Source organism: Myotis daubentonii, chromosome 16, assembly GCF_963259705.1.
Source record: "Myotis daubentonii chromosome 16, mMyoDau2.1, whole genome shotgun sequence".
Classification (NCBI taxonomy): Eukaryota; Metazoa; Chordata; class Mammalia; order Chiroptera; family Vespertilionidae; genus Myotis; species Myotis daubentonii.
The window spans coordinates 37,118,448-37,179,395 of NC_081855.1; the positions used below are offsets into that span (position 1 = coordinate 37,118,448).

General features: G+C 53.6%; 1 protein-coding gene across 2 annotated transcripts; it reads left to right on the plus strand.

The window, feature by feature from the left end:
* The first annotated feature begins 20,804 nt into the window (after nucleotides 1-20,804).
* CRHR1 (corticotropin releasing hormone receptor 1) lies at nucleotides 20,805-58,964 on the plus strand. 2 transcript variants are annotated; one of them, XM_059669838.1, is made up of 14 exons: nucleotides 20,805-21,090; nucleotides 34,031-34,138; nucleotides 38,227-38,314; nucleotides 44,524-44,643; nucleotides 49,262-49,347; nucleotides 53,225-53,331; nucleotides 53,869-53,989; nucleotides 54,227-54,380; nucleotides 54,648-54,708; nucleotides 56,378-56,450; nucleotides 56,655-56,740; nucleotides 56,925-57,060; nucleotides 57,236-57,277; nucleotides 57,816-58,964. In XM_059669838.1, the coding sequence occupies exons 2-14, from the start codon at nucleotides 34,091-34,093 to the stop codon at nucleotides 57,954-57,956; spliced, it is 1,263 nt and encodes a 420-aa protein (XP_059525821.1). In that variant the 5' UTR covers nucleotides 20,805-21,090; nucleotides 34,031-34,090; the 3' UTR covers nucleotides 57,957-58,964. The 2 variants fall into 2 exon arrangements, with proteins under 2 accessions (XP_059525821.1, XP_059525822.1); XM_059669839.1 differs by lacking the exon at nucleotides 34,031-34,138 and having other exon boundaries at nucleotides 20,806-21,090.
* Nucleotides 58,965-60,948: the final 1,984 nt, after the last annotated feature.

The window sequence follows — 60,948 nt, forward strand, 5'->3', positions numbered from 1 at the left end:
CTGTCCTAGGCCCGCAGGACCCACTCCAGGCCCTCCTAGGAGTCTTTTGCCTCAGCCTGGCTGATGGGCGTAGCGTAACAGAGCTGTGCTGATCTAGTTACCGAGCACTCTAAATTCCTACCACAAAAGTCAGGCATAGCAGAAGCTTTCTCCACCCCCTTTTGTGTACCATCAGTCTTCACAGTGAAGGTGCCTGATTGCAGGCTGTCTAGGTTGTAGATGGGCTGAAGCAGAGAGACAGGGACGGGGGGAGGGAGAAGCTCTGTGGCTGAGCTTTGGCTGCTTTGACCCTGCCTATGAATCCTGCTTCTCCAACATTTAAATCCAGCAAACCCCAAGCCTGCAAAGCAAATCACAATGGTGGTGGCATGTTGGAACATCCCAGGATTCAGATATAAGGATGGGAAGAAACGTGGATATTGAGAGCGTCTCTATGCACCTCCCAGAAAATCCCTCTCCCCAACTTACCTCCTCTCCTCTATAAGTAGACCATTAAGGGATTCTGATTTCTGCTGTGCCCCCTGAGCCTAGCTCAGTGCCTGGTATATAGTAATTGTTCAATAAACACTGTTGAATAAGTAGATTTCTAGTCCTAGGATCACTCCTAGAAGAATTCTTGGTAATAATCATTCAGAAACGGCTGAGCGGGTGTCATCTATTTATTCAGCGATCATTTGTTAGGCAGCTCTTGGTTCCTGGCACTGTGCTAGGTGTTAAGACTTGCAATGAGACTATTCAACTGGATAATGAGACTATTCAACAATATGCATCGACCTCCCACTCTGTATCATGCACTGGGGTCTGGATTCTGGACATGAAGAGTGAATAGGGCAGATAGTCCTACCTCCACAGAGCTTATATGTTCCCCTCCACAGGAGATAGACAATAATCAAGTACATAGTCAATAAGCAAGATGATTCGAGATTTATAGGTGCTCTAAAGAAAATATGCAGGTGTTGTCATGCAGAGCAGCTGGGTGGCCTACTTCGGATACAGGGTAGTAGGGAGGGCCCTCTAAGACCTGGAGACTGAAGAGAGACCATAGCAAGTGCAATGCCCTGGGGCTAGAAGCAGCTCAGTGGGTTTGAGGAACAGAAAGGAGGCCAGTGCAGCAGGAGTGCAGGCCTGAGGCAACAACAATGCAAGATGAGGTTTGACAAGTCACTCCCACCCCGTGGGAAAGGCAGACAAGCCAACAATCAGAGCAGGCTGGTAAATGCTGCAACAGAGGTGGAAATGTGGGGAAGCCCTAAGCCCAGTCTGGAAGAGGCTACATTGGCAGCCAAGTCTTGAGACTTGTACTTAAAAATCTCTCTTCAGTCCGGTATGGCCTCCTGTCCTTCTGTCACCATGGGCTTTGCTCCAAGACCCCCTCCTGTCCCTGCCAGGAGCAGGGGCTCTGGAGTGGTGCCAGCTGCACCCTGCTCCGGCCCAGAGGAACATCCCCCAAGTGATTCTCCTGCCCTGAAGCTTCTCGAAGCTTCTGCTGCTGCCACAAAAGCTGCTGGGTGGCAGCGCCTAGAGTTACCTGGGGTGAGCGCACTTGGCAGATGTCACTGTACAGGATAATATCACCAACATGGCGAGTCCCTTCCTTTCATCTCTCTGGTCTCCCTGGAGCTTTTACTGTCATTGAGCCCAGCATCTAGCAAATAGCTCCATTGCTGCCTTTTATCTGTTTGCTTTCAACTAGAGACACTCTCTCCAGGGGCCTTGCCTGGCAACAGCACTCTTTAGAACTTCAGCATGGGCTTGTGAGGTGTGTGAGTAGCAATAACAATAACAACAATAATAAATTAATTATGTAATAGTAGCTGTAAAATCAACTCCCCATTTATTAGGGTTCTGGGAATTCCAGGCACAGTGCCCCCATTTTATGTATTTCTTACCACCACCTTATAAGGTAGGTGTGGATATGAGGCTCAGAGAGGTAAATTAATTTTGTAAGGTTGCACAGTAAATAAGTGCTAGAACTGACATTAGATCTAGGGCTGTCCACCTCCATGGACTTTTTCCTCTTTATGCTGGTAGTTCCCAGCTCTAAGCTGGTTATATCAGAATTATCAGGGGAGCTTATTAACCATTAAGAGTTCTGGTTCCTCATCCTCAGAAATCCAGATTCTGTAAATTTGAGGGGAGGGGGCCAGGAATCGTGTGTTTTTTAAAGTTTATTTCTATTTGTTTTTTAGTTTAATGTATTTTAATAGCAAACTTACAGGAACAGCACAGAAGACAGACAACATTAAAAACATGTACTTGCGTGTAGGACAACTAAGTTAGAAAAGTATAGTGAATGGATGGAATCTACTGTATGATAAAAATGCTACAAACACCATTTACTTGCCATCAAAAATATTTCTACTTTAACAGGTTCCTTTAGGAGATTCAGAGACACGGCCAGGTGCATTTAGGTGCACTTTCTATAGGTGTACACTCAGTCTTCAGGAGCAGAAGGCAGAGAGGAGGTGGTTTGGTGGAAAGGAGGTCTCCCAGAATAGCACATCCGACTCTCTGATCCCCACCCCCACCCTCACCTATCCTTTCCCAACCCCAATCAAGAGCCAAAAGCCGAACCCTGACCCCCCTTCTCCAACTCTTGTCTTCCTCCTGCAGTGCAGAACAGCAATAAAACAGGGTTGAGAACAAACTGAGTGGAAGGCCTTTCAGGGGACACAGGAGGGGCTTGGGGACAAAGTGTCTGCAGTTGGAAGCCAGCCAGGTGAAAGGCATGAGAGAAGGTGGGTTGGGTGATTGGTGGGGTGTTCACAAATTAAAACACTGAAGATGGTAGACTAGCATGCCTCTTCGATCACTGAATAACTACTTATTAAGCAGAGTATGAACTACCACTGCCCTGGAAAGGTGTTGTAGGGCAGAGAGGAGCATAAACTGTGTCCTTGCCCCAAGCCCCCATCCCAGCACCTGGCATTCTCGTGGGCATGTGTTAATCCTGTATCACAATTTTGTCAAATGAGTGAAGACCTTCAACTCTAGGAAGGGCAAGTCAAGGGACAACAGAAATGACTGTTGGGACTATGCTAGTACAAATGCAGTGTTAACAGATACAATAGAATGGATAGACCTCAAGGACAATGTGCAAAGTGAAATAAGCCAGTCACACAAAAACAAAAATTGTCTGATTCAACTCTTAAGAGCAGCCTCGAGTAATCAAATTCAAAAAGACAGAAAGTAGAATAGTGGTTGCCAGTGCCTGGATTGGCGAGGGGTTGGGGTGGGAGGGGGCATGGGGAGGAGAGGAATGGGGAGTTATTGCTTAATGGGGACAGAACTTCAGTTTTGCAGGATGAAAAAGGGGTCCGGAGTGGATGGTGGTGATGGTTGCACAACATCATGAATGTATTTGTTACTACTGAACTGTACACTTAAAGGTAGTTAAGATGGCAAATTTTGTTATGGATCTATTACCACAATTTAAATTTTTTTTATAAAATAAAAATGTCCCGAGTGTGGCAGTTCCTGAGAAATCAACTCCCCGTCTGACGTAGGCGCTGTGGGGACAGCTATCTGACTTGGGGACATGTGGTCAAAGAGAAACCAATCTCCAGGGCACAGTCCCGCCTCCCTGGTGCCACCTGATTTCAAGAACAGAAAATGGGGAAGATGTGGGCAGGGGAACAGGACAGTGCGAGTGAGGGAGGCATGCGACTGGGGAGGAGGCCGGCCCGCAGAGGGCTGGGAATCAACAGCCCCCCTTGCCTTTGAGGGGGAACTTCTAGGTTCTGCAAAGTGCTTTTGTTTTCTGTAGTCACAGCGTTCAGGTAGAGTAGGCAGAGCATTCACAGAGTGGCATCATCCCGTTTGCAGCAAAGCTGAGCCTCAGAGAGGTGATGTGGACACCCAGGCAGTCAGTGGTCAGGAAGTGCAGGAAAGGCCTCCAAGGTCAAGTGCAGGTGTCCGAGCAGAGGCACGCCCGATGGAAGTGGTGTCTGCTCCAACCCAGAGGGGATTGTGGGAGGGAAGGGAGCAGGCAAGAACTAAGTCTGGGAACTTACTAAAACCGTATCTTCCTCATGCCCAGTCCCCTGCTGCCCCCAGTGCAGGCCCCACCCCTCCTCCAGGAGGGACCCCTGCGTGGCCGGGGAGAACCTTTTGCTGCTGAGCTCCCTGTCTCCACACACATTTGTTCTCACCTTTCTTTTTTAAAACATCAGAATGAAATTGTACTAAGAAAAAATCAATACCCACTACCTAACGTGCAGCAGATAAATCAGAGAGCTTATGGTCTCAGTGCCTTTTTTAAGGATTCCTCAGCGTCCCTTCCACTCCCGTGGCCAGAAATCTTTCTGTCATGGGGTCTTTGAGGAACCACTTCTGGGAAGCCAGTCCCACACTCTCCTCTTGCCAGCAGCTTTGCTCAGCACCCCTTCTCTCCCAGTTCACCTCTGCCAGCTCCAGCCAGGCCAGTGCCCACAGACTCCCTCTTGCCCCTCAGCCCCAGTTCACCAGCCTCTCCCGCAGTCAGGCCCATGAGTTCCTTCAACACCTGTTTCCATGTCTCTCCTCCAAGCAGGCACTTTGGATCAAAAGCCTCTGGTCTCCTCTCACTCCTGTGTGACCCTGGGCACCCTGCATAACCCCTCTGAGCCTCGGGTCCCTTGTGGATAAAAAGGTGGATAATGACACTACGTTCACTGCATTTTGGGGCCAAGGAAATTACGTAGTGCATGTAACAGCCCCTAGCACATGCGCAGTGCTAGTAAGCTCTGAGTAATGTCTGCTTCCCTTGTCTGGGCCCACCTGGGCCCTGCTCCTTCATGCCTCCTCTCTGGGCACTTAAATGCCAGCAAGTTTATCCTAGGAGCAGAGCAGCCTGCCCCTCTCTCCTCTACTAGTGCATCCAGTGTGGTGGGCATCAAGTTCCAGTCTGGAGGGACAGAGCGGAATTCTGTATGTAATGAGCACTCGGTGCATGCCCAAGGGAGGTGGGAACAGACAGGGAGGGAGGGAGGGAGGGAGGGGACGGGAGAGGAGAGGAGGACAGGGGAGAGAAAGAAGGAAGGGAGGGAAATGAGGCATCAGTCTGGGTTCCCTGGTCTGGACTTCCCTTCCTGTCCAACTCTGCTCGCTCTTGAGGTGCGATGGGGCTTCCAGGTAAGAACCTTGGTTGCAGAGGCCCTGTCCGTGCTGCCCACAATGGCCCACCCTGGCAGGTGCAGCATGGGGGCAGGGACAGCAGAGGCAGCCTGTCCTGACGCAGGCAGCTACATATGGCCAGGGCGAAAGAAGCATTCACCTTCCTCGGGATTCCATCTAGCCCCCAGCTCCCCAGCCTGGGCCTTGCTGAGGGGCAGGCCTGTTCAGCATGCATGGGGCCTCCAGCCGGGGTATAGGTGGGAGGGAAGCAGGACAAGAGCCCTCTGGGAATGACTGGGCTCCTACAGGCCTCCTGGGTGGATGGATAGTCAGCTGCTGCAGCTGCCTGGCAGGCAGGGAGCTGGGAGGCAGCCCAGGCCTTTGTGGAGATGCCAGAGCCCGCACTCACCTAGACCTGCCCCGGGAGAGCCTTTCTCAGCTGGACTCCTCAACTCTTCAAGATGAGAAGAGGGAGGAAAGGAGACCCTTAGTGTCTGGCCCCTTCCTCGACATTCACAATGCAATGAGCACAGTGAGGCTCTGTGGAGTCCTGCAGCAAGGAAACATGTTTAATTTGAACTCATTGCTTCCCAAACCTCTTGCATCAGGGAAACTTTTTCTTGAGGGCATTGAATTCACATCTTGAGGATACTAGAGTGTGTTGTAGGACGCAATTTGGACATGCCGAGGTGGATGAGGGAATAGAATTTCGGCACTGGAGATACTGGCAGGGTCGCCGAGTTCCCTCTGAAAACTCCTACCCACCCTTTGAAGCCCACTTCAGATGCCCGCAGGCTCTCTGTGGTGTTTCCCGACCCGCCTCAGGGAGAGTTAACCAGTTGTTCATCTGCCCCGTGGACCTCACACACCACTCTATTCTGCCCTGTCTGGTGGAGTTGGTTGTGCCTGTGTCCCGCTAGACAGGTAGCTCCTTGAGGGCAGGAACCTTGTGTCGCTCAAGTTTGTTTCCCTACCACGTGGCATGTAGTAAGTGCTCAGTGCACATTCACCAACGGAATTTAGTACGGCACCTTCATTTTACAGAGAAGTAAGCTGGGGTCTATGGAGGGGCCCTGCTCAGTGTTCAGCAGCTGGGCTTGTCCAGGTGGGAGGGTGTCACCAGGCTTCCAGGTCCCCCTGAACCTGTCCTGTCTCTTCCTCGACACCATGCTAGTTGTCACGAGTGCTGGGTTTTCTCTCTGCATTTGTGTTCACAGTCAAGCAGGGAAAGGACTCAGGTGGGGAGAGGCCATAGCTAATCCATCCCTTTGGCTCAGCAGATGTCAGGGTGGTCACTTCTGTTCCCACCTTACCACCTTGCTGATGTCACTGATGGCTGCAGGTTTGGTGAAAGGGCTGATGCCCCGGACCAGGGTTCTGCCCTGAGCCTGGTGGGTAGAGGATTGTGTTTCCTCTTGTTCTTTTGTGTTGGGGGCTGACTACTAGTGTCCTGGAGGGGAGAGTAGCCATCGATTTTATAAGCATGTTTGTACGAAACAAAAAGAATATGCAGCCAAGATTGCTTGTTTATGTGACTAAACAGACTCTGGGAGGGCACCAAGAAACGGACAACCTTGGAGCCTCTGGAGAGAGGAATGAGGCGGTGAGAGCAGGGCAGGGAGGGACGTTTTCAGGATGACTTTTGCATCATGTGCAAGTTCTGTGGCATCTATTAAAAATATATAAATATAGCTTAAAAAATAATTGTAAAGAATAACATAGACCTAGGTGCCTGATCACAGAGTTTTGCTTTAACGATCAAGCCAATTTTAGCTCGTCTCAGGAAAGTTGAACCCATGGCCGGCGGCATTCAACCTTCCTTTGCTCATTTAGCATTCCCATAAGGTGGTTCTGCATCATTACTCCAGGTTTCTAAATAAGGAAAGTAGGCCTGAGTCCAGCCTTCCCCTAAGATGCCACGAGTCCAAGCCATCCTTCCCCAACCCCTTTCCCGGGATACCAGAAGCTTCCTCAATCTTCACGACACAAGAAAGTCTTGAAAACTGTGGCCCCAGCGGCTCCAGCCCCTCCTGCTAGGGTCCTCAGTCCAGCCTCCAGCCCTCTTATCCTCTCTGCCCCGATCCAGGGCTCAAGGACTCTCAATGCAATGTCACCGGGGAGAGTGCATAGCCCCAGGGCACAGGGCCCGCCCCTCTCCACCCCACTCCCTTCCCCTGCCCCAAGGAATTGGCAGATAGCTCAATTCCGATGACAGGGTGACTGAACCCCGGCCTGGCAGTGCTGACAAGTTGCCTTTTACAACAAACCCCACAATCAGGCCCTGCAAACAGCATCACTGGCACGCCCCTGATATCAGGCAGGGAACTAGCTTATGTCCCTGGCAACCAATTCTTGAGCTAAAAATAGTTGGGTTCACCTCTCCCTGCTCAGCATCCAGTCTCCGCTGGTGCCAGGAAGGAAATGAGTCTGGGGTCCAGGTCCTGCCTGGGTGCTGGGGTCAATGTCAGGGTTAACCTAGCTTTAATTGATGAGACAGTCAAGGGATTATCCAGCAGCGTGGGGTGGGGCTGCCTTCTGTGGGGGAGGGGAGCCAGGCTGAACTGTTTTATTTTAATCCTACCGGCTTTTTGAGTAGGAAGCCACCTTCCAGCGATCTCTCTGGTTGGCCTCCCAGAATACTGTCCCTTCTCCCACCAACCCCCCAGCAGCACACCATCATTCGGGAGTACAATGGGCTAGGAATGGGTGCCAGCCCACTTGTCACCTTGGGCTGGTCACTTCTCCCTGGTTTATAGCTTCCTCGTCTGCAGAAAGAGCCATCAATGAATCCATCTGTTTATGTATTAGATTCTCAGACATGTGGACTCAACTTCCAGTATTTTGTCCCAAATGTCCTCACACACATCAAGGTCCCTGAAATGCCAACACATGAACGCACAACCCCCTCACAGACCATCAGGCGGCACATCCAGAGCCGCAATCCTTTGTCAGACCCTAAGTGCTAATTATTCCCCTGGAAAAAAATCACTTACAAGTTATTTTTAAGGTCCGGTCCAGCTCGAAAAATTCCAAAATTCCTCTTTTAGAGCCACTTTCCAACAGCAAAACACCAACCATTCCTATAACACAGGTCATTTGGGAAGTCTTGCCAGTCAGCCACATCTTAGTATAAATGAGACTACAAAGCCCTTTCCTGAAGGCGGAGGATCGTGGAGTCTAGGGTCCCTCATGAGGGGCCTACTATGTTAGGGTGTTGAAAGCCTCACCTGGCTCCCTACCCCCCCTATGAGGAGCTCCCACGTGGAAGTCAAGGGCCCCCATAAACTGTGGCCCTGCCCACCTTTCCAGCCTCCGCACCTCCCGGCATGTCCTGCTCCAGACTCGCAGGACTCCCTGTTCTCCGAGCAGACCAAGCACAGTCCCATCTCCCGTCCTTCGCTCGGTGGTGCCTCTGCCTGGAATGCAGTTTCCCCTTCCCTGCTCCGTCCCCACACCATGTTTCTCTGTTGGTTGAAATTCCACTCATCTTTGAAAGTACAAATTCCACTGTCTCTTTTGTGAAGCCTCTCCTATCCCGTGGCTAGAATGAGTCCCTCAGGGTCCCTCCCCTCGTCTCACAGCATTGGAATCACGCAGCATCGGAATCAGGCAGCATCAAAGCCAGAAGAGCCTTAGGGACCATCTACACCAGTGTTTTCCAAAATATTTGACTGTGATCCCTGGTAAGAAATCCACTCTATATTGTGACCCCCCCACACACATACACACACAAAGAGACACACAGATGCATAAAACACACATAAACACACATGCACACAATGCATACACATACACACTCAACCACACACAGGACTCTATCTACATGTGCACCCACGTGCAAACACACATGTACACATGTCCCCACAACTGAAAGAAGTTTGTCTATGTAATACTTTCTCACCTCTCCTGTGTGCAGTGCACTGATTCTGATCTGTGGCTTTTCTGAATTCTGCTTCTGACTCACTAAACCCATTTCACCATCTTGTAATGAATTATAAAACTGCAGTTTGGAAAATGCTGACCTCATTCAACCCCTTATTTTTCAAATAGAAGTACCAAGGTCCAGAGAGACGAAGGCACTAGCCCAAGGTCACACAGCTGGCCGGTGGCATGACCCAGACCATTCCCCAGCTGTGCTGGCTACACAGCAGTCACTTCTCCTCTCACACCTGGAGACCTTGACATTGCAGCTGCTCTTGCAAGATTACAGCTCCACACAAAAAGGGCCACGTCCCCAGCACCACCACCCCTCCCGTGAAGCCTGGACACACGGGGGCCCAATAAATGGCTCCATCGGATTGCCAAAATGATGATGAGAAAGGGTTTGGGAAGTCAATGACGGACCTGCCAGAGTGAAAGATTAATAAATGCAGCACCACGGTCTGGAGACCCTGCTGTAGCTCATTAGTGGGCCCGGGCTTTCCCAGGGTTTAGAAATGCTGAAATTGCCAGTGGAGCAAAAATCCTGCTGCTGAGTGGGGGGAGGGGCAGAGGAAGAGTGAGGGAGGGTGGAAGAGAGGTGGGGCTGTCAGGGAGGGGATGTTGGAGGGAAGGCGGGCAGGGGCCCGCGGTGCCTGGGGTGGGGCTCAGGGGGTGAGTGGGGCTGCGGCTCACTGAAAATCTGAACAAGCTCCAGAGAGAATGGAACCGGGGTGTCCTTTGGTCTCCTCCTGTCATTCTGGGAGAAGCAGCTCAGGAGGTGGGCAGGGCGAGGCAGGGATGTGCGCAGGGAGAGGTGAGAGATGGTGGAAGCGGAGCAATGAGCAAAGTGGACATAGCTCTGCGAGTTAATGCCAGACGTCACACTGCTCAGGGGAGGCTGGAAGCCACTTGGGGCCTCCACGGCCCTCTCCCCTCCACTGCCACCTCCACTCCACCCTGGGAGCGGCACCTCAGAGAAGGACAGTGTCTCCTCTGCCTACCAGAGCCCCCATGTGGGAAATTAGAACTGGGGGTGGGCAGCCTGGGGGGACAAGATGAGCAGCTACTTTGCCCACAGCATGTCCTCAAATGAGAGGGACTTGGAGTTGGCAAGCACAGACTCCTCAGGTTGGCCATCCCCGGTAGGTACCCCCTACACGCACTCCCTGTGCACCGGTGATTGGCACAGATGCAGGATGTCACAAGGAGTACAAGTAGGGTGTCCTGGCAGGAGCAGGAGCCTGGGCATTGGTTTATTTATCCATTTGCTAAGTATCTATCGAGCTCCTGCTATGTGCCAGGCTCAGGGTCAGGTGTGCTGGATTGTAGTGGTGAACAGGACATCGTGCTTAGCGTGTAGTGGGGAAAGCAGACTTTGGGCAGGCTGTTTCGAGTGGCAAGGGGATGCCCACAGGGCCGCCTGAGGCACTGGTGAAGGCTTCCTAGAGGAAGTGAGATTTAAGGTAAAATTTCCAAAGACAAAGTTGAGGCGTCTAGGATCCAGGCGAGGAGCCCTCGTGTCTGCAGTTCGGGGGGGGGGGGGGGGGGGGTCTCGGCCCCAGCTCTGCAGCATCGGGAATTATGTTATTCCAGCTGCCTCCAACGGGATGGAGCTCGGCAACGCTGACTCACAATAAACCAACCTTCCAGAGACTGAGTCATACATCAAAATGCCAATTTGCTTTTCTCTGTTGGAAGCATATTTGGCAACTTGCTTCAGGATTAGAAACCCTGGGTGTGGGTCTCAATGCCACGTCACACCAGCGAAGGGATCTGGAGCAAACCTTTGTTCCTCTATGCGTCTTGCTTTCCTCCTCTGAGAACGGGATCATCGTCACTCCTGAGGGCTGTGGTGAGGATGAAGTGAGCTACTGCGTGTAAAAGGACCTCATTTCTCTATAAGAATATCTATACACCGGTTAGCGATGTCTTACATTTGCATTTATTTTGTAATAGATGATGAACTCCCATGGTGCAAAATTCCAAATGCATCAAAGGATATAAATTGACAAGGGAGTGTCCTTTATGTTCCCTTTCTTGGAATAAATAAGTAAATATCATGACTTTAAAAATGTTTTGTTATAAAAGAATTACGACTTTTCCCCAAAAAAGACTTCTTTTATATTATAAAAGTAACTTATGTGAAAAAAAAATCCAAAGACAACAAAAGGAAATACAATGAACATTTGCTCTTGCTCCTGAGCCTTCAGGCTCACAGCCGGAGGTAACTGTGTGATGGTTTCTCTTGTTCCTTTAAGGAGAATTATTATTGCTGGCTCCCAGTGCACCTTTCAGGGCATAGTCTGCTCAGGAGACCAGGTTATAAATGAGGACATGCGGGATTAGTCAGGAAGTGGGCGGACACTGGGCAGTTCCCAGGGGACATTTCTATCAACATAGGGCCATGGAATCAATTGCCTTTCTCCATTCCAGGGAGATTTATCACCCACCCACCCACCCACCTACCCAGCCAGCCAGCCAGCCAGCCAGCCCTTATGGTGGGGCCCTCTGCCAGGTGCCGTGGGGAATACAAGATGAATGAATGAAGCATGCTATCTTCTCTTGCATCATCTATCAGTGGGACAAAGGACAGAGGTCCGTGAATTTATGCACATCTGAAAGGGACAGGAGAGTTCCCTGATATGCCACCCACCACCACTACCATTTCACAGATGGAATAACTGAGACGGAGAGAAGATGCAACCTGCCCAAAGTCACACAGGGAGTGGACAGCTGGGCCAGAACTGGAAGGCAGGTTTGGGGACACAGCCCTACGTAAGGTGGGGCCTGATGCAGGGAAGAAGTGTCCCTGGAGTCCAGAGAGGGGGTCTAGCTGCTTTGGAGAAGGGCAGGCACCAGGCAGCCGGCAGAGCTGCAGGAAGGCTCCATGGCAAGGAGCTGGGGGTGTCCAGGACTCATTTTGGCTTCCACCGGATGTTTACACGGAGAACCCAGAGAAAGGCAGGCAAGGTATGTTGGCAGGAGGTTCTTGTCCAGCCAATGGACCCCATCTTTGGGAGCTCAGCAGCCACAGGTCGAGGCCCCAGGGCACCCCTGGAGTCATGCAGTTCATAGCTGGAGAGGTGCAGACAGAGCTTGGCATTGCTGCTTTGCCTTGGAGCCCTCTGCCTCCTGCTCTCCCCTGCCCCATAACCGTATCCTTCTAGTGAGGTTTGGGGAGACCCCCAGGGTCCTCCTGACACCTCTACCAGCCATGGGTCTAGCAGGCTGCCCTCCGTTGGGGTCTCTGCTTATTTGTTTCGGGTTGCTTCACATCCTGCCTTCACCCCTTGTCCTGTCTGTTCAGCCAGGCTCCCTGGGGAGGCCTCATGTCCCTCCAGTTCACTGGGGTCACATGCAAGAAAAGATTCATTGTGTACTCGCATTTGCAAGCTCAGCTTTGAGCAGCCTGCATCAACCAAGGTCTTCACAGGAAACAGATGGCCCACTTGAATCCAATCATTTGAGAAGGGTTTACTAAAGGGACTGTTTATAAAGGTTTATACAGACTGAGGAGACCACAACGTGCCATGCAGTATTCTGAGGCCAGTGAAAGCTAACTGTTTTTAGAGCCAAGGGGACCAGGAAGAAGGAAGTTAGCAAAACCCTGAAGGACAGTCATGGAGAGAGGTTGCTATGAGAGCATCAGGGACACAGCCAGCCCATGGCCACCCCTCAGAGAGAGAGAGAGAGAGCTGATGGGATAAGTTCCCCAACTCACTCTCCTCCCTTCTGCTGATCTACAGCTGGGTCTTCCTATTGGCTGGACCCACCAGGAAGTGGGAGGGTGAGGAAGCCCATTCATGCAATCACACAGGTCAGCCCTGGGGCACAGAGCAGGTAGGGAAAGGTGGAGGGTAGATGTAGAGGGCAAATGGGAGGTCCCCTACACAGCCATAATGACCTCCTTCATTAATGACATGCCTCTCTCCCTTGTGCCCTCATGAGTCTTACTAGGCTCTATATCCTGCGAGTGGATCCCCCAACTGTCTCATAGGTATTCCCCCTCTCTCTCACCTTCTCTGTCCCATGACTCAGAAGCCCTCTGTGCTCCTCCCCAACCAGGCCTGCACGCGGGACTCAATAACTTCAGTCCTTGTCTCCCGCTTGCCCGACCACATGGGGATGTAGCCATGTAGCCAGTCTCAGGCCAGTCTTGTCATGCAGAAGGGACTCAGGAAGGGGCAAGCATGAGGCCTTCCTCTTCTGAAATGAGCTGCCGCTCTGTGGCCAGTGGGCCGAGCCTGGTCAGCACTTCTACGGCTCAGGCATGCCGGAGGTGCTGGCCCCCATCCAGCTGAGCCACTGGGGGCTGGCCAGATGGCAGCGGGCAAAGCTGGCTCTGAGCCACAGGCCTGGCTTTGGAAATCAGGCAATGAGTGGCCCACGGGAGGCAGCATATCCACAGGCACCTCAAGGCAGGGATGGCACGGCCCAGTCCCCAACCCTGCTGTGGCTCACAGGACCTAGGCCTCCGGTCCACTGAGTCTTGCAGGGACTGCAGGGCCTTGCCAGGCCTGAGGAAGGCAGTTCGGTACAGTGCAGAGTCTGCCCACCTGCTCTTGGAAAAACTGCTTCCTCTTCTGGAAGATGAGATCCCAAAATGAGAGCTTCTCTAGAACTCCAATCTATAAAACTGGTTCACACAAGCCAAAGCTCCCCCCTCAGTCTCCCTATCACTACTTCCTCCTCCACCTCTAGCTTCAATCCCTGGGGTGTCTCTTTGGAACTTTGGGGTCTCACATACAATAAAACCCTGGCCTATGTGCTTCCTAAGTGATCCCAGGCAGCATTCATATGCTCTGAATTTTTAAATGCATAATAGACAAAATGTTACCATAAACCCATATGTACCCATCACCCAGATTCAGTTAACAAGTCATGGCCAATCTTCTTTCATTGATATTTCTACTCACTTCCCCCCTTCCCATATTATGTCAAAGCAAATCCCAGCACCACGTCACTTCATCGGTAAACATTCAGTTTGTGTCTCTAAAAGGTGAGGACTCATTTTAAATACATCACCGCAATGCCATTATCACACTTCTAAATATCTAATCATAATTCATATTTCCAACTGTTTATTTACAGGTTTGGTGTTTGGGTTTCTTTAAATTGCCACTGGTTGATGTGTCTCTCAGTCTCTCTTTGTCTTGATCTGTGAATTGTAAGTGGCAGTGAAGCTCAGGGGTGCCAATTTGCATGGCTTCTCTGGGGGCAGTGAAGACATTGCCAGGAATCTGGAGGGAGAATCCATTCTGCCCTGAGTCTTTTTGAATGCCAGAGGGAAAAGGAGGGAAAGGGTGAAAAGATTTGGCTGAGGCTCAGCAGTTGAGCATTGACCTATGAACCAGGAGGTCCGGGTTTGATTCCTGATCAGGGCACATGCCTGGGTTGTGGGCTCGATCCCCAGTGTGGGGCATGCAGGAGGCAGCCAATCCACGATTCTCTCTCATCATTGATATTTCTATCTCCCCCTCCCTCTCCCTTCCTCTCTGAAATCAAGAAAAACATATTTCTTTTAAAAAGCTGTAATTGCTTATTTGGGGGGGTGTCCCATCCATGGCTGGGTGAGGCCAAACATCAGAAGTGGGGAGGTGCCTCACTGGTGATGAGAAAGATCCAGAAGAGGATGGGTGCCTACAGAGTGCGCAGCCCTGGAGGCAGGAGCCTGGGGTCGAATCCACTGGTAAAATGAACTGCAAACGTTTCACTTGGCATCTGCAGGGACCAGGACTTTGCCAGAGGCTGGGACCGCTGAGATGACTGGGAAGCAGTCTCCGCCCTACAGGAGCAGCTCGCAGCAATTCAGAGACACAGACAGGCACATCGTGTATTTAACCTCTAGACTTCAGTGTGCCCACCTGGAAAAGGGAAGCAATAGCACCTACCAACTAGACCAGCAGAAAAGGGACAAACTATATCTATAAAAAGGGGCGAGGGGGAGGGCTGAGTGCTTGCCTGGGGGGTGGGGGGAGTGAGGAATGTTCATAGAAGACCCCAAGGTCCTCAAGTCCTGGCTCTACCAACTACCAGCAGGGATCAGGGTCCTTAAGCAGGACACCCCCACATTGGTGTTACCCCAGTGGCTTCCCTGAGGCCTCTGTGTTTTGGAAATGATGGCGTTCAGGACATGTAGAGTGGAGAGCCCTTGATTTTCTGTGATTTGCAGGCAGAATAGAAAATCTAGATTTGCATCAAAGCCCCATGGAAAGCCTGGATTTCTGCTGTCCATGGTACCGATCTATTGCCCTAACGAGGTCATGGTGCCTCAACCTCAGCACTATGGATATGTTGAAACAGGTAACTCTTTGCTGAGGAGGCTGCCCTGTGGATTATGGGATGTTTAGTGGTATTACTAACCTCTACCCACTCTTCCCTCATTGTTGCAACCAGAAATGTCTCTAGACATTGCTAAACGTTCTCTGGGGGCAGAAGCACCAGGTTGAGAACGAGGGGTCTAGGCTAGAGGGATGCCATTTCTCTGTAAAGGCGCATGAGTGTGTGCCTTTCCTTCAGACTCTGCACATCTGGCTGGCACCTTTGATCTGTTTTCACTTCCAGGACATTCCCAGGGTGTCAACCTCTCAGAGTTTTCTTAAAAATAAGCACCTTCAGTGGCCCTCTCAACCACACGTAACAAATGCAAAAATATGTTCGTTGTGCCCAGGGTAAGCACACTTGCCCACTATTGATACAGACTCAGACTTGAGTAGAGGAGAAGGAGAAGCCTGTAGGTCACCCAAGGAGCCCTCTGTGCCTGAGTGGCCCACCCCTGCCTGCTGTCACTACTGAACTCTGTCCTGGGCTTGTCTCTGCTCCTCCCTTTGTCCATCCACTGGGGGAGAAAAAAAAAAAAAGGAAAGACTAGAACACCATTTTCCTGGAGTCAAGGCATCCTGGGTGGCATCCCAGCCCCCTGGGGGTCTCGGCTCAGTTCACCTTTCAGTGGTACCCTGGGAAATGTCTGGAGCGGGAGCTACGGACATCAGGTTGCAACGCGTCCTGTGCCAAAGACGGCTGTGTGACCTTGGACAAAGGATCAGCTTCGAGCTCAGCTTTCTCATCTGTAACGTGAGGTTATTAATACCTCCTTCACGCGGTTGTTATAAGGATTAAATGAGAAAATGTTTGTGAAAGAGCTTTGCATGTTACCATCTGTCATACAAACCTTAATTGGCATTGCTATTATCTGTTGTTCTAAATGAGACAATGAATAATTTCAAGCCCCTTATCCAAGGAGATCCTCAGCCCAGCACTGTCTGCCTCCACCTCTCCTGGGCCTTCCCAGTCACTGCACACCCATCATGTGTCCCCATCAGACCAGTCTTCCTCCCCTGGCCCCATACTTGTTCCTCTGGCTGTGTGTCTCTAAGGAACCCTCCTGCCTTGAAGGTCTCCCTCTGTTTTCATCTGTTCATACCCCCTTCCTTCAATACCCAGCTCCCACCTCCTCTACAAGATCTTCCCTCTGACAAAGGGGCTGGGTTAAGACCAGTTTGCCCTCTTCCCTCAGCCAGGCTACCTGTAACCCCACAGCCCCAAGCCAAGTTCAGCATAGTGCTTGGTAGATCTAGACGAATGATGATTGACAATGTATTAGATTTAATAATAAAAACAGCCAATACTTTGGAAGCACTCAGTATGTGCCAGGAACCGTGCTAAGCATTTTACACAAGTTAACTTATTTATGGAATGCCAGTTGGCCATGTGGGATTAAAGATCTGCCTCCGGACCCCAGAACAAAAGGTAGAACCTTTTTTGTCGACCCCAGGCAGAATTAATTATTTCTGCCTCCGTGCCCACAGTCTATTATTGACCTAATTTTACTGGCTTTTAATTATTCATTAAAGCGGCTGTCTCTTCTTCCAGTCTGTGAACATCTTGAGAGCTAGGGCCCTGTTTTATTAGTCTTTATTAGCCTTAGCATCCAACAGTGACTGGCACATAGTTGCTGCTCATTAAATGTTTGTCGAATAAATGCACAGATGAATGGAGTAATTGACACCATCTCCCCTGATATTCATGCAGTTTTATAAGCTGCCATTTCCCTGACTTCATACCTCAGAAGCATTCTAGACCAGTGTTAGTCCAAGCATGACCTGTCTGCAAACTATTTGCTGCCAGTTCGTGATAAGGTAAGCACAGAAACTGAGTGAGCAGTCAGACATTTTTAAGCAATTTGACAGTGTTTTATGTCCATCAGACCTAATAGTTTTAAAAACTGGACTTTTATTTTGTGTCTTTCTTTTTATGTCATTTTTCTAATAATTCATCCCTACTGTATTTTGCGATTGTATCATTCTGCAATAGATTAGAAATTTAAACATCGATAGCCTTTTCTTTGGCACAAGTAGGCTGAGAAGTATGGTTCCAGATCGCCGACCTCACTAGAATACTCATGGTTAAAGCCAACGGAATCCCGCAGACTCAGCCCTCCCTTGCTGGGTCCCACCCATCACTGCTTGTTATCACATCTGAAGCACATGGAATTGTCTTTTATTCCTGTTCAGATTTCTCATATTTTCCCAAATCTGGCAGGTTAAGGGAATGAAAGCTGTTAGTAGTCTGGGCCTAAACAGGAAGAGGAGAAGGTCGGCTGGGGGGGGGGGGGTCAGAATAGAGTTTGGGGGGAAGGGCCAATCTGGGAAGAGAATGCTGGAACGGAGCAGAAGACTGCCCTGAGGAGGGTGTGGACAGGTTGCCCTGAGGAGATCACCCTAAGCCAGCAGGCTGGAGGGGCTGGAGGAGGGGGGAGTTTGAAGGGGGGTACACATGGAAGGCCTTGGCAGTGGCATCTGAGCAGATGAGAGCTGGGATCTTGAAGGTGGAAGGATGCAGTTTCAGGACAAATGAAAGGAGATATGGAACCCTTTCTCAGAAGGGGTGTTAAACACGAGGCTCTCATAACCCCCCTGAGGCAGTCAAGGCCAAAACCATAAATAAGTAGGTCATGAAGTGATACAGTAGCCTTCCTCCTTTCAGCTCAAGGGGGAGAAAGAGGATAAAATGTGCCATCTGTAGCTACCTCTTTAGAAAGGGAAGGTCTGAATCTCAGGCCAAAAAGGTAGCAAGAGCAAGACTTGATTACAGCCTGATCGATGGCATTAGAATATTTAAAGATCAAGTCAGAGGAAGATTAAGGGGCTCAGAAAGACAACAGTTGATGGTGTTTAATAAGCAGAGAAAAACATGAAATCTAGAGCTGCTGGCCCAGGAGAGCCAGCTCCAAGGTCTCAGGCAGGGCTGGGGAGCAATGCCTCTGCAGTGTCTGGGCAAATCTCCCTGAGGACCCGCCAGCTTTCTCTCCTCTGATTCCACAATCTCCTGCTGCTGTGACCTTCTCATCAGGAATTCTGCTTTCCACAAATAATTGCCTAGAGCAGCGGTTCTCAACCTGTGGGTCGAGACCCCTTTGGCGGTCGAACGACCCTTTCACAGGGGTCGCCTAAGACCATCCTGCATATCAGATATTTACATTACGATTCATAACAGTAGCAACATTACAGTTATGAAGTAGCAATGAAAATAATTTTATGGTTGGGTCACAACATGAGGAACTGTATTTAAAGGGCCAGAAGGTTGAGAACCACTGGCCTAGAGGGAGGGACCATGCTGCGCATCCATTTGAGCATCTGGTCACCTTGATGATGATGATGATGATGATAGGGATGGTGACTATAGCTAACCTTCTTTATGCCCTTGTTATGGACCAGGCACCAGTCTAAGCCATTTAAAAATAATAATTCATTTAAACCTACCTATGTGGTAGGTATTCCTAACCCCATTTGAAAGACAAGAAAATTGGCCCAGCCAGTGTGGTCAGTGGTTGAGCGTTGATCCATGCACCAAGAGGTCACCTGTTCAGTTCCAGGTCTGAGCACACGCTGGTGTTGCAGGCTCGATCCCCAGTGGGGAGGGGAGCATGCAGGAGGCGGCTGATTTCAATGTTGATGTTTCTCTCTCATTGATGTATCTCTCTCTCTCCCTTTCCCTTGCTCTTCCTCTAAAGTCATTTTTTAAAAAAAACATATTTAAAGATCAGAAAATTGAAGCACTGTTAAATAATTTCCCAGGCTCACACAGCTGTAAGCAGAAGAGCCAAGCCTCAAACTCAGGCTGACTCCAGAACCTGCACTACACTAGACCACCTGCCAATTTTGTCGAGAACAATAAATTGGCAATCTGGTTAGTGCACCCATCTCTTCTGGGATTGGTTGGGGTGAGTCAGTGCCAAATTCAACAAGACCAACTCTGGGGCACTAACCAAATGGGGGTTTTGCAAGACTCTAGACTGAGTGCTTCATCTAGAAAGTGCCACCATGTGTGCCTAAGCCAGTGTGACCAGCTGGCTTCCAGGGCAACGTCCCTCCCCATTTCAGAACCCCAAACCTCATCAGGGCAGGTGGAGCTGGGAATCAGGAGGCTGAAAACTAGGCTTATCAGCTCTGTGACTTTAGACACCACAGTCTGTGGGCCTCAGTGTCCTCATGAGTAAATTGCATATTGGATCAAAAAATCTCTTAAAATAACTCCCTTTCTAAATGAAGAATCAGTTGGACCCATGAACGCACTGGCTGTGGCCTAATGTGCTGAGAAGTGGATGGAAGGGAGGATGAGGGTGAGCACAGCAGGGCACAGAAGCCAAGGCAGTTAGGTTCAGAGTTTGATTTCAAAGCCACCACTCTGGTCTACGGCCATACCACCCTGAACGCGCCCGATCTCGTCAAAGCCACCACTCTGGAACCGTGCTCCGCCAGGAGTGGCTACGGAAGGAAAACGGTAGGAGAAGTCAGTTCTGTCCAGCTGGAAGCGCTGGAGGGGAACGTTTAAGGGCTGGAGGAGACGTGAGCTGCTCTCCAGAGCTGGGGGTGCACTTGGAGCTAATTAGCCCAGGCGGATGAAGACCCGAGGTCTGGCCAGGCGGCTGACCCTACCCTGGAGGCTCGGCCGAAAGGGGGCGCTGTGGCCTCCTCCCCGCCCTGCCCCTGGATTCCTAGCTGCTTTCCCCAGCTATAACGCATTGAGCGCCCGCTGACCCCTCCGCAGCGTTCAGACGCCGACTAGTCTTGCAGGTCACTGCCGCTCCCCCTCTCCCCTCTCTTGGGGTTACCAGGTTCAGCCCCTGGGCATGCGCTTAGTTTGTAGAATGAAGGGATGAATAAACGAATGAATTAAAATGAATGAATGAGAAGGGTTACCCTCGCAGAGCTTTTGCGTCTCTGCGCGCACCCGGCGCGTCAATGCCAAAGGCGCAGGGAATAGGGCCCAAAGCCCCCGGCTGGAGGGAGGGTTGGCGGGGACCCTGTCCTGGCCGACTGCGGGGCGGGAACGGCCCAAACGCAATTCCCATTTCTTCACCTGGTTTCCGAGGAGGCTCTGCTCAATTGGGGCTGCGCTGTTCTCCAGCCTCCAACAGCCTGTCTCTCTTAGATACGCCAGAGTCCCCCAAACTCCTTGGACTCCCCAGGCCCCTACTGAAAGTCGGGCGGGAGGTGGGAGGCCGCCTCCTTTCCCGTCCTCTCCCTCACCCCCCCCCACCCCCTCCCGCCCCAATCCCTGGCTTCTCCCTAGACTGCGGCGGCCGCCACCGCTGCCGGCGAGTCCCGCCGATTGCTGCAAACCGGGGCGCAGGAAAAGGGGGTCAGCGCGGCTAGGGCGCTCGGAGCAGGCCCAGGGAAGAAGAGAGGACAAGGAGGCGGGGAGGGAACGGAGGGGCGCAGCACAGAGGAGGGACTGAAGTGGAGGGGAGAGGGAGAGAGGGGAGGGGAGGGACGCCGCGGAGAGGGGGCGGGGAGCCGAGGCGAGTGGCTGGGCGGACCAAGGGGGAGGCGGCGGAGGCGAGGCGGGCTCCGGGCGGCGAGAGCTAAACGGGAGCCGGACTTTCGTAGGAAGGGGAGAGCGAGAGCCCGCCGGGCCCGGCCGGGCGGCAACAGAGGAGCCCAGCTGCTCACCCCGCCCGCCACCGGCGCGCGCTCCTCTGGGATGTCGGAGGGACCCAGGCGTTCAGGACGGTGACCGAACGAGCCCGAGGATCCGAGGATGGGACGGCGCCCGCGGCTCCGGCTCATCAAGGTAAGACGGAGCCGGTCAGCCCTCGAGGCGGCCGCCCCCAGCCTTGGACCGGCGCGGGACGTGGGTGGATTGTGGGTGTGATGGGGGGATCTCTGGACAGAGCTGAGCACAGGTCTGGGCGCGGCCGGGGTTTGAGGGGCAGCCCAAATCCCTCTCTCTGGACCTTTGAAGCCGGCGTTGGGCGGATGGGGGAGAACCCCGGTGAAAAAAGGAATCGTGGTGGCGAAGCTGCCGGGATGTTGTCGGAGGAGGGGGTCCGCCCACCCGGGTAACCAGCTCTGCGAGGAGAAATCGCTTTAGGCTTTGCAAGTGCAAGCTTGGTTCCACCTCCTGCCCCTCCCATTGCAGACCTGGGCCCGAGACTGGGGGCTCTGGAGATGGGCTCCCCACCCGCCTACCGGCCCCAGCACCCTTGCATTACTCCCCCACTCCGCACACCCCGCCCTGTCCCTTCCTGCCCCTTCCCTCCGCGAAGAGCTACAAATCTGAGGCAATAACTGTCCCCCGTGCCTCCGAGCCTTTGAGCAATATCGCAGTCTCCGGGGAGGAGACGGTGCACCCGGCGCAGGGTTCCAGGGCTCAGTTCCTCCGCGGCGCCGGCCCCCTGCGGGAGCGCAGCCTTTGCACCCGCGGTCCCCGAGCTGCGCAGTTGACCGCGCCGGCTCGCTCCTGCGCCGGGTCTGGCGATGAGATTCTGGCGCCCGGAGTTTAGGAAAGTCGCCAGACCGCAAGTCCAGCGATTGCCGGCTGAAGTTCGGGGGCAGTTGGGGGCAGCCCTCGGGCGGTGTGCGTCGGAAAAGGCTGGGGTCGACAGTCAGGCTCGCGGCTAGTGACAGCCACTTGCCATTGCCCGGCGTTTTCCAAAGTGGTCCGGAGTGCAGGGTGTGGGCACGTAAGCAGCGGACGGAGGGAGAGACGGGTGGGCCTCCGCGCTGCGGCCGGGAAGCTCCGCAGGGTCCCCGGTCTGAGCCAGCTTGACTGGGTTCAGTGCATTTAAAAGCGGTTACATTCACAAGAATTGAATGGGGGGAGGGGAGTGACTTCATTTCCATCAGTTATTAAACCAACTGTACCTATACCAAGTCACAAAGTGGTTTGAGTGACACCACCAAGATTTTAAAATGTAACTGCTACCATTTCATCAGTTGAGATCTTACGAGTTACTGGGTCTTCCATCCTCTTCCCCCTTCTCCCAAATAGTTATAAGTTGTTTTTTTAAAATGACTGAGGGTTGCCCAGCCAATGTGGCTCAGTGGCTGAATGTCGACCCATGAACCAGGAGATCACAGTTCTAGTCCCGTCAGTGCATATGCTTGGCTTGCTGCTCCATCCCCAGCATGGGGCGATCAGGAGGCAGCTGATCAAGGATTCTCTCTGGTCATTGATGTTTCTATCTCTCTTTCTCTCTGAAATCAGTAAAAATATACTTAAAAAGTAAAGAAAATGACTGAGGGTTGGTTCAATGGAACCCATATCTCCTTCACCATCCATTGACTGAGGACTGGGGGTGAATCCAGGATTATTTTCTGGGTGATCAAGAAGACAGGGAGAGGGAGGCAGGAAGAAAAGCATCCAGAGAGGTTGAAGAGATGGCATTGAATGGCAATATTCTCCAAAAGGCTAGTGTATCTAAATTCACAAATCAGACCAAATTTGATGTTTTAAATGGATTCAAAGGATTGAACTGTAGGGGTTTTTCTTTTTGTTCCTTTTTAAGTTTACTTGCGAAACCGTAAATGTTCTTCCTTTGGCCTTTGTTAGAATCATGCGCAAATCTCTACTTAGAATGATCACTTTTTTCTAAAAGAAAACATTTTTTTCTGTTGGTGCCTATGTGTTTTTCCTACTAGATGGTTAAGTGATGGTAATGAATTCAGTAAGTGCTCGATAAATACCAAATAAGTGAGAGGCAGTGAATGAATGGGCAGCTAATGCTGGTTGCATTTAAGTAATCACTTTTCTTTCTTTCATTTATGTACCATGTAGAACTTACTGGGTATTGTTCTATCTGCTTTGCCAAAAAAAAAAAAAAAAAGGTCACTTAGTCCTCATAACAGCCCTTGGAAGTAGGAATTATTACTGAGGCACAGAGAGGCTATGTAATTTAGTCAAAGTGACACAGCCACTGAGTGTTGGAGCCAGAATTCAAACCCAGGCACTGTGGCTCTAAGGTTTTGTTTTGTTAGCTTTTATCAGAAAAACATTATAAGCTACTTACATTTCACCTTCTGCCTGATGAGAGCGCAGGTAATTTCGTCAGCATGAAAGTATGAATCTAGGGGCGTTAATCCAAAATCCAGCTCTGTCCCCACCAAGTCAAACAATGTTGGGAAAGAATCCACTTGGGGGCCCTGAACTGGTTACAGAGAACTGGGGAAGAGTGTTGGGGCAAGAACACATGAGTATGTGGGAAATGTGTTGTGTGTGTGTGTGGGGGGGGGTGAGTGTGCATGAGAGGTGTGTGTGTGTGTGTGTGTGTGTGTGTGTGTGCATGAGAGAGTGGTTGTGAGTGTGAATGAGGGAAAAGTGAGGTATGCTTGCATGTTTGTGGATGTGAAGGAGAAGACAGGTGAAATATTACCTCTATCCCCAGGGGAGGGGCTATGAAACACCCCTGAGTCACCTACCCACTAGCCACAGCTCCTCTAAGGGAGACCCCAGTGTAGCTCAAAAACTGTGGGTTCTGGTGAGTGTGAAGGGTAGGTTATTAAAGGAGAGTGAGTTTTAAGGAGGGAGCTGGTTTTATTGCTGTTGTCATTGTAAAAGCAATCTAACTGCATTATATAAAGTTTGGAAACCAGAGGATAAAATTATTGCAACCTAACCCTCCTAACACAGCTGTTACCATTTACAAATAATCCCTGCGTCAACCTATGAACCAGGTCACAGTTCGATTCTGGTCAGGGCACATGCCTAGGTTGCCAGGCTCGATCCCCAGTAGGGAGCTTGCAGGAGGCAGCTGATGGATGCTTCTCTTTCATCGATATTTGCATCTCTCTATCCCTTTCCCTATTTCTAAAAAAAATCAATTTTTAAAAACCTATTTTTTAAAAAATCCCTGCAGGCCCTTTTTCAAGTGCAGGTTTGGCCATCGGACACGCCCTCACTTACGGTGTCACAGCCTGAGTCTGTCCCATGTTATTCCTGACCTTCCAGAGGGAGACTGTCAGCATCTGCGTATTCCCTGTGCATGAATGTCCTTTGCATCCCTACATCAGTGCACATTTGGGCCATTTCCAAACTGTTGCTTTGACAAACCAGGTTTTTGAGGGGAGCATTGGCAGGAGGGATACCAAGGGAAAATAAGTGAACTCATTGAGGGGTCATGGGCTGCCATGGGGTGTGAGGATGACTGGCCTAGCTACCACCAGAAGTAAAGTAGGAGAGGGGGCTGACAGCCAGGCCACGCCGTTCCCATTTGATATGGCCAGCCCTGGAAGGGCATGACTCGGGCCGGTCCAGTTCTCAAGAGGGCATAGATTTATGGAAAAGCAAGACACTGACCCAGGGCAGTGAGGACGAGCTCAGGTGGAAAACCCATGCTGCACTCTCTCTAATGTTTGGCTCCTTGGAGAGCATCAGCAGCCAGCAGGGTTCAGCTGCACAGGAGACTGGATGAGTGAGACCATTTTGGAGCTAAGGCCAAGTGGCGATTTTAGCTCCAGTGTTATATTCAAAATGAATTTGTTAGTGACAAATGACTCTTGTATACTTAGATTCTCGGGGGCTCCTATCAGCAGAGTCCCTTGGAAGGAACACCATCAAGTCCTTTTTATCTTTATTTTTAAAAAAAATATTTTTATAGATTTCAGAGAGGAAGGAAGAGGGAGCGAGAGATAGAAATATCAATGATGAGAGAGAATCACTGATCAGCTATCTCCCGCACACCCCCCCACTGGGGGTCGAGCCTGCAACCCAGGCATGTGCCCTTGACTGGAATCGAACCCAGGACCCTTCAGTCCACAGGCCAACACTCCATCCACTGAGCCAAACCAGCCAGGGCAATCAAGTCCTTTTTAAATGCTGGTCTTTGGACTTGTTCTCTCTGCCAGCCACCACTCACTCCATTCAATGTGACAGTCAGCATCTCCTTATACAAATGAAAACATCAGGTGAAGCAGATCTAGGCTCGAATTCTGACTCTACTATGAAGCTCTGGGCAAATTAGGTTATCACTCTAAACCTCGGTTTCTTCATCTGCAAAAAGGGGGGAAATAGAACCTACTTTATGGAATAATCAGAATAACTTCATGAAATGTCAGGTGTGAAATTAAGCACAATCGCACAGTGTCTGGCACATAGTAGCTGCTTAATAAATATTAGCTAATCACGTAATCAATCTTACTAAATTTTATCAAAATTTACCAAATTTTAAAAAACCATCACAAGGAGGAGTTGTGAGGGGATAGTGGAAGAAGGAGTGGGTGGTAGTGTAGAATCTCCTGCCCCAGGTCCTTTGGACAGTCCCTGGGGAGGAAGGATGGGGCCCCCTGCTGTCAGCTGAGCTCAAAGGTCAAAGGACGGATGTACTTGCAATTGGCCCTCTGAACATCTCTGATATGTGAGAACATTTGACAATAAAAAGAGAGACATGTAAGGAGGATAATACAAGATGACTAACTCACTGGTGCAAATAATTATTTTGAAAACAACTAGCTGGATTCTATTAAGCAACAGATTGTTTTCTTATTTTTATTGAATTTATCGGGGTGACGTTGGTCAATAAGAGTATACAGGCTTCAAGGATACAATTCTATAACACATCATCTGTAGGTATTGTGTGTTCACCACCCCAAGTCAAGTCTCCTTCCATCACCATTTATCCCCCTTGACCCTCTCCTACCTCCCCTACCCCCTTTCCCGCTGGTAATCACCATACTGTTGTCTGTCTACATATGCAACAGATTATTAACCATTTCATTTTAGAGTAAGTGGTGTCTGCTTCAACAAAACTGAGAGGCTGGAAAGCAGAAGGGAGGAAGGAGGGAAGGAGATTGGGGGATATGGACATGCACTGGGTTTTCTGTGAAGTGGGCATGTTGAGGGGCAGTTCTAGGAAGTGGTTCCTTGTACACAGAACATCCAACTCAAATGCTTTAGCCAACCACTTTCTTTGACATCTGTCACCCAGCAGCCATGAAACCATTTCTGGGATCTTTGTGGCTACTCTTTCCGCCCTAGAAACACTGGCAATTTCAGGATCCCACCCCTTGCTCACTGGGCCTCAGGAGCAGCCCCAGGGAGGTGTTTAAAGGTGAGAATTGTGGCACCTGCCCCCCTCCACCTGTCAATCATTCCCAACCTCCTGCCAATCTGGCTATGAGCCAGGGCGCCTAGGTCAGAGCCCAGGACTGAAACTGGCCTGACTGGTCCATCTGCTTCCCAAGCTGCAGAATTAGGAGGTGGGGGTTGTTCTACGCTGACTGACTGGCTACAATCTGGAAGCCACCCATGGCAAGGCACAAGGGGACACAGTTAAACCTTTAAGTGCTGGGAGGTCGAGACCTTTGGGAAGGTTAGGACAAGGTATTGTTCAGTATTCCTGGCAGGTACATGGAAGGCAGCCTGCCTAAGGTGACAGGCTAGAGTGAGAGATGGATGCATGGACTTCCCCCCCCCGCCCCCCCCCCCACACACACATACACACCATTTACAGCAGGGATTATCCCCCTTCCTCCACCCCTTGATCGTGTTTCCCTAGCCTCCTTGGCAGGAATGGTTTCCAGGAGTACCAGCTATTACTAGAGGAACAGCAGCCCCACCAAGGTGGGGACAGAGTTAAGTGGGGAGAAGGAGGGAGGCTTGGGGATGAAGGGCTGGGTTGTGCAGGCTGGGATGAAAATGGGGCTCAGGAGGGGTTTGGCTACCCTGGAGGACTGAAGAAAAGCCCTGGGCTGTATAAGGAAGGCCCAGCCGTCACAGGTCCAGGCCCCCTGCGCTGGGAGCCCAGCTGAGTGCCCGTGGGCCTGCTCAGAGTGGACGATGTTATTATATGAAGTGTGGGCATCATGCAGAGAGACAGACAGTGACAGGCAGACACAGAGAAACCAAAGGTGGTGCCAAGATGGAAACCACTGGCTAAAGTTAGAGAGAGAGAAGTATAAAGAGGAGGGCGAGAGGGAGAGGGAATGGGAGAGGGAGAGGGAGAGGGAGATGGGGTGAGGGGCAGAGAAGTGATGGCAAGAAAAAGACCTGTGCGTCTTTTTGTTCATTCTTGCTTTGAACTCTCTTCCTAACACGGAGAGAACATGTGTCCCTGGTTTTGAAGCCAGCGATAGCATTCCCTGGAACTGCCTCCCCCTCTCCATTTCTTAGAAGATTCACCTCCCCATCCCTAACCTGCTACGTGGAGCCTTCCTGGGCTACCAGAGAGCCCCAGAAAGACAGTGGGCCCGTTACCATGGAGATGTTTACTAACCAGACCCCACATGGACCCCTGGTGAGGGGGCTGCTGGTGCATGTCTATGGGAAGGAGCTCCCCGCTGAGCCCACACCCTCCCACCATCCCCAGGGCAGAACACCCCCCACGGAGTTCAGAAGGAACAGAAAATAAAGGGGGAGGAGAGCCTATGTGGCCAGTGGGGCCTGCTGCTTTCACTGGTGGTCCCTCCCCCCACTCCTCCCTTTGACACTGAACCTAACCATCACTCTCAAGACCCTCCTCCTCCATGGGGCCTTGCCTGATGAGCCAGCCATCGATCTCTCTCCTTCAGCTAAAGTAGGGCTCCTCAACCCAGCTGTGGGGAAGGATCACGTGGAACCTTCCAACCTGCAGCAGATGGACAGATGGACAGGTGGGCCTACTGTGCGTGATGACTGTGCAGCCTGCCCCACAGGACTCACCTGGAGAGTTGGACGACATCTGAATTGTTCTAGTAGACCAAGCATGTCAAACTCAAAGGCTAACTCAGGCCAAATAAATGAGGCATGTGGCCCGCAGGCCATGAATTTGACATGCTTGGTCTAGACCCCGTTCAATGAGATGAGTCTATTAACAACATGTGTGGACAAACTCCTATCAAAGTTTCCAAACACTCGCTTACTCAGTACCAGTTGCAGCCTGCACCAGTCCTGACCACCCTCTGAGCAGCATTGGTCTAAAGCCCTCCCTTGGGGCCAGAATTCAATGCCGGGGATCCCTGATTCACTTTTCCTGAGGTCTGGCCACAGGCCATGCTCTGCACCTCCTGCTGTGAGGACTGGAGGATGGAGAGGTTCTTTCTGGCAGCCTGGGCTGGGCTGGGCTGACTGATTGAAGCAGGAAGAATGGGGTGGGGTGGGGGTAGAGGGGTCAGAATAGCCAGGGGGGCAGCAACCTTTGGTTTACTCAGAGCCCTTCCCCCTCCTCATTCCATTCCCCCTCCTCATTCTCACTCATCAAGCTGCACCTTGTCACAGAGGTGGGAGAAGACTCATGACACTCAGTGGTCTGAAGGCTCTGGTGAGACAGGGTGGGCTCAGCCCGAAGCTCACAGGGCTCAGCCCCATATTGGTTCTAGCCCTTGTTCTCCCCAGAGATAAGGGACCCCCATCGGCTTCAGGGCTCCCGGACCAGCTCTGCCCCCGGCCTCTGAGGAGCTGGCCCTGGCGACAGGCAGCATTGCATGCCCCCACCCCTGGAGGAGCTCAGTGAGGGGAAGGACTGCCCAACTGGCCAGGAGGAGTCATTCCCACCAGAACTCATCCTCAGACTGAGGCCAGGAGGTGGGCACATGGTTGGTTCAAGGCCATGGACTTTGCTAGACAGAGTTCGATCCAGGGCCCCTTCCTGTCTTGAAGGCCCCTTTCTCTTGTTCTCCCATTCTTTCCAGAGTTCCCCTCCTCTCACCACCTTCCTTCCTCCTTTTCAACCCCCATGATGGACAGGTGGTGGGTGTTTTCAGAGCTGGGAGGAAGCTGCAAAACCCTCCAGCCCAGGGTTTCCCAGTCTCAGCACTGTTGACACGTGGGGCTGGGTGGCTCTTTGCTGTGTGGCTGTGCTGTGCACTCTAGGGTGTCGAGCAGCATCCGGGCCTCTACCCACGAGATGCCAGTAGCACCATCCCAGTCATGGCAACCAAAAATACCTCCAGACATTGCCACATGTCCCCTGGGGACAAAACTGCCCCTGTTAACAAGCACTGGGTTTGTTCAGTTACCCTCCACCTGGTGGCACTTCAGAATCACCTGGAGAGCATTAAACACTACAGTCCGAGTTTCCTCTCAGACCTGTGGGGCCAGAATCTCTAGAGTTGAGCCTGAGACAGAATTTTCTATCTCCCGGACGCCAAGCGCTCTCTGGAAACTTCTGATTTCATCTAATTCACAGGCAAAGAAACAGACAGGGCCATTGCCTATCTTACGGACAATTACGTGGTCATTGCTAATCTCTGGCCTAAATCTCACTGCTCAGTGGGGTTTGGTGGCCTGGCAGTCCCCTTTACGCCAACCCCCATGGCCTCGGAAGGCGGTTGCTTCTCCAGAAAAAGCAGCCTCCAAACTCCTATTTTCGAATAGAATCTAATTTGCCATGGCCCTGTCTGTTTCTTTGCCTGTGAATTAGATGAAATCAGAAGTTTCCAGATGATCTCACTCTGCCTTCCCAGCCTGCTCCGCATCCCCTTCCACAGGCAGCTTCTCAAAGGACACCCCGTTTGGCCCACAGTGAAATCCCCTCACTTTACACGTGTCAGAGAGCGGCTGAGGTGAGAGCGCAGCCGATAGTGGCACCTGCGTGGCTGGTGTCTCCACGTGCTGTCCTCCGCACACACCTCGGCTGTCTCCCAGAGTAGCAGGTGCCTCCCCTCAGGGGTGGTTCCCCAGTTTCTGGGAGCCACACTCAGCCCCTGCTGAGCAGCCCCCAGGGGCAGAGGACAGATCAGAGCCCCAGCCAGGCTCCACTCCCACCAGAACCAAACTCAACCCTTCCTGTGTCCCCGCTGACAGGGCCCTGCTGCTGCCTCCCACCCCCCAACCCTCCCATTCCCACTGCCAGCTCTCGGGGAGCCAGGCTGCAGCCCAGAGCCAAAGGTCAAGAGGGGAAAAAAAGCTACACCTTCTCTTTTGGAGGGTGCATGCTGGGGGTGGGGGTGGGGGTGGGAGGGAGGCAGGGGCTCAATCCCAGGGCTGGAACATCTGGACGATGGGAAGATACTACGGGCTCCAACTCCTTGGAGCTGAGGATTAAATGAGAAAAATCATGGGGCCTGGCACTGTGGCAAGTCTTCAGTAAAAGCTGGGATTTAGAGGAAGGAAGGGAGGGAGAGGGGGAAAGAAGAGAAGAGAAAGGGGCAAGACAGAGAGGTGTAGAGATTAAGACCAGGAGAGAGGAAGGTAGGTAGGAAAGGGTCAAGGAGGCCAAGAAGGCACAGACTATGAGAAAATATTGAGAGAATCCTAACTGGAGGGGAGGAAATGAGTGGGTGAGAGGCAGAAAAGGAGGCTAGATGGGGGTGGGAGGGAGGTCAGCAGTGCCCCAGGGCACTGCCCACCACCCCTCCCTGTGCCAGCAAATCTGCATCATTGAGTGTCATGCACGGGCCATTTTTGCTGGTGGCTGCTGAACAGAGTGGTGATGGGAAGTGGGTGTCCTGGGTGGGCAGGGGACCCGTCATGGAGCGCTTGTGGGGAGAAGGCCAAGTCAGTAGGAAAGCAACTTGTACAGACCAGTCATCACTACCACTCGTTCACTGCTCGCTCTATGCTGGCCCCATGCTGTTTTAACTGCAGCATATTGTTGAATCTCCCCAAGAGCTTTAAGGTATAAATACTTCGTGCCTATTAGCCCCATTTACAAATGGGAAAATTGAGACTCTGAGATGTCCAATGATTTGCCCAAGATCACACAGGGAGGAAGAGGCGGATAAAAGATTCCAGTGTGGGTCTCTCTGACCCCAAAGTGAGAGGTCTGAATCTCTACCCCCCTGTCGATCCTGGAGCCAGAACGTAGTTAGACCTGGGAAGGAGCGTAGGGAACACACTGCCCTCCGCGTTTTACAGACCAGGGAACGGGTGGGAGGGGCAGGGGAGTGACTTGCCCATGGTCACAGAGCAAGTTTGTCAGAGTCAGAACAGCATCTCAGCCCTGCACTTCGCACCCCCAGACACTTTTCTCCTTCAGCACACCCCGCTGGAGTCCAGGGTGGGGATCCATGCGGGAAATGGAGACCAAGAGCAAGAGAGAGCCCCTGGTGGCCGGGAAGGAGATGCAGGAGTGGGAAATTAACCCACCAAACGTCCTGGTGGGAATCATGAGGGGACCCCTTGGTCAAAGGGGGCAGAAAGTGAAAGCCAATCTGCTCATTACTGTGTCGGCCGTTCATTTATTCATTCAACAAACATGCATCGGGACCTACTCTATGCCAGGCTCCACGGAGGACAAAGCCAAACCCAGACCCTGCCTTCAGGGAGCTTATGACCCAAGCGTATAGTATATCTGGGACCCTGGGATGGGGTGCGTACATTCCAGAGCCGGGGTTCCCCAGGTCCTCTGCTCCTCAGGGGGTGAAACAGGCAGCCTGCTGCTTTCAGCTCTGCTGGGGAGCCTCATTAGGGGAGCAGGGCAGTGAAGTAGCAGGGGGCGGGGCGGGGCACACCCTGAGCCCAGGAAGAAGGCCTGGGGGTGGGGAACACCACGCATGTTCCCCTCCCTGAACTGTAGGCAGGAGATTTTCATTCCCATTTTTCCTCTCTGCACAACAGTAATTTAAGTCAATTAAATGTAATAATAAATTATTTCTCGTCTGCCTAGAATAGTCTTTCACTGCTCACCCACTTTGGGGGAAGTGCAGGCTCTTTGCCTTGAGATGGGGCAGGTTGTAGCTGTCATGGGAAGAGGCTGTGGAGGGGGTGAGGGGGGTGGCTGGCCGGGGCAGGACGGGTAGGAAGAGGGTGATCAGAAGTCCTGGGCAGTCAAGAGCGCCGAGAAAAGGCCTCGCTGTCCTTTGTCCCCAGTCTAGTTTTACTCTGGCTGGTGAAAAGGCACCCCCGTCAGGGCCCAGCTCCGCTGGTGCACAGCCTGTAATTCTAACCCCCACTGACACCTCAGCTGGCACCTCTGTGCGGAGCAGAAACTGCACAACTCCCTGTGGGCCCTGCCCTTCCCGAATCGTCATTCTGTAACTACAGGTGTATCTCCTGTAGGCACAGACAGGTTTCAGAGAATTGACTGCTCATGTTTTATTTCTGCAACCTGGTTTTTAAATGTAACAGAGGGGCCAGCTTTTTGATGAAATCTTGATTTATGACCTTTCCTCTTTTCATATTTAGAGTTTCTTCTCTTGGCTTTGCTTGAAACAGGCTATACCTTACAAAGCACATATCTGATAAGGGGTTAATGTCCAAAATATGTAAGGAACTCATACAACTCAATACCATATAATCCAGCAATCTCACTTCCGGGTATGTAGCCAAAGGAAACAAAATCACCATCTCGAACTGGTATCCTGACCCCCATACTTATTGCAGCATTATTCACAATAGCCAAGACATGGCAACAACCGGTGTCCATTGATGGATAGGTGGATAAAGAAAATGTGGTATATATACACTGGCATATTATTTAGCCACAAAAAAGAATGAAATCTTGCTTCTTGCAACCATATGGATGGAGCTTGAGGGCAGTATGCTAAGTGAAATAAGTCAGACAGGGAAAGACAAATGCCAAATGACCTCTTATATATGGAATTTGTAAAAAATGGAACTCATAGAAGCAGAGGACTCGCTGGTTGCTGGGGTCGGGAGGGAGGGCAGGCGGGAATGGGTGAAGGTGAAAAAATACAAACTTCCAGTGTTAAGCTGAATAGTTTGGGGGATGTAATGTGCAACGTGGTGACCATAGTTAACGATACTGTGCTGCATATTTGAAAGTTGCTATGAAACTGAATATTTCAACTCCTTGAATGTAGAATCAGCCCAGCAAGAGTCTTAGTGAGATCGCTAAATTGAATGGTTTAAAAAAACAAAACTACTTTCCTTTTAAGCTGAAAAAAAAAGCCCTTCCCACTGGAAAGCTTACAGAGAAGGCAGAACAGCCTGATTGAATAGGGGGTGGGAGGGCTGGTCCGGCCTGCACCCCTCCCTTACCTGTGGGAAGCCTGCTGTGCTCCCAACCTCCGTAACAGGAAGATTCGGGGGCCCACAGCCACCAAGTTGTGGTAATGACCACATGGACACTTGTAGGGGACTTTAAACTGCAGAAACATCTTACTCCTGCTTTCCCCCAGGTGGCCCACATCCCTGTGATGGAGTAAGAAAGGCCTCCTTGCCCAGAGGGGCCAGTTCACTCCCCTGAAGGCACACAGTCCACAGCAGGTCTGGACTCAGAGCTCAGCAGAGGAGAAGGGACTTTGCTGGGCGGTCACTCTCAAACCATGCAGCGGCCGCGCTGTCAGAGGTCTTCCTGGGCCTGGGGGATGGGGGCTTGGGGGGCTCTCCCAAGCTGAGGAGCAGACGTTGTTGTGAAGGGGAGGGAAGGCAGGACCCCTTCTCCTGGCTCCTCATGAACGTTTAGGAGGCAGCTCCCTCTGCCCCCAGCTCCCTCTTTTCCCTTTAGAGCCCTCCCTGAAAGGTTAATTACCAAATCATCCCATCAAGGGAAATTGCACTTTGTGCCTTTAAAGACCAAACTGAGCTTCAGCAATGTAGTTATTTATGGTCTCTAATAAGCATTTTCTGGGTGTGATTAACCTTTATGCCAAAGTCACCCTGGGATTTGGGATGGCAGCTTCAATTCCTGCTCTGCGCTGGCCTGGGGGTGGGGGCAAGGGCAGCAGCCGGAGCAGGCAGCTGACACACTGTGCCCCTTCCACCCCACCCTCTATGCCCAGTCCTGCACCCTCCTCTACCCATCCCTTCTCCCATGCCCTGTCCTGACCTGAGCCATCCCCTCCTCCATCTTTCATCCACTTAGAAAAACAGACACGGATTGCCTGCTTACTGTGTCCTAGTCCTCACTCAACAGCTGAAAACAGTTCAGTGACCTGGAGCACCTCAACTGTGAAACCCGTATGAAACGGGAAGCATGAGACCTACCCGTCTGCTTTCTGCAGCGCGGTGCCCCTTGGTACAGGTGAGTGAGCCTAGCGCTCCACCAGCCTCAGATCCTTGGTGCCATTTTTGGAAAATGGTAAACCTTACGAAGTCCTGAAGGCTTGGTTTGTCTAAAATTGTTCTGAGCCCGGCTGGTGTGGCTCAGTGGTTGAGCATCCACCTATGAACTACTAGGAGGTCATGATTCAATTCCTGATCAGGGACACATGCCCAGGTTTCGGGCTCCATCCTCAGTAGGGGGCATGCAGGAGGCAGCTGATGGATGATTCTCTCTCATCATTGATGTTTCTATATCTCTCTCCCTCCCCCTTCCTCTCTGAAGTCAATAAAAATATATTTTAACAATTGTTCTGAAAGGAGAAAAAGTGGCGAGGGCTGCTGTTGGAGGCGGGGGAGGGAAGCAGATGGAGGCATCCGGGAGAGTGGCAGCTCCCAGGTCAAACCACTTTGGGGTCGCCGTCAGAGAGGATGACAGGTACGGTTGGTGAGGCCCGGGCCTCCGATGTGACCCCATTTGCCATATGCCCCGGGGATTTGGGGGTTGTGAGGCCTCCTTGAGAAGTGGCAGATGCTTGGCACCCTCCCCTGGAAATGGTTGTCATTACACACTGCTTGTGCATTTACTTACAGGGTTTCGTGCCCCTACCCTTGTGTGCTTGAGGGCCCTCCATTAAGGAACTCTCAGCTTCAGAAAGAAATAAACAGCATCCTTGAAACTCTGGGGCCTGTTCCTACAATGCGGCAATTGCCTGTTGATGGAGATAGAAAACTGCAGTGAATGTTGAAAAGGAGAGCAATGGATGGTGGGAGAAAATACACAGGAAATACTCCCGATTTTTCATGGAAGTGTGATTCAGGAATCAGCCAGAAGCCTCTTCAAACCCTTCCTTAGAGCTTGACGTGGCACAGACACACGTTCTGTGCAGAGCTGACCTTTCCTGAGCGGAAAGGTTGGTTCGGGAATATTAAGAAGCCCTTTTCTTTGCATAATGCAAAGCCAGCCCTCTCATGGTAGAAAATGACTCTGCGACCCATCATACCCAAGAAGGAGATGTAAGGGTCAGGGTTGTAGGCAGCCAGCCAAGGACAGGCTAGCCCTTTGTCCTGGGGCATTTGGTTTGGCTTCATGATGAATCCGGATTGCTCTTTTCCTCAATGAACCTGAGACATTAAGACGCGAGGCTAAGACGTGTGGCTGGTGTATTTTCCATCTAATTAGAACCCTGGGGCGTGAGTGCTTTGTCTCGAGGCTGTTTCATGCATCTGGGGCTAGTCCAGGGTCCCCCTCTGCTGGTGTCATGAGCACCAGGATCCCGCGCATGTATAAAAGGGAGGGGGGGACTGAGTTGCTCCACTTTGGAGGGTGAGGGAAAGTGCTGCCAAGCGGAGGGGCTGTGGGCTGGCTTTTGAGGCCACCAGGGCTCACCGGGCGAAGGGTGGGCCAGACTGAGGAGGGGCGAAGGCCTGCAAGAGCACAGGTGTGCAGACACCCACAGGATCCATGCACTGATTTATAAGCAATTCCATGGGAATGAAATGCGGTATTTTAAGGGGATCTGAAGACTGAAGCACAAAGCACAACTTCAGGGTCAGAAGGATAATGGTGGAATGTCAGGCAGCATGACTGATAATCTGGAATAGAGTGTTTCCGTTTCTTTAATTTGCCTGTGGCTGAGCTGCCTCTTGGAGCCCCACTTCCATTCTCTGTGTGCGTGTGTGCATGTTGGGAGGGAGGTGGCAGGGAGTCCTAGTCCCCTTCTAGAAGGAGCCCCTGGCCCCCTGAGCTGACTGAGCAGCCGGGCGGGGACAGAGCAGAGCTGGGTCCCTGCTGACTGTTGAGCTGAGCAGTGCAGGTTTGTCCCCGAGGACTCCTCTCTGCTCTGCCAGCAGAAGCCTCTGGCTGGCCTGGTGGCTTCCTCTTCTCTCCAATTCTGCGTTTTCACTTGGAAAATGAGAGTAAAGATATTTCACCATCTCTCTGGCGACTGCGAAGTTTAATTACTGATTAATAAAGTGTTGGAAGTTCCTTGGGGCCTGAGAATTGAATGGGTTCGTTGTAATATCTCCCGAGTCCCAGGAGTGAATTAGCTAACCCAGCACTGTTTGCTGAGCAGCTGGGGTCTGGGCACCAGATGGGGGTGCAGGGCTGGGGGAGGGGTGCTTAGGAGCTTGACTCAGTAAGAGCACAGAGACCCCTATGATGTGAAAAAGGAGTGTGCCTGTGAGTGAATAGTCAACAAGCCCACTAAGGACTCAGGCAGGGCACTGAGGGGACAACATATGTGAATTATCAGGGTCAAGGGGCGGGGGTGGCTTCCTGAAGGAGGTGGTGGCAGGACAGACTCTGACCGGGAGTGGGGAGCACTCGAGTCCACCTTGGAATTTAGGGTAGGAGAGAGGGGAGCACAGCCTGCCTTTGTCGTTGGACAGGTGTGGGAAGGAGCAGCTACCCAGAAGTGGGTGGCACTGGGAGGGGCAGAGGGGGACAGGGCAGGAGAGGACATTTGAGACAGGTGAGCATGGGAAGTTCGCCTCTGGAAAAGGGCAAGTCAGTTTGCCTCTGGACTGGGGGAAGGCCCTGAGGTCCAGAGGGGTGAGTGGGGAGGGGTGCGGGGGAAGGGAGGAGGTACTAGTACAGCCTTGGGGAGGGGGGGAGGGGGATGGTGGAGTCTAGCTTGGGCAGAAGGCATGGGAGCAGGGCAGGACCAGGATTAGGGTGAGGCCAATGAAGCATTCTCCTCAAGTGCAAAATGTAAGGTGCCCCAAATCTCAGTAATCAGATAAATGCTATTTTAATATTATTACTGATCTTTCCTTTTACCTCAGGTGCCCATATAGCCCGCACTGTTACTGATCTTGTCTTAAAAAAAAAAAGGTTTTGAATATTTTGTTCATCATGGATTTTTGCATTAATTTAGAGTTCTTTTAATATTGCATTAAAATATTATTTATCTTGAGACTAAATTTTCTGGTGCCCCCTTAAAATTTGTACCCGAGGCGATGCTTCGCTCTCCTCACCCTGTTCCCGGCCTGTGAGTGAGGGCTGTGCACCCACCCCCCTGCCCCTCCTCTAATCTAGCCATTTGCTCAGTGGGACTCAGACAAGCCCCTCCATCTCCCCACCTCATTTTTCCACTGTGAAGATCACAGGGTCTGCACTGTGCAAGTCTTCAATAAAAGCTGCAGAGAAAGCTGAGGCACAGAGAGGGCAAGTAACCTGTCCATGGCAACACAGAGAAACGGGCTGGACGCCGGGTCTCTTTTGACTTTAAATCCACGGGAAGGGTGGTGACCTCGAGGGAGGGGACACAACAGTTGTGTGGGGTGTTACTGAAGAAGGGGCAGCCCTCCAGCTGTAGGGTCCACACCACTCTCCTCCAGTGGGCTGGAATTCCGGAATCAGAGTGACGCCGAGTTCCTGGGGAATGTGAGGGGTGCCGGTTCTCCCTAGAACTGGGCAGCTGTCTTTCCAGGCGCATTTGTTTCTTCATCTCTCTGGGCCTTAATTTTCTCAACTGTGAAAAGGGACAACCACCCCTGTCCCAGGGAGAATTAAGTGCCATCGCAGATGTAAAAAGGCTTGATAAATGGTGAGGCACAAGTTGTAGGGACTGGTCACTAGCTGGGCAGGGATGAGGCCGGGAAGCAGCTGACTGAACAAGAGGCCAGGAGAGCTCGCAGCTCCAAAGGGAGGGGGGAGGTGCACAATGAGGACCTATGAGCTGTGGGGCTCAGGGTGTTGGGGCACAGTTGGGCCATGCTTGGGATCCATGTGGATGGACGCAGCTTCCTAGGCAGATTGTTTAGTTGGGGCCTTCCTTCTCACTGGGGGTTCTCTAGCTCTCAGGGAGAAAATTTACCTGCCCTGGGGATCTGGGCCCCTGCTCTTACCAGCCTCCTTTCCAGGCCCCTCCAAGAGCAAGGCGGCTCTAGATCAGGCAGGGGGATGGGGCGGGGTAGGTGGGGGAGGGGGTTGTGTATGTGTGTGGGGGGGGAGCGGGGACTTGGGAAGACACATGGATGAGGGGAGAAGAGGGTAGGCAAGAAGCTGCAGGCTGGGCTGCTCATGGCAGTCTAACCATGTCCCTCATCCCCCTGTGCCCACAGGCCCTTCTCCTCCTGGGGCTGAACCCCGTCTCTGCCTTCCTCCAGGACCAGCACTGCGAGAGCCTGTCCCCGGCCAGCAACGTCTCTGGTGAGTACCTTCACTCCGCTCCTGCAAGAGTCCAGCCCCGCCACCTGCCACTGCCACAGCCCATCACCTGCCCCACCAGGATTCTCACACAAAGCCATGCCCTAAGGCAGGAACAGCAGAGATTTCCTCCCTAAGGTCCAAGCAATTCCTCTCTCCAGGGAGGGAGTGCTGTGTTAAGGCGGGTCCTGAAACTGTGGTGGGAAAGAGAGCTGTGACTAGGTAACGGTGTCTGCCACACACACAGCGGGGGCTTGTGGCAGTGTGCTGGGTAGTTATCTGCCCTGCTTTGGGGTGGGCAACAGCACGGGGCTGAGCTGTGGCTCGGGCATCGGCGAGGAGAAAGGCTGTGTTCTGTGTAGAGGGCTAACTCTGTGCCAGACGCTGCCAGAGGTATCTGAGCTATATTAACCCGGGTAGGTGCTGTAATCCTCACTGTATACACAGGGACCTGGAGCACAGAGAAAAACGAGCAAGGGCCAGAGCCAAGATTTGAGACCAGGCAGGCTGGCTTCCAGATACGTTTTCAATTCCAAGCTCGATAATGCCTCAGTGAAAATACTGCATTACTGCAAATATGACAAATACTTGTATAACTTTTTTTTTTTTTTACAAAGGGCTTTTGAATAATGGTCTTATTTCATGTTCACAAGAGTTTAAGACTCATCTGAGGGAACTTAGGCACAGGAGAGTTACATGGGGAATTTAGGTCTTTGGCTTTGCCTTGTCAAGACCATGCCTTTCCTAACTTGGGGTGTGACCCCTGAGCCCTCACCCCGGCTCCTGCGATGCTGCTGCTGGACAGGTGGGAGGTCTCCCTGCACCTGAGAGTCTAAGGGAAGCTCAATCTGTGGTGATTTATTTCCCTCTTTAGGTCTCTCCTCCATTCAGTCCAAAAGGCCTGCTCTGTAGCTGGCTTGAGGGGAAGGCACTTGCCATGAATTGCTCACTACAATGCAGGTGGCAGGGAAATTAGATCAGGAGTGGTATGAATCCAGGAAGGCTTTCTGAAGGAGGAGGCTCAAGGTGAGTCTCTGAGAAACTCTGAGTGTGGACTGGCAGAGAAGACCCAATGCTCTGAGTCAAAGCTAGAGTTGACTGAAGACCAGCAGCTGAGTTTGGTGAATTTTCCATCTGGCTGCAAAGTTGGCTAAGCTGGGTCATGGGGAACGGGGAAGTTCTTGAGCAAGAGTCTGGAGTGCTAGTGGAGGGAGACTGGGAGGGAGGCCACCTGCTCAGAGGCTGGGCTTGAGATGAAAGGCCCTGCCCGTAGCCCCACATACATGAGGGCCAGGTCAGGCTCCATTAATTTGCTTGTTGTGTTCGGGAGAAGTGACATCCCTGAGCCACTGCAGGTATCACCTGTCCTTGGAGGCAACAGGCCGTGATGAATGCCATTCATGCGCCGATGATTTGTTCTCTGTGCCATTACCTCCATCTTGGCCCAGCATGCGGGGCTTCATGGCACACAATCCATCACCCTCTACAATGGCCTCTGATAATGCGCTATTTGTCTTTGGAACCAAGACCTACCCAGACCAATGGGTACTGGTAGACAGATGGTGAGGGTGGGTGGAGGGACGGGGACAGATGGATGGGCGTCTGGCCGGGGCAGCTAGCACTGAACTGGAGCCTTTGGGGGTCTTCTCACATGCCAGGAATGGGGAGAGGGTGGGTCCCCAGAGCCATCATGTGGCAGATCATAGACTTGGCAACTCATAAAATCATGTCATGAATATGACAATGCCAGAAAGTGATGGAATTATTAACTAATGACAAATGCAATCATGTTATTGACAAGAACCCATGTCATCAGTCCCAAGCCCTGTCTTAAGGTCATGAATAATAACAATAATTAATGATAGCTTATATTTATTTTGCATCCACTAAGTGTAGACACCATTCTAAGTGCTCTAATCTCATTCAATCATCAAACAGCATAGCCAGGAAGTATTTTTATCCCCATTTTACAGAAGGCTCAGAGAGCTTTGATCACTTGCCCAAGCACATACAGTTACTAAGCAGCCACTCTAAGATTAGAAGCAAGTGGGCCCGACTCTAGACTTTCCCACCACTACGTTATGTGGCTGCCCAGAGAGCCGTGGTGCCCAGGGCCTAGTGTGGTCCATCATCCTGGGAGGCAAAGTCGCCCCTGCAATTTCCCATGCTCACACTGGGTTTGCACATGGCCCCTAATTGTCCTCCAGACCTACTATGTGCCTGGCACTGTGCTAGGTATTGGGAATGCAAAAATGAAGAGCCCACAGACCTATAGGACAGGAAGCCCACCCATTTGTCCTGATGAATCACACTACAAAGGTATCTTTCTTCTCTGCCCAGACAAAGAGGAGGCAGCTCAACCACAAGGTGGTAGAGGAGCAGGACTTGCTGCCTGCCCTCTGCCACCCTCTCCAGGCTGGTGACACAGGCAGAGCCCCTGCCCGTTCATCCCAGCAGCACCTTCCTCTGAATGGCAAGCGTGCGTGCGTGCGTGCCTGTGTGTGTGTGTGTGTGTGTGTGTGTGTGTGTGTGTGTGTGTGTGTGTGTGTTTCAGAAGCTGCCTCCCTCTCTGAACAGCCTTGGATGAGTCCTGCTCCTGGGCTTAAACCAAACAGGAGGATGGGCTTCCCAGCCTCAGGGCTGCTGCCAAGTGCCCACCTAACTCTGGTTACTCAGAAACCCCTGATGAGAGACCCGACATAACTGGGGCGGGAGCCAGGCTCCAGGCTCCCTCGGACCTGCTGAGCATATGTGCACCCTGAGCCTGGTGGGAAGCGAACTGTGCTACCTACTTGGAAGAAGACACCAGTGCCCTATCATGCACAAGCATTGAATAGCTACCTTCAAAGGGTTCTTATCTGTTCATTAAAGCAGGCCCCCCACGAACCTGACTCAGCAAGGGTTTCCTCAGAGGCAGGTGGGAGCCACCCATGCTACGCCTCTTCCCTCCATTCACAAGCGTTTGGGGGTAGTCTGACCACACTGCTCCCATGAGCAATGAGAGTGTGGAGTCCCATGCGTCTTCTCTGTGCACATGTGGGGAGGGAGGAAGATACAGGACCAGTGTTGCATTGGTCCACTTGACTCTGCCCCGCTCCCCACCCCCAAGTGACAGCCGTGTCAGCACGTTAGGCACACCAAGCACACGCCTGCCTCAGGACCGTTGTCCTTGCTGTTCCCTCTGTCTTCAACACTGTTCCCCAGATATGCACATGCCTCCCTCCCTCGTTTCCTTTAGGTTTCTCCTTAAGTGCGCTTTAGACACAACCAATTAAAATAGAGCTCCTGTCTATCTCCTCATCCTGCTTATTTTTTCTCCATAGTATTTCTCATTGCTTAACAGATCTGTCTGTTTGGGTGCAACCAAGTGCTATGAGGGCCGGCTGACATTAAACACCAACATTCAAAACCCACTTATGCCTCTCGGTGTCTGTGTGACTTTGGCTAGGCCATGTGACTGCTTGGGCCTCCGTTTCCTTATCTGTAAGACAGAGAATTAGCACCCATGTTGGCAGGTGGTGTGAGACCCACACAGTAGGTGCTACAGAATCCACAGTCCAGGGGCAAATAGCGACGGCCCTGCCCATTCTCACCCCCAAACCCTGGACCAGCTGTGGGTGGTGCCAGGGCTCGGGGCATTGGCTGGTGCCTGGTCCTCAAGGCCAAAAGGGCCATCTGCTCGGTGACCGGTCCCTGCCTTGGCTCTGGCCTGGTCCTGGCTGTGGCCGGTGCTCAGTCCTGCCCTGCCCTCTGTTCTTTGTGGTAGGGACTCTGGGGAAATGTCCAAGGCAGGAAAGAGAGGGAGAAGGAAGAGAGGGAGGGGCAATGCGACTGACTGAGAGGGTGTGTTAGGCAAGTCCCAGGTGCTGCCACATGTGACATACAGATGACATCCCATTTAATCTTCCCAGTACCTAGCTCAGGAGGTACTTGAATGAATGAGTAAATGGACAACCTACTGAGGAAGGTCCGATGGTGCCATTAAATCAGATGGTGTATATATAAAGTGCCTGACAAGTGCGCTTCACACAGTCAGTCCTCAATCAATGTTACTCATTCCCCAATGCCTCGTGGACTGTTCCCCTTCCCTTTATTGGCACAAAATGTGGTGTCATAGAAAGAGCACTGGATTTAGGGTCAAAAACACGTGACTGTGTGTCTTGGTTCTTTCACTCACTGACTCATGACCTCAGGCAAGTCCCTTGCTTCCATGGGGCTCAGTTTGCTCATCTGCCAAAAGGGGATAATGCCATTGTAGGGTGGATGAGGATCCAACAAAACATATGAAGGAAAGTTTTACAGAAGCAGAGCATGGTTCATAATATTACCCCTCCATTCCCATGGCCACATGCCTCTAGTTACTCCCTCTTCCGGGCTCAGCACTATCGACCTGACCATGACATTAAAATCTTAACATGCTTTCCTCACTCCGTGAAGCAATTCAGGGATGCTGTGCTGTGGCACAGTGCCAGGACCTGGCCCACCCCAGCCACCTGGCCCACCGTCTCCTCATAGCCATAAAGCCCCAGTCCAGATTTCTTTCTCTTTCAATTAAACCACTTGGCCTCAAGGCCTCTACCCCTTGAGCCCTGATTTGCACGAACACCCTGTGAATAGCTTTGATTAGAAAGGAAAAACCAGCATTTGGTCCAAGTGCTGCTCAGCACTGCCCTGCATCCAGCAGGGACAGGACGCCACTCTAATCCAGTGCTGTTTACTGAGAGACTAGGGCCGAGCTAGGCTGGGGAGGAGATGGCAGGTGGGCCCAGCCAGGGCTTGGCAGCTGCTGATGCCCAGACCTAAAGAGGCTGACCCCACATTGGTTCATGGCTCTCCCTGGCTTGTCTGTGCATGCGTGTGCCACCCCAGGTTATTAACCCCTCCCGTTATGCAAGGCACCCGGGGCACACGGTGCCAGCCCTATGCAAGAGATAGGCATCAAAAGGCAGAGAAAGGCAGGGGGGCCAGGAATGTGCTCAGTCCAGCCCCTGCCCATTGGAGACCAGAAGTATTACTGTGGCTTCAACTCTGTCCCAACACACACACTCCACGTTCTAATTCATCTGCTTACATCCTTTTAAAAGTCACAGGCCCCTTTGAGAATCTAATGAAAGCCAAGGTCCCTTTCCCAAGCAAAATGCACATATAGACCAAGTTTTTCACTTAATCTCAGAGTCTCTTATGAACCCTGAAAGCTTCCATGAACTGCGATTAAGAATTTCTGATCAGCCGAAACCGGTTTGGCTCAGTGGATAGAGCGTCGGCCTGCAGACTGAGGGGTCCCAGGTTCGATTCCGGTCAAGGGCATGTACCTGGGTTGCGGGCACATCCCCAGTGGGAGATGTGCAGGGGGCAGCTGATCGATGTTTCTCTCTCATCGATGTTTCTAACTCTCTCTCTCTCTCCCTTCCTCTCTGTGAAAAATCAATAAAATATTTAAAAAAAAAAAAAGAATTTCTGATCAGATCCAACCACTTCATTTTACTGTAAAGACACTCAGGTCCAGAGAGGGCAAGTGACTTGCCTACAGTCCCACAGCAAATTAGTAACACAGCCCAGTCTGAAGTCAGGGTTCCAGACTCCTGGTTCAGTGTCCTTTCTGCTCCCCTGGATGGTGTCTCCCTGCCTTTTCTCCCCGTGGTCCCTTCTCCGTCCGTCCACTCACAGCACAGCGCAGATGACAGTGCAAGCAGTGTGTGGTCAGTAAATGTGGTCATCAGGCCAGCTGCAAGGCAGGCCAACTTCATTTAGCTGGTTCCTCCCTGCAGGGCTAGAGCAGACATGGTTTGGTTCTGAAGACGTGTAAGGGGTACTGGGTCAGGGGTTGGCTGGTTCCTTTCCACTCTGTGAACTCTGAGAGCTCAGGTCTGCCCCAAGTGACGTGCCGAGAAAAGTGTCCTCAGGTTACAGAGCAAAGGAACCTGAAGCATGTCCAGCCTTCCACTAAATGCCAGTCAGGACCTCGGCTTTTAACATCACCTCCTGCCATCTCTGTTCCTCCTCTGCTCTGGAATCTACTCTGGCTCCCTAGTGCCATCGCATCAGATTCAGATTCCTTCCCTGGTGTCTTCCCCTGCATAGGATGAGCGGTCTCTGCACTAGGGCCAGCGCTCCTGTCCTGTCCCCCGTTGGTGTGTGTGGGCCTTTCGGGAGGTGGGGAGGACACTGGAGTGGGGATCTTGCTCTGCCTCACCAGCTGTCTCTGCCCCCAGGACTGCAGTGCAATGCATCCGTGGACCTCATTGGCACCTGCTGGCCCCAGAGCCCCGCGGGGCAGCTGGTGGTTCGACCCTGCCCTGCCTATTTCTACGGTGTCCGCTACAACACCACAAGTAAGGGGGCCTGTGGAGGACCGACTTGGTGGAGACAGGGGAAATAATAATGACAAAAACGGTAATAACAGTACCTCTCGTGGATACAGCAGCCACCGTTTACCAAGGCCAGCTCTGCTCTGCTGGGCACCATGTGTTCACATTGCGGGTTCTCACAGTACCCCCGGAAGGCACTGTGTATAACTGGATAGTGTTCACTATGCAGCTGAGGCCTCTGAGGCTCAGAGGGGTTAGGAAACCTGCCCAAGGTCACCAGGTGGGAAGAGGTGAAGCTGGACTTGCACCCACGTCTGTGTGACACTTCCTTCTGCAGTTGACAAAGTCAACGTGAGCCTCCAACAACCCCATGAGGGAGGGCGGGAATCCTCAGAACAGGCCCGACTTTGGGATGAGAACCCTGAGCTCAGAGCTGTTATGAGGCCGGGCCAGGTTATGAGCCTGGAGGCAGAGGACTCCGAGTCATGATCTGCAGCCATGTTGGCCTCGCATAGGGGCCCACAGGTGGGGTGGGGTAGGGGAGGACTAACCCAGTGTTCAGATATTTGATCCCTTTGTAAACACCTTGCTCCCCTGAGGCCCTGAGCCTCCACCTCCAGGCTTTGCAGCTCCTTGCTATGTCACCTGTCACCCTCAGAATTAATTTGCTCTCCCCTGTCAATGACTCACAGCCCCTGCCTATCAAGACAGCAACACCTGCAGGCCAGAGTCCCGACCTGTCCAAGGGGAGGGGGGGGTCCCGGGTGGGCCCTTGGGTCTGGTGGGCCTGAGCTCAGAGCCCCAAAAGGGTACAGGGCGGCCACAGACACCAGGTGGTTCACTCTGAGACAGGCTATGTGACCTTTAGCACCCCCCCCCTTAGGGCCCTCTGCCCCCTTTCTGAGGATGGCGAGGGATGGATGACATGGCTTCTAATACTTCATTAGCTCAAAGCTCCCAAGTTCCATCTCCTGCCCCTCTCTCCTTTACCAGCTGGACTAAGGTTAGGGTTGGGGGCTGCAGCCAAGAAAGGATTGGAGGGCCCTGGGGAGGCATTGGGGCCAGACAGGAGGCTGGAACAGCCAGACCAAGCAGCTTCATGTGCCTGGAACCCACAGAAGGAGAAGAAAGACTGGTAGGGGTGTGGGGGGACATCAGGCAAGAGGAAGGGCAGAAGGACCTCAGAGGAAAGCTTGGGGTGCATGGCGGCCAGCCTCCAGTTTAGTAAGTCCCATTTCACAGTTAGCAAATGGAGGCAGAGGCTGTTGTTAGCTGCCAGGGTCACAAAGCTTAGAAGCAGGGCCACACTGAGAGTCAGAGCCCTCCTGCTACTCCACCCACAATGCTGTGTACCTACAGGAAGGAGGCAGCACTGGGGCTGGTGCATTATGGGGGTGTGTTGGAGGGAGGTCCCTCTCCCTCTCAGGTACCAGGTCCTGCCTTTCACCTCCAAAGTGATTTTCATGTCTAGCCCTCCCTGCCCTCAGTCCCAGTGCCACTGTCCCTGTCCAAGATACCCGATCTCTAACCTTTGTTTTGCATCTGACCCCATCACACCCCTGTTTGGAGTCACCTTTTCTATGACTCCCCATTGCCTCCATGGTCAGGTCCGTACCCCTGAGTGGGGCTGGCCAGGCTCTCTCTAGTTGAAGCCCCACCAAATTATAGCCGGCCCTGGCCACTCCCTGTGAGCTTCCTCCACTCTCATCCCCAAGGATGACTTGACACGCCCCAAAGGGAGTGTTTTCAGAGCTTAGTGCCTGGGCATGTGCCACTCAATTCGCCAGCCCTGCCTTAAATGGAAGCCGGGAGTCCTGGGTTCCAGCCCCAGCTCCGTGTGTAACTGGCTAAGGAGCCTCGGCATTCGCACTGGGCCTCAGTTGCTCCACCTGCAGGGTGAGAGGGAGGTTTGGGTGGGGTGCTCTTCGGCCTCCTCTGTTTTCCCTCTGTGATCCCAGGAGAGGAGCTGGGGGCGATGGTCCCTAGTCGTGGGGGTTGGGCCGGCAGATCCCCCTCTCCAGATGCCTAGTGCCGAACAATGAGGAACACGCCCGTGCGATCAACAGTGAATGAGAACCCAGAGTTGCACCTAATCATTAAACCCTAATTAATTTATTTACTGATGAGGTGCTGCTGGGACTTCCTGGCCTTCTCAATGCCCTCCTTCCCGCTGCATCTGATCTTCAAAGACATGGGGAGAATTTCCAAAAATATCCATTTTCCCATGATTCTCCGGGAAGACTGCTCAGCTCAGCAATCAAAGACAAGGAGGTCGCATCCTCCCTGGCAACGACTCCCTGCTTGTCAGGCCTGTTTTCTTTCAGGATCACCTCCTGCCTCCCCACCAAAGCCTGCTCCCTCTGGATGACCCGGCCGGGTAGGGACTCCAGCTCCTGGCCCCACGTGTGGGGTGTGAATGGGGGGCTTAGGCTAAGAGCATGGCTCTTGTTAACCCCACCAGTACCCCCTTTGATAGGGACAAGTGACACGTTCTAAGTCTTATGTAAATACAGCTCCAAGACAATAATAATAACAATCACAGCGCACACCACCTGCCGGTGGAGCTCCAAGCACTCTGCATAGTCAACTACAATGCTCACTCAACCAATCGGCAGAGCTGTTGTTAAGATCATTCTGGTCTTTCAGGTAAGGAAGTTGAGAGGTTGTGTGACTTGCCCAAGGTCACACGGCTAGTGAGGGATGGGGCCAGATTTTGAACCCAGACTGTCTGGGCGGAGAGCCATGCTCTTAACACGGCTTTGTTCTGCCTCGCTTAGGCAAGAACCACTCCCCCAAGCCCCTTTCTTTGCAGACACAGCAGAGAGACTGGATCCCCTGGCTCCTTGCCTCCCCCCAGACCCCCCTGAAAACCCTGTCACTAAGCTCTCAGCCCTCTGGTAGCTTATCCTTCATTGAGCAATTAGGAGAGAATGAGCAGCTTCGTAGCCACCTCTGCCCAAGGCTCAACTCCGCTGAGGCTCGGGTCCACTGGCAGAGAAGCTGAGCAGAGCTTAAAAAACCCATTTAGCCTGTTTCCCCACTGGCCTGCTACAGAGGCGTGAGCGGCCTTTCAGCAGAGGGGCTGGGGAGCAGGGTTAGCGAGGAGGTCTCACAGCCTCGCAGCCCTGGAGGCCAGACCCTGCCTCCCTCTCTCGGTGATGCAGTAGCATCTTCCCCCACCGCCCACACCATCATCTCCCTCTGGTCCTGATGCTGCCAGCAGAGAGGCAGCTCACAGGCTGGACGGCCCCTTGGGGGTCCGCTAGTCCAGCCCTCCCTGGTGCACATGAGCAGAGGGGCCCCAGAGGCCAGCGGGCCCCAGTTCCTCACGCAGCACAGCAGCACTGAACCAGCCCTGGGCCCCTACCTCTGTCTCCCACACACTACTCTGCCCCTGCCAGGCCCCAGGCTCAGGGACTGGGACTTAGGCAGTTCTCCCAGCCGTCCTCCTGCCCCATGACACAAGGGTCAGTGGGAACTGTGGAAAGGCCTGCAGCAGGACAGAGGCTCCAGCGGAAATGGCTCAGGACTCAATTCCCTTCCAGCCAGTTCTGCCTGGAGTGAGGAATTAAGTCAAGAAAATATCTTTAGAGCCACTGATGCTGGACGGGGTAGAGGGTGGGACAGGACTACCTTTACCAGCAAAGGAGGAAGACTTGAAATTGGGATCTTTCTTGTCCCTTCCCTACTGGGTTTCAGAGTCCTGGTGACACGCCCAGGGGGGCCCTTTGTGCAGCTCTTGTCATCCCAGAGCCTGAATCCAGGCCTCAGACCATGGAGCTCTGCCCCATCCCTAGACGGTGACAGGTCCTGGGCTGTAGTCCAGCTGATGGCTGCACAGACCTCTCCCCTCCTTGGGCCACTCTTCTGTCTTTTCTCCCCACTGCCATGTGCCAGTCTGTGAGCCAGCTGTAGAGGTCCTAATAATGAGACACTTGTTACGTGAGACCCACCCCGTGAGGTCCCCAGCACACCCCTGCTACCTGTCATTTCCTGTCCCAAGAGACCTCTACCAGGGATGTTCCCAACATGAGGAAATGCCCCCATGGGGGCCTTCCCCGGCACCTGCCCCGCGAGCCTCACCCCCGTGGAGCACGTGAGGACCCCCAACAAGAACCTCACTGCAATAGTCACCATAGGACACCCTGTCATTTCATTGTGCCACGTGAGCTGCCACCACATACCCTTCCGCCATATCATGCCTGGGGAGTGAGATTGACTCATCAGACCTCACCATTCGTTTCTGCTGTCACGTGAGACCCCAAAATGGGAAAGTCCTCAGAAGGGCACCCACCACATAATCTGCCACCACATAAGGGCTTGCAAGGTAAGAGCCCAGTGAGCTGGTCAAGACTGCCCAAGGGCCAGTCTCGCGGGCATGATCGTGCCAGCACATGTGGGCAGAGCCGTGCCCCCATGGTCAGGCACTGAAGTCCACACTGGGCCCCTATTGGAACGAGGGGGCAGAAAGAGGCAGGAAGCTGGGGTAGTAGGGAAGCCCCTCTCCCCAGCTTCACCAGCAGTCAGGCCCTGTGCTGGCCCAGGTGGATGGATAGATGGACAGGGGGAGGGGCAGACAGATCCCTAGTTGCTCTTTGGGAGAGGAACCGCGGGTCACTCTGCCTCTCTCTCCTTTGTCCAGACAACGGTTACAGAGAGTGCCTGGCCAACGGCAGCTGGGCCGCCCGCGTGAACTACTCAGAGTGCCAGGAGATCCTCAGCGAGGAGGTGAGGCTGCCATGCGGCTACCAAGGACCCCAGCCGAGGTCGTGCCTGCTACTTGGCTGGGAGCCAGTCAGGGTGGGGGAGCCAGAGGCTGATGGCAAGGCCCTGGGAACTCAAGCTCATATATCCAGGAGGGAAGCTGTGCCACGTGGGCAGTAGGCACTGGGCAGGCTGATGCGAGGAGTCCTCATTCCTTCCTTCCTTCCTTCCTTCCACCTGCTCACTGGGACAGGTTTTCATCCATTTTCCACCTCTCCCGCCTGAGCGACATATCCAGGTGCAGCCAGGGGCTATATCATTATCGGGGATGGGAGTGGGGGCAGTGCAGCTTGAAAAAGCCCTTTTATTTATTTAATCCTCACCCGAAGATATTTTCCCATTGATTTTTAGAGAGTGGAAGAGAGAGGGAACGACAGAGAGAAATATCGATGGGAGGAAACACATTGATTGGTTGCCTCCTGCACAAGCCGCGACCAGGGCCCGAGCCCTGGAGAAGCCTGCAACCGAGGTACATGCCCTTGACCAGAATCAAACCTGGGACCCTTCGGTCTGCAGGCTGACACTCTATCCACGAGCCAAGCCAGCTAGCGTTTGAAAAAGCCCTTTGGAGAGCCTTTTAAATAGGCAAATGTTTTTGAGAAGATGTTGCTTACACATAATATAGAATTCAAAGGTACAGACGGGCATACAGAGAAGGTCTCCCTCTCAACCCAGTCACTGGGATCTCTTCCAGAGACAACCATTTTGCCAGTGTCTTTTTTTAAATATATATATATATTTAATTCTTTATTAGTTAAGGTATTACAAATGTGTATTTTTATTGATTTCAGAGAGGAAGGGAGAGGGGGAAAGAGAATCATTGATCGGCTGGGGATGGAGCCTGAAACCCAGGCATGTGCCCTGACCAGGAATCAAACCTGAGACCCTTCAGTCTGCAGACCAATGCTCTATCCACTGACCCAAACCGGCTAGGGCCATTTTGCCAGTTTCTTAAATGTTCTCCCAGAGACATTCCCTGCATATTCGAGTAATTAGGTGCCTATATTCTTTTCTGTTTTCACCCGAACGTTGCATATTATACACCCTGTTCAACACCTTGCTTTTTACTTGTAAGCATCCACCTTGGTGGTTGTTCCACACCAGTACATAAAGAGCAGCTTCATTCTTTTTTACATTTGCATAATATCACCTCCTGCAGATGGACTGTAATTTATTTACCCATTTTTTATTCTCAGTCTCTGGTTGCTACCAACAGTGCTGCAATGCATAAACTTTCAAGGTTGAGATTTGGCAGATGCATGGGTGTATCTATCTTCCTGGTGTTGCTGCCCTGCCCCCCTGACCCTGCCCCTACATCTCCACCCACCCTTCAGTGGGTGCTGAAGAAAGGGGTCATGGAGCTGGAAGCCTGCGGCAGAAGGGAGGATGCGCCAGCTGTCTGAGGAATGTCAGGCTTCTGGGGTGCAGAAGAGAGGGGCTGGACCAGGCAGTCCTGAGAATTCCTGTGCCTGAAGGATCTAAATTGGACGGGACCCTGGAGACCCTCCATCCCATCTTGCCTGGGAATAAGAATCACCGGAGCACTTGTTCAAATACAAGCCAGCCCCCAGCCTTGCCAGGGCCCTCCCCACTCCCAGGACGCCCCATTTCCTCTCAGAGCTACTGCAGTTAACCGAGCGCCCCGTTTGGTTTCTCAGCTCTGGGCCCTGGAGAAGCCCTAATTAGGCGCCAGTGCCCAGAGGGATTGATTGTAGGTCATGGACTGGCAGACCAGCCGTCTGTGAAATGGGAGTTGTGAGGGTGCCCAGAGGCCAGGCTGGGGAGGAGACCGGCCACAGCCCTCACCACCAGAAAAGCCCCAGTGTGCCACCCCGCGCCACCTTCCTCAGTCTCAGGTCTCCAAGCTGGACAGGGACAGGGTGCTGGTCAGGCCCCCAGGGATGGGCTGTGTCCACATGTTTCTCGGGCATCCCAGCGGCTCCTGTAGGTAGCGGTGGCTTTCTCTCGGGAGGTCAGACTGTCTCTCGGGTGTCGTTAAGGTCTCTTGGAGTGTCACATCCTGGGTGTCTCTCTGGGTGTCACGGACCACCTTTCAGGGTGTTGCTGACCATCTCTGCCCATCTCTTGAGGTAACACTGCCATCTGCCCAACACCCTCTCGGGCTCTCTGCACGGTGACCCCCCCACCCCCACCCCCAGATGGCTTGCTCCTCCTCAGATGGCATCAGGCTGATGTGGCAGCTGAGAGAGGGCTGGAACCCCGCCTGGGCCTTTAACCCAAGGAGCCACGCAGGGCAGCCCTTGAATGGTTTGGTCCAATCCTCCCCTTTCATCCTCATGAGTCCCCATCCTCCCTACAGAAGCCCAGGGCAGGGAAAGCGCCTCTGTTCTCCGTCCCTGCCTGTCCCCCAAGAAGTGCAGGGTCAGGGGACAGGGGAAGCAGGGTCTTTAAGACCAAGCAGCACTGGAATGTGACTGCCGGCTGGGTGGCTTGGGCCGATGATGCAGCCTCTTCAACTGGAAAAACAGGGACAGAAGGACAGTCTCAGAGGGCAGTTATGAGAAAGAAAAGCAGTGACATCTGTAGAGTTCCTGGCTCCGTGTCCAGCATACAGTAGGTACTTAATAAATGTACCTACTCACCCCAAACCACCCCAAACCACCCTGGCACGGCCTGCTGGGGGGCTGGGGGAGGGGGGAGCTCACAGCAGGTGGTGGTGGAGGGGCTCCCTGCACACTGTGCTCATCACTCACCCGGGCTTCACCGTGCAGATTTGTGGAGAATTTAATAAAAGTAATTAAGCGCCAGGCTGGACGTGTGCATAGAGTCTCCAGATTTGGCATCTGCTGCCAGGTGCTCAGAGGCCCTCCCCATGTGCACGGCCCCCTTCCCCTCGCTCTGTCTCTCTGGCCTGCCTCCATTTACACCTCGCTGCGTCTCAGCCCCTCCGAGCCTGAGTTGCTAATGTGACTTCCTGCCAGGTTCCTGAAAGCTTCTGCCAGGGAAACCAGCCCCTAGAGCAGAGCCTCTGAGCACTTGGGCCTGGGACCTCAGAGGCCCTGCAGTGAAGCTGCCGGGCGGGCCGGGGAGAGGGGGAGGGAGGGTGTGGCTCAGATGGCTGCTAGATGTCCCACGGCAGAGGCACGTCCCTTGGGTGAGTGAGTGTGGGTCTCAGTTTTCTCATTGAAAGATGGATGGGGCTGGACTTGATCCCTCAGGACCATCGATGTATGGAATGAATGAAGTTGTAATGTTGGGGACTTTGTTCTAGTCCTGGGACAGGATCCCCTTCACTTCGGGCAGGGGTGGGACCTAGACAGGGAATTATAGAACCTGAGAGGGGTTCTGTGGTTTCTACCGATTCTGCGGGTGCTAATCCACAGCCACTCTCCCCGTCGCTGACGGAGGCAGGCTTCAGCTACAGCAGGAGGGAGTGAGGGGTGATGGAGGAGGTGGTGGCTCCACCCAGCAGTGGGGGGAGGAAGGAAGTCCTGGAGAGTTGGTGTCTGCACCCCCCGGGGCCAGAGAGTTTGACCTGAATGGAAATGTGTGAGCACCCCTGTGAGCCATGCACACGCGTCTGTGCATGCAGAATGGGGTCCCTGTGTGATGTGGAGAGTCAGTTAACAGACATTCATCCAACAGCACGGAGCAGTGGACAGAGAGTGGGATTCAGGGACAGACAGACAGGGAGACACAGTCCCAAATTACACAGTGCTGCTCCAGGGCAACGTGAGGCACATGGGGCTCAGGGAGGGGGTAACTACTGTTAGCACTGCCCACTCTGTCCCGGCCACCGTTGGGTCTTTGCTCACATGGCCAGTGGGCGCAGGGGTGGGGCTGTGCGGGAGCCTCACCTCTGCCCTCTCTCTGGCCTCAGAAGAAGAACAAGGTGCACTACCATGTCGCTATCATCATCAACTACCTGGGCCACTGCGTCTCCCTGGTGGCCCTCCTGGTGGCCTTTGTCCTCTTTCTGCGGCTCAGGTGAGCAGTCCCTGGCACTGTCCCTGGGCCTTGAGCAGGGGGAGAAGTCAGGTGCAGGGGCTGCTGGGCAGGGGAGTCCCGCCCCTCGCCTCCGTGGGAGGGGGTAACAGCTGTAGAGTCCCAGGTCTCTGGAAACCTCGGACAGGGCCACTTCTGCCCTCTTGCCTAGTAACTGCCAGGGGCAGGCAGGGGGCGGGGAGACGGCCAAAGCATCAGGCTGAAAGCAGCAGGGAGACGTCCCACTGGAGGCCTGTGTGTTTTCTGACCCTCGAACCTGGAACCACAGGGAGGGGAGGAGTGCCCACGGGAGAAGGGCAGCCCCTGGTCCTGGAGCACTGGCTGTGGCAGATTCTGCCCCAGAGCTGAGGTCTGGGCGGGTCACAGGTAGGAAGGGCCATGCATGACTTAGCCGTCAGCCCCACTCTGAGGCTCAGTTTCCCCACCCATATATCTGGGCTGGAGTGGTGCTTGCGGCCTGTCCCTCCTCCTCTCTCCCCTCCCCTTGCTCCCAACACCCACCTCCCCGGCTGCCCCTAGGAGCATCCGCTGCCTCAGAAACATCATCCACTGGAACCTCATCTCGGCCTTCATCCTGCGCAACGCCACGTGGTTCGTGGTCCAGCTCACCATGAGCCCCGAAGTCCACCAGAGCAACATGGTATGTCCTGGAGGGGCAGGCCCGGGCTCAGAGGACGGGTCCGGGTGGCGCTGTCCTGGAGGGGGAGGGGCAGGGCCAGAGCCAGGCCTTGGGGCCCACAGAACAGAAGTGGCCCATCCTGACCAGGGGAGGCCCCAGGCCCAGGGTGGGATGCGGGTGCTGCCCCCACCTGGCCCCCCCCCAACCCCCCCCAACCCACCCCGCTCACTGTCATATCTGGTGGGGGCGGGGTGGCAGGGCTGGTGCAGGTTGGTGACAGCTGCCTACAACTACTTCCACGTGACCAACTTCTTCTGGATGTTTGGGGAGGGCTGCTACCTGCACACGGCCATCGTGCTCACGTACTCCACCGACCGGCTGCGCAAGTGGATGTTCATCCTCATTGGCTGGGGTCAGCGCCCCCCGCCCCAATCCTAGGCTCCCCTCTCCTCACCCAGACCCAGGCCAGCTGGCTGCAGGGCCAGGATAGGGTGACAGAATGTGCACCACAGCCCTCTGCCCCTAGCTGGGGGGAGGGGAGGGAGCATTTAAAGGAGGTATGTTGGAAGAGTGGGTCCCAGCTCTACCCTGGGGACCCCTGCCTGCCTCCAGGCCCTGGGATGCACTGAGGTTCTCCAGGCCCCGCTGAGTGGCTCTGTGGCTGCGCTCTCTTCCCCAGGTGTGCCTTTCCCCATCATCGTGGCCTGGGCCATTGGGAAGCTGTACTACGACAATGAGAAGTAAGTCAGCTCCTTCCTTCATTGCCTCAGGGGCCCTCCGCCCCAGGTCCTAGCTCTCAGCCCAGCTCTGCCTGACACTCCTCCAGGGCCTTCAGCAGTCACCTTCCCTGTCAGGGCCACAGTTTCTTCATCTATAAAGAGAGGGAGCTTGGGGCTGGGCTCAATCCGAGGCTCCCTGGGGTGCTCTGCCTGAGGGTGGGGCGGGGCTGGACAGGCAGATCCAGGCAATTTGCTCTGTCTTGGGCTCTCCCAGGCAGAACCACAGGAGGGTTACCGGCTGCCTGTGGAGCCAGACTGTTCAGGGCCTGAATCGTGGCTCCATCACTAAGTAACTGTACAACCTGGGTGCTATACTTACTACGGCGTGCCTCAGCTTCCTTGTCTATAAAATGGGCATCTTAATAATAGTGCCTCCCTCACAGGGTGTGGCGGGGATGCCATGAGTTAATATATAGTAAGCCTTTAGGATTGTACTTGGCACATAGTATATGCCGTGCAAATGTTTTCTATTGATTTTAAGACTTACTAGCAACTGATCCAGACCATCTCAGAGACAGCCTCCATCAGTGACAATTCTCCCCACCATCGTAGAGTAGGGAGCCACCATAGCCTCACTGGGATGGACAAGGAGCCTAGAAAATTATGCTCATTACTTACCAGGGCGATCCTTCCTGACTCTGGGAGGCGGGTAACTGACACACCACTGTGGGCCAGAGTCCCTGAGCAGGAGCATCGTAACCCCTGGGCGGTGGTCTGTGCCTGCAGGTGTGCAGGAGTGGGTGTGAGCACAGGGGAGAAGAGGAAGGACTTTTCCCCAAAGCTGCCCAGTAAGCATCCTAGAGGGAAAGGATGCCTGAGCTGGAGAAGTTGGTCTGAGTGACTCTGGAGCCCCACCTTGTGGCAAAATGCTGCCACTGCAGCAGGAGGAATCCAGACTCCAGGCCAAGGGCTGGAGTTGACTCCAGACAGCTCACATACGGTCTGCACCATGTGTTTTGAATTTGTTGTCAATCTTTAAAAAGTCAAGATTTTCCACCTAAAGATCTCAGTTCTGGTTTATGGAAGCATCGTGAGATCTAGGCACTGCGGGGCTGCATGCCCACAGGACCCTCCTCTGGGCACGGAGGTGGGATTTTCTGTGCGCCCTGTCCCCCTCACTCCCCTGACCTTCCTAGAGCTTGCTGGAGGGAGCTCAGGAAAACGCAAAGCAAGTCTGCCTCCTGGGACGGTGGGAGCTATGGAAGCTCTGCCTCGAGGCTGGTCGCACTGCAGACTGGGAGACTGCTAGCTGTTGGGGGCCGCTACGTGACAGGGGCAGGGCAAGGCACCACCAGGGGTTTGTGCCAGAGACACAGTGGGGACTGAAGAGGGCAGTGGTGTGTTGGGCCCAAGCCTGCTCCACTCAGACATCTTTTCCATGATCTCCCTGCCACATGGCCTGCTTCCAGCTTTACATCCAATAATGGAGGATGCCGGCCATGCTGCAGATGGGATAACTGAGCACTGTGGTGGGATCAAGTGGCTTGACCTTTGGCCAGGGTTGGAATTTCGGCACCCAGAGCCTGGTTTCCAGCCCTCTTCCTGCCCTGGCCTAGCAATGCCCCTCCCCTATGCCACTGAACTGGACCCGGATGGCCCCTCCTCTCACCTCCTATCTGTGGCCTTCTAGGTGCTGGTTTGGCAAAAGGCCTGGGGTTTACACCGACTACATCTACCAGGGCCCCATGATCTTGGTCCTGCTGGTAAGAACCTGGGTGGGGGGCAGTCGGGAGGAGCCATCAGAGCCGACTGTGGACCCCAAGGATCCCTCTGCCTAGAATGTTCGAGCGCTAGTGAAGGTGGCGGGAGAGCAGCAGGGGGGACCAGGACCAGGCCTGAGATGGCTAAGTCCCTAACATCTTGCACACACACATGCCTACACCATCCCACTGTGTGCTCGCTTGCAGATCAATTTTATCTTCCTTTTCAACATCGTCCGCATCCTCATGACCAAACTTCGGGCGTCCACCACGTCGGAGACCATTCAGTACAGGTAAGTGGTCCTGTGTCCCCCACCCCTGGGGGCTCCAGAGATCCCAGTCCTTACCCAGGGTCCTCCCACAGGCCTGACAGTCCCTCCTGAAACCCCAGCCCCCCATCTCAGACACTGGGGACTGACTCCCACCCCAGCCCCCTCTGGGGTGGGCTGTGACTCTGGCTTCCCCGCCCTCCACCAGGAAGGCTGTGAAGGCCACTCTGGTACTGCTCCCCCTCCTGGGCATCACCTACATGCTGTTCTTTGTCAACCCCGGGGAGGACGAGGTCTCCCGGGTCGTCTTCATCTACTTCAACTCCTTCCTGGAGTCCTTCCAGGTACCAACGCCTTCCCCTCTGGTCCTGCCCCCCACCCTCCACCCCACACCTCCAGGGGTGGGCATTCTCCCAGACGGGCCTGGAGGGGCAGGGCACGGGGGAGGGAACGGGCTGCCCGGAAACTGAGTGGGGCCACTGAGCCCAGTCCGTTGACCCGCCTTCTCCTCCACCCCAGGGTTTCTTCGTGTCTGTGTTCTACTGTTTCCTCAACAGCGAGGTAAGGACCCCGGGCTGGGGTTCAGAATGGCAGGAGCCCTGTTGGGAGGAGAGATGGTCTGCAGCCTCCCTCTGCCCCCCACATGCTGGGCCTCCTCCCTGCCCCCAGGTTCCTTTAGGGATACCCTGGAGGGTCCGGGCCACCTGCCCACGCTGCTCCTGCTGTGGCAAGCCTACTCCTTTGCTCGCTTAGGCAGTTGACACTGGGAGCGGGGAAGAGCTGGGGCCTCAGCCTTATCAATGGGTCTGTGAAATGGGTTGTTGAAAGCCAGGAAGCTGAGCCCTAGGGCAGGGGATGCATGTGGATTGAGGGTAGGGGTCCTTCATGGCAAAGACACTGTGTGGGTTAGAAAAAGGCATTCCTTCCTCGGGACACCTGAGAAAACAGACCAATGTTCCTGTGGCCCCCTGTGCACCTCACACCTGTGCACTGCTCACCTGCATAGCTGTTTGCCTGACTGCTGCTTGTGGCAGCCCTTAGGGAGGGAGGGCCCTCCTGTGACTGGGCTCAAACGTTATGGTCTGCTCTATGCCCACAGGTCCGCTCTGCCATCCGGAAGAGGTGGCACCGATGGCAGGACAAGCACTCGATCCGCGCCCGGGTGGCCCGCGCCATGTCCATCCCCACCTCCCCAACCCGTGTCAGCTTTCACAGCATCAAGCAGTCCACAGGGGTCTGAGCTGGAAGGCCGTGTCTGGAGGGGACCAGCTCCTTCCCCAGCCCATACTGGCCCTGAGACCTGGGAGGCCCCTCCCTGACCCCCAGCTGAGCAGGAGTTCTGGCCTCTGAGAGCAGCCACAGTCTGGGCCATGGGGCAATTGGAAAATAAGCTATAGGACTCGGCTGGGCCCAGAGCCTCTGGCTCCCCCTGGCCCCCAGTCCTCCCTGGCGAGTGGAGTGAGAATGGGGAGCCAGGCCATCCAAAGCAGCACAGGGGTCTCTCCAAGAGGTGTCCTCCCAGAGCACAAGGTGGCCAATGCACTGTGGGGGTATTCGCTGCTCCAGGGGCACCATGGGAAACTCTTGGAACAGCATCCCAACCACGGAGATAATGCCTCCAGGCCTTAGCAATGCCTTCCAACAACGCTGGGAACCAAGGCTTGCTGTCAGAGCCCTGGAGACGTTAGAAATCGGTGGCATCATCAGACATCAGGCTACGTGACCAGAAATCCTCCCACGCCACCAGAACGTCATCTGGCCCTGTGGCGCTGCCACCAGAAATGCCCTGCCTTGCTGCACCTTTGGACTTTCACTGCCCTGCCGGCCACACAAGCTCCCTCTCCCTAACCTCCTGCCCCAGGTGTCTCCACCTTTGTGAGAAGGTGGGGGCTGGGGTGTGCCCCAGCCAAAGCCGGTCTCCCTGTGAAGGGGCAGAGAATGCAGAGGACCATCCAGCCTGCTGACTGAAGTGACATGGCCTCTGGGCAGCCCCTCTGCTGGTCACAGAGAGCTTGTTGCCCCTGGATGTCCTCTGGGGCAGCACTGTTAGCTACGCAAAGATAGGAGAAAGGGCAGGACCCTCAGGCCGCAGCGCCTGGAGCAGCACAAGTGGCCCTTGGGTCAGCTGATCACATCCACCCCAGGCATAGACTGGCCCAGCCCTCACCGGACAGCCAGGGCTTTGGGGGTGCAGGGCTGGGAGATGGGGGTGGCTGATGTAAGTAATAATATTTATCTTTTCAACCAGCATCTGTGAAGTTCTGCACTGTGCCGGAGCTGGGTGGAAAGGGTCTGCAGAGAAATGGAGGCCACTTTGAGGGTTCAGGGCCTCTGTGTGTCTGGGAAACACACACACCCATCAAGGATGGGGTGCTAGGTGAGCCCTGAGGGCTGGTTGAGGACTAGGTGGGTCCTGCTGGCCCAGGTGATAAGGCCAGCTTTTGTAAGGGGGTGCGTGGTAGGGAGAGACAGGCTGTGGGTGAACGACGCAGGTAAAGGACATGGTGGGCAGGGGCACAGCCTGAGCAAAGGCAGGGCGATGGAGTGCCCCAGCCCCAGGGGACAAGCTCAGGTGGAAACAGGGAGCAGGTGAGGGTGGGGGCCAGGAAAGGAAGGTGGCGGGAAGGGTAAGTGCACACAGGCCATCACCCCTCTGGGCAGCTGGAACTTAATCCTGCTGGACACTCGGGCAGCCGAGTGGGACACACGCCTCCACCATCCCATCGAGGATCGAGGGATGTTTATCTACCAGCTCCTTCAGTCAGGGGGTGAAGGCTGCTACCAGGGTCACTAATCCTCCTGCACTTCCCATGGCCACTTGGGCCACAAGGAGGCCCAGAGAGAGCGTCCAGTCACAGCCGGGTGCGGTGGAAGCCGGTGTGGGCGGTGTCCTGGGGGACAAAGGGGAGGGAAGGACAATGAAACTCCCAGCAGCACACACAGGGCCAGGGCAGCTGGGCCTTGCTGTGGGGTCTCTGACCACACTTGCACACAGGGCGCGTGGTGTCGGACACCAGCACAGGCTAGGATGATGGGTACCAGGAGCCCTGAAGCTCCCTGCAGGGAAGGGAGGTGCAGTGGGTGGGGGTATGGCCCAGGGAGGAGCTGCGGGTGTCCCTGAAGGCCATGTGGGCACCCTGCTCTGCCAACTCCAGCTCTGTCCCCTTAAGTAGAGAGGCGGGGAAGACATGGGGAGGGGACCAGGGGGCACAGGCTAACAGCTTCCAGAGTAACTGGGGGGAGAAGCCCCAGAAAGAGTCCTGGCTGGCAGGAGGGACCGTAAGTGGCTGATGGGTCTCAAATGGCCACACGGAGGCATCTTCCTCAACTCTGCGTTCCACTCCATGTAGGAGAAGTGAGAAAGGGAGGCTTTCCTGGGAAATGTCGGGATGTGGGGGCGGGGCCTCCCATGGGTGGGCTGGGGGACTCTGAGGGGGTTGCATACATAAGGTTCCTTGAGGGGGCGACAGGGGCGGTGCCCCCTTTCCTGCTTGAGCCTCCTGGTGGCTTTAATTGATGGGCTCCCACTGAGCACCTACTGTGCACTCGGCCCTAGGCCCGGTGTGAGGGGCAGATGAGCAGCACCCCAATGCCAGCCACCAGCTGCTCAGCTCAGAGCTCAGCGCCTGGAAGGCCGTGGGAGCCCCTCCAAGGCTGCCGTCATCAGAGGAGCTACAGGTGTCCCTGCACAGGCAGGGGCTGGTCCAGAGGAGCCTTCGGACCCCTCCCATCCAGAGACTGTAAGGGCAGAGGGGCTGCTTCAAGCACAGCTGGGAACATCTGGGCCCCAAAGAACTGCAGCTCCTATGCCAGGGCAGGTGCCCAGAGTGTAACCCTCCACAGCCCGTGTGTGTTCTGGGCTCTGGGACCAGGGTGAAGGCAGGCCCCAAACAGGATTTCTGAAGGTCATTCTGCCCTGAGGTTTGGCCTGTGGGTGGAGTGGGAAGAGAGGTCCCTTGGGGGTGGGGGTGGTTCTATGGGCCAACAGACACACAGGTCACTACACTGCTGGGAGGGGCTGGGCAGCTGCAGGGTGGGGTCACTGTGGTACAGGCCCCTCTCTCAAGCCAAAGACCACAGTCCCCTAAAACTGCCCTCCCTGAGTCCATTTCTCCTGGGGACGTACCTTCCTAGGCGCAGATCAGCAATGGAGGGAAAACCACAGTGTGGGTTGATTTTCCATTTTTGGCTCCCCCTCCCTGCCTCCCTGAATGTGATAATAGGATCCTGCG

Excerpts from the sequence above, each read along its gene's own strand:
- CRHR1 (XM_059669838.1), top strand. The coding sequence starts at position 34,091 with ATGAGACCTACCCGTCTGCTTTCTGCAGCGCGGTGCCCCTTGGTACAG. Across the intron at positions 49,348-53,224 it reads AGGAGATCCTCAGCGAGGAG|AAGAAGAACAAGGTGCACTA; the intron begins GTGAGGCTGCCA and ends CTCTGGCCTCAG. Across the intron at positions 57,278-57,815 it reads ACTGTTTCCTCAACAGCGAG|GTCCGCTCTGCCATCCGGAA; the intron begins GTAAGGACCCCG and ends CTATGCCCACAG.